At 41.9% G+C, this 58,776-nt stretch overlaps 1 protein-coding gene across 2 annotated transcripts; it reads left to right on the plus strand.

The window, feature by feature from the left end:
- Positions 1 to 9,699: 9,699 nt before the first annotated feature.
- On the plus strand, positions 9,700 to 56,944 carry arhgap5 (Rho GTPase activating protein 5). Of its 2 annotated transcripts, XR_013547737.1 has the most exons (8): positions 9,700 to 10,353; positions 11,730 to 15,635; positions 16,876 to 17,011; positions 30,728 to 30,805; positions 34,231 to 34,362; positions 34,781 to 34,886; positions 49,946 to 50,075; positions 53,705 to 53,840. XR_013547737.1 is itself a non-coding variant. In XM_078406524.1 (7 exons), exons 2-7 carry the CDS (start codon positions 11,913 to 11,915, stop codon positions 54,012 to 54,014), a joined length of 4,485 nt encoding a protein of 1,494 aa, XP_078262650.1. In that variant the 5' UTR covers positions 9,703 to 10,353; positions 11,730 to 11,912; the 3' UTR covers positions 54,015 to 56,944. The 2 variants fall into 2 exon arrangements, 1 of the variants encoding a protein (XP_078262650.1); XM_078406524.1 differs by lacking the exon at positions 49,946 to 50,075 and having other exon boundaries at positions 9,703 to 10,353; positions 53,705 to 56,944.
- Positions 56,945 to 58,776: the final 1,832 nt, after the last annotated feature.

The raw sequence follows: 58,776 nt of genomic DNA on the forward strand, positions 1-58,776 counted from the left end.
TGTTTAATAGGAACCTGAGGGGTAACTTTTTCACATAAAGGGTGGTAGGTGTATGGAACAAGCTGCCGGAGGAGAAAGTTGAGGCAGTTACTATCGCAACTTTTAAGAAACATTTAGACAGGTAGACAGATAGGTCAGGTTTAGAGGGATAGAGGCTCCACAAAGGTATGAGGGAATTGTTAACTGTGCTGAATGAGCCCACACCATACAAGCCATGGCGCAGGGCAGTCGCCCTACTCAGCCATGAGTAGGGAAGGCGGTGTATGACCCACAGTTGCTAGACAGGAAGGAACGGAATGAGCACAGCAGGGCTCAGGGACTATGCTCGGGATGATTCCATGCCCACAGACCCAGGACTCCCCTCGATGCATCCAAACCATGTCAGGCGGGCTGCACCATCCATGGAGCCATCCATGAAAACACAACTACTCCAAACATGTACCCTCCATATCAATGGCCAGCCTACGCCAACATTATTAGACTCGGGCAGCAACATTACTCTGGTCCGACCTGAACTATTATACACAAGCCATCAGCTATCAGAGACTCTACCACTGGCATGCCTGCACGATGATTTGTGCCATGTTCCAGCTGCCCATATATCTATTGCCACCAAGCAGTAGACTGAAGGTGAGTCACCCCCACAAATTAACCCTCTGTTCGATTATTTTGAACAAGCAGGGAAGGAAGGGTCATTCGCAGCAGATGGGGGCAGCACGGTGGCGCAGCAATACAGTTGCTGCCTTATAGTGCCAGAGACCCGGGTTTGATCGTAACTACAAGTGCTGTTTGTATGGAGTTTGTACGTTCTCCCTGTGAGTACGTGGGTTACCTCTGGGTGCTCTGGTTTCCTTCCACACTCCAAAGACGTACAGGTTTGTATTAATTGGCTTCATTAATAATTGTAAATTGTCCTTAGTGTGTGGAATAATGTTAGTGAACGGGGATCGCTGGTCAGCATGGATTTGGTGGACCAAGGGGCCTGTTTCCGCGCTTCAGGTGCTCTGAACCTAACTAAAGAAGCGAGATGACCGATTAAAGAATTGTCGACTTAGGCGCTGGTCATAGAGGGAACAGAGAGAGGAGGTGGTTACCTCCCAGACATCTACTTCATGGTAAAAAGCAGCCTCGTACATTATGGTGCACAGCAGAGGTGAACTAGTTGAATTACTGAACTAGTTGAGGTACCATGCTCCAAAATAGACACTGTAATGAAACTGAGCATGATAGAGCTCTTAAGGATAGCGGTGTCAGGGGGTATGGGGAGAAGGCAGCAACGGGGTACTGATTGAGAATGATCAGCCATGATCACATTGAATGGCGGTGCTGGCTCGAAGGGCCGAATGGCCTCCTTCTGCACCTATTGTCTATTGATTCGCACTCATCCATTAGGAGGGGATCTGGGAGCCCAGAAGACTACAGGACAGATATGGGACTGGTTCCACTGGCTGTCCCATGACACCGAGGTCTCAAACCTTTACCACTGAAGCCCAGAGTATGCCAGACAGCCCACCCCCCCCCTGCCCATTATCGAGGTGCCCTTCAAGCGCATTGGAATAGACGATAGGACCGTTTCCTAAGTTGGCCCGGGGTCATCAATATGCAACCAGATACGCAGAGGTTACAAAAGTAAAGCCAGCCATTACTCAAGAGCTATCATCCAGGGTTGGCCTCCTGAAGGACTGCTCACTGACCAGGACACCCCCTTTGTCTCCTGGGTCATAAGCTTCCCATGCTCACCGCCTACTCAACTCAGATTGCTATCTGTAGATCGACGGCCTAGTGGAATGATTCAAGCAATGGCTGAAGTATATGCTTCATAAGGTAGTGGCTGATGGGCAAAACTGAGATTTGATGATCCCATATGTTCTCTTTGCCGTCAGGGTGGTCCCCAGGCTTCCATCGGATTTTCCCTTTTTTGAACTTTCATCTGGGCAGCAGCCCCGGGGACTCCTCATCATCGCATGGGAGCAAAAACCATCACTGATCAAGGGAATGCATTGTTAAAAATAACTTAAATCATAAGAAAACACATGGAGGTGGCCCAGCCAGCCCAATGGAGGAGCTCCGCGAGTTCCAGCCTGATGACTGAGTCCGGATACTAATCCCAAATTCCAAATGCTGGGTGTAAGTTTCTGGCCGTCTGGCAGAGCCGCTACACCATCACAGAGCGGGTTGAGCGAAAGATCTACAAGGTACGGCAATCCAGGAGGTATGAAGAAGGGTCTCAACCTGGAAAGTCACCCATTCCTTCTCTCCAGAGATGCTGTCTGTCCCGCTGAGTTACTCCAGCTTTTTGTATCTATCTTCGGAGAAAAAGGTAGTAGGTTTATCATGTAAATCTCTTTTTTTTTAATGGATTGAACCCTCTCCCCTTCTCACAGCCTGGGCTGAGGATTCTGTGGATATACAGGCCAGAGGGCCCATCGCCATCAGGGACCAACTCTCTCCTCACAAACAGCATCAGGTGGCTGAACTTGTGGAGCATGTTAAGGACGTCTTCACAGTGACTCTCCCACCCCCCCCCACGACAGACTTCCGTCATCTCCCATGAAATACATACCAACCCCGGAGTAGTTGCCGATCAGCCACCATATTGAGTACAGAGACGTGTGGTCGCACCATTGAGGAGGAGATTAAGCGAATGAGGGCAATTGGCATAATAGAGGAATTGCCCAGTCTGAACACAATGGTCGCCAAGCCTGATGGCACACTCAGGTTCTGAAATGATTACCGACTGCTCAAGTAAGTCGCCCAGTTTGACAGGTATCCCATGCCCCGAGTGGCTGTTCTCATAGAAAAATTGGGTAGGCCGCAATATATTTCAACATCAAACTTAACAAAAGGGAACTGGCAAGCCCCACTGGATCCCTGTTAAGCTGAAAACAGCCTTCTCAACTCCCTCCAGCGCAGTTCTTCCCTTTGACCTCCACCTTTCAGCGTTTGATGAACATTATCCTCTGCCCCCAACGCTGTTACTCATGATATAGTCATCCACTCAGACGATTGGGAGGAACACCTGCAGCGCCTCCAGGGTGCACCACATACAACCTTTAAGGCAGGCTGGGCTCACAGCCATCTCCAAAAAGTACAGCATTGGACAGTCAGAGGCACAGTACCTGGAATATCGCATCAGCCTATTTAAACCAAGATAAAATACAATTTCTGCTGAGGGATTTTCTGGCCCACCCAGATATGTGCTTTCTTTGGGGTTGGCTGGCTATTACTGCCATTTTGTCCCTCTTTTCTCCTCACTGGCAGTCCCCCAATCAGACCTGACCAAGAAGGGCCAACCGAAGAAAATACAATAGACAACAGCAGCAGAAGAAGCTTTCCTGAATGAAAAAAACAGCCCTCACCAGTGAGCCTGTGTGGCACAATGCTGACTACAACAGGCCCTTCATTATGCAGATGACGCCTCCGAGACAGGGCTGGGGGCTGTCCTCTTGAAGGACTTGAACGGAGAGGAGCACCTGGTGGTTTTCGTCAGTCGGAAATTAACCTCACCTGAGACAAGGTCTGCTGCTGCCCTTGCCCTCAAGAATGCCGTACAGCAGTTGTGCTACTAGTTTGTCTCATCACAGATCGCGACCTCCTGCAATGGATGGCATAAGTCAAGGACACTAACTCCAGAATAACATGCTGGTTCCTGCCTCGACAAGATTACCCGTTTCGGGACCTTTGCAGCATGGGAATGCGGATGGCCTCTTCTGTTTTCATGCCTTCTGGTCGGGTCTGTTACAAGTCCAGGGATCATCGCTAAGTGGGGTGAAATGTGTCGTTCCGATCCTCATCACCGACAGAGGCCAGGAGAAGCTAACAATCAGCACCACAAACAGTGGCTGGAAAATACTGTGGACTGAGCTGAGGGTGCAGTCAAAGGAAAAACAGCGGTGTCCAATTAGATGTAATTGGATCAACACCTGCACCTCGTCAGCCCTACTCCCCATAAACCAAGAGAGTTCCAGAGCCCTCCACCACTAACTGTACCTCTTGTCACAGACCATCAGCACATCCTCTTAAGGCCAGAATAATCTATTGGGACAAATCCAAGATTGTCTTCTCATTGACGACGAGGGACTGGCCCCCCCACCCATCATTATTGTCTGTTGTTATAAATAAACCATATAACGTGAGTTCACCCTACAGCGAGAGTCAGTGTAGTCATTATCGACCTGGTGTCATCATTGATGCCACAATGGATTTTACGAATGCTTTTGATAAGGTCCCTCATGGTAGGCTGATCCAGATGTTTAAGATGTATGGGATTCACAATAACCTGGTCGTATGGATTCATAACTGGCTTATTCATAAAAGACATAGGGTTGTGGTGAAAGGTAGATATTTTGGCTGGAGGTCTGTGACCAGTGGAGTTCTGTGCTGGGACTTCTGCTGGTTGGAACATATGCAAATGACCCAGATGCAAATATAGATAGGTTGGTGAGTAAGTTTGATGACGACACCAAAATTAGAGGAGCTGCAGACAGTGGGAAATGTTGTCAGAAGATACAGCGGAATATAGATCAGCTGTAGAAATGGGTAGAGAAATGGAGGTGTTTAACCCGATCAAGTGTGAGGTGTTGTACTTTGGGAGATTGAATAGAAGCACATAGTCATACAGCACGGAAACAAGCCCTTTGGGCCAAACTGTCCATGCTGACCAAGATGCCCCATGGACAGAAGTCCCACCTGTCGATGTTTGGCCCATATCCATCAGAATCTTTCCTATCCCATCCATGTACCTGTCCAAATATCATTTGCAGGGGTGGCACAGTGGTAGAGTTGCTGCCTTACAGTGCCAGGGACCTTGGTTCGATCCTGAAAATGGGTACTGTCTGTCCGAAGTTTGTCCATTCTCTCTGTAACCGCGTGGGTTTTCTCTGGGTGCTCTGGTTTCCTCTCACATTCCAAAGACATTCAGGATTGTACGTTAATTAGCTTTGGTAAAATTGTACATTTCCCCTGGTATATAGGATAGTGCTAGTGTTATGGGTGATTGCTGGTCAGCGTGGACCAGGTGGGCTGAAGGGCCTGTTTCCGTGTTGTATCTCTAAACTAAACTGTTGGATGATCACTTTCAAATCTTCTGCACCACCAATGTACCAAAAAAAGGATGACAAGCTTTGTTATCCCTTCTTCTATCTCTTCCTTTCTATTGCATTTTACCTTTTGTGTTTATACTGTTAAGCGACTATACTAAAGGCATTACAAAATATGTCATTGTTGTTATATGGCTCCAGTGGATGTGAACAGTTCTGGCAATTAATCCTATTGGCCAATAATATTCCTAACATGTGAAACTGGAAACATCAATGAGCAATCGTATTATGAAGGTAGACACAAAAAGCTGGAGTAACTCAGCAGGACAGACAGCATCTCCGGAGAGAAGGAATGGGTGACGTTTCGGGTCAACCAAAGAAAATACAATAGAGAACAGCAGCAGAAGAAGCCTTCCAGAATTAAAAAACAGCCCTCACCAGTGAGCCTGTGTGGCACAATGCTGACTTCAACAGGCCTTTCATTGTGCAGATAACGCCTCCGAGACAAGGCTGGGGGCCGTCCTCTCGAAGGACTTGGACGGAGAGGAGCACCCGTTGCAACATGGGAATGCGGATGGCCTCTTCTGTTTTCATGCCTTCTTCAGACCTTGACCCGAAACGTCATCCATTCCTTCTCTCCAGAGGTTCTGCCTGTCCCGCTGAGTTACTCCAGCTTTTTGTGTCTATCTTTGCTTTAAACCAGCATCTGCAGTTCCTTTCTGCACAGCAATCTTATGATATTGGACTTGAGCAAAGTATCTAGTTAGTCTGTGTGCTCTTCACCATATTCTTCGTTTCAATATTGTTTCTTCAGCTTTGGGATTTTTTTAAACGTTTCTCTTTTTTGATTGGTGATGGGATATAAAAATAATTATCTGACTTTAAATTACTCTTTTTCCCCCCCATCTGATCTTTTTGTTTTCCTTCTCAGACATTTTACAGTGCAGATTGAATTAATTCTAAAATTCCACTTCCACTGAATCCTATCAACTGAAAGATGCTCATCTTAAAATGTAACCTCTAGATTACACGTATGTTTAAACGGCTGGTGATATGTCCACAATTTATGACTCAAAAGGATGAGAATACCCAATAATTTAACTCCTGAACTTACATACTATGATTCAAAGATTCACAACATATTTAGGCAATTTAAAAAACTTTAGAAAGGATTAGGGAATTTTGAAATTATAGCTAATTGCAACTTTAACATTTGTGTGCGAGTTTAAGTACCAGGCTTGAAAATAATCATGTATACCACATCTTTATCCAGTTGTGTCAAGAAATCTGTCACTAAATTTCATTTTTCAAATCAGTACTTTATTCAATTGTTTGCTCTGAAGAAATTTACAAATTGTAGATAGTCATTTATTATAGTTGGTTATTGGGAAGAGTAATAAGGATGAGATTTACATTTCCAGCTAAATAGTAACGTCATTGAATATAAAGCAGTGACAGGATCAGTCAAAGTCAGCATGGATTTATGAAGGGGTAATCATGCTTTTCCAATCTTCTGGAATTTTTTGAGGATGTAACAAGTAGAATGGATCAGGGAGAGTCAGTGGATATGGTGTATCTGGACTTTCAAAAAGCTTTGACAAGATCCCACACAAGAGATTAGTGCGCAAAATTAGTGTACATGGTATTGACATGGATAGAGAACTGGTTGGCAGACAGGAAGCAAAGAGAAGGGATTAACTAACGGGTACTTCTCAGAATGGCAGGCAGTGACTAGTGGGGTGCTGCAACGCTCAGTGCTGGGACCCCAGTTATTTACTATATATATTAACGATTGAGACAAAGGAATTAAATGTAACATCTCCAAGTTTGTGGATGGCACAAAGCTGGGTGACAGTGTGAGCTGTGAGGAGGATGCTATGAGGCTGCTGGGTGACTTAGATAGGTTGGGTGAGTGGGCAGATGCATGGCAGATGCAGTATAATGTGGATAAATGTGAGGTTATCCACTTTGGTGGCAAGAACAAGAAGGCAGATTATTATCTGAATGGTGTCAGATCATGAAAAGGGGAGGTGCAACAAGACCTGGGTGTCGTACATCAGTCACTGAAAGTAAGCATGCAGGTACAGCAGGCAGTGAAGAAAGCAAATGGCTTGTTGGCCTTCATGGCATGTGGATTTGAGTATAGGAGCAAGGTGGTCCTACTGCAGTTGTACAGGGTCCTGGTGAGACCACACGTCGAGTATTGTGTGTAGTTTTGGTCTTGAATAAACAAAAGGATTGAAGAGTTGCAAATTTTGAAGCTAGAGTAAGAAATATCTCTATACCTCTATAAGATCACCCACATCCTCCTGCGCTCCAAGGGAAAGGAGATATAGGTCTGAATTCAGGTGGAGCACAGGACGTGGGGGGGGGGGGTTATATTGGCGGAATAGGGAGAGGGGAGGGTTATACAGTTATCTAAAATTGTACAGGACAAGTAGCATTTCTGGAGAGAAGGAATGGGCAATGTTTTTGGTTGAGACCCGAAACGTCGCCCATTCCTTCTCTCCAGAGATGCTGCCTGTCCCGCTGAGTTACTCCTGCATTTTGTATTCACCTTCAATTTAAGCCAGCATCTGCAGTTCTTTCCTAAATCTAAAATTGTAGATGGTCGGCTAAACAGTCGCCAAGGCAACGCTTTCCAGTTCTTGAAATGTACTCACAGAATACAAAATACTCAGAACTGCAGATAGTGGAAATCTGAGACCACGGAAAGTGCTGGTAGTACTCTGCAGGTAAATTCATACCCGCTTTAAAGGGTTTACTCATTCATTCTACAAGGTTAATTTTTGTTCTGATGAATACTGATTTATTAGAAACATAGAAAATAGGTGAAGTAGGCTATTCGGCCCTTCGAGTCAGCACCGCCATTCAATGTGATCATGGCTGATCATCCAAAATCAGTACCCCATTCCTGCTTTCTCCCCATATCCCTTGATTCTGTGAGCCTTGAGAAATATCTAATGCTCCCTTGAATACATCCAGTGTATCTACTGTCTCATCCGGAAGGACTGTTGGGATCCCAGGATGGAGCAAGGGGGGAGGTTAGGCATAGGTGTTACAGCTCCTACATTTTATTGCCCGGGGAAGCAGTCTGGGTGGGGAGGGATGAGTGAACTAAGGAGTTGCGGAGGGAGCAGTCTCCGTGGGAGATGGATAGGGGCGAGGATGGGAAGATTAGTGGCGACATGATGTTGAGTTGACGGAAATGTTGGAAGATTATGTATCGGATGCGGAGGTAGGTGGGGTGAAAGGTGAGGACCAGGTGAACTCTATCCTTGTTCCATCTGGGGGGCAGGGGAGCGAGTGAAAAATAATGGGATCAACTGGTTCCTTACTATTTGAACACGTCTTCCCATTCCCACACTGACCTTTCCGACCAGGGCTTCTTCCATTGACAGAGGGAGACACCACACAAACTGGAGGAACAAAACCTCATATTCCACTTGGGTAGCTTACAACCAAATGGAGAGTCTGGATGCAATGAGCAATGCAGCACTAGCTGTCCTAGAAGGACTCCAGCCACACCTTTGAGACCTGGTCACCACACCCTCCAGGCAACAACCTCCGCAGGAAGGCCTGGGTTCAACTGAATAGGCTACGAACTGGTGCTGGTCGCTTCGCAGCCAACATGAAAAGATGGGGCATTGCAGACAATGACCTCTGTCCTTGTGGTCAAGTACAGACCAACAAACATGTCCGAAGGGAATGTGCTGTGACAGGACCTCCCTGCCACTATCCCAACTTGATAACCCCCAATTAGAGACTTACCTCACCAATTGCCACTTTTGATTGTTGTAGTTGACATAAGAAAGAACCAAATGGTATGAATATAGAATTCCCCAATTTTAGGTTACTACATAATCCTCCCCCTCCCTTCCAACCCCTTTACTCGTACCTACTTCTCCCCTCCCACTTACACTCCTTCCTCTAGTATCACAATTCGCAACTCTGCATTCTACACAACGTCACCTGGTCACTGGCCTTCGTCCAACTACCCACCTAGCAAAAAAGCTCATCTGCATCAACCTTTCACATGTCAGACCTTGTCCTGCCCTCCTTTCTCTTCCAGTTTCTCCCCTCCCTCTGCAATCAGAAGCGTCCTGATCCGACACGTCACCTATCCATAGACACAAAAAGCTGGAGTAACTCAATGGGTCAGACACCATCTCTGAAGAAAAGGAATAGGTGACGTTTCAGGTCATAAGTGAGAGAAGCAGAATTAGGCCATTCGGCCCACCAAATCTACTCTGCCATTCAATCTATCTCTCCCTCCTAATCCCATTCTCCTGCCTTCTCCCCATAACCCCTGACATCCGTACTAATGTTCTCCACATATTGCTGCCCGACCCGCTGAGGTACTCCAACACTTTTTTTGTTTTTGTTTTTGTAAACCAGCATCTGCAGTTCCTTGTTTCTACGTAACGTCTGCAAATCTACGGCAGGCAAAAAAGGAGGAAAATAACACCGAGGAGTACTTTCATACCGAGGAGCTGCCTCCCCATTTCTCTTGCTTGTACTTGTAGCGGCGGACACAGCCGTACCTTGCTTCCCATACGTTCCTCCAAACATGGGGACGGACTTCGAAGGATTTCTCGCATTTTTAAGTACGCCGCAAGAATCCCCCTGAACACTGCCCCGCGGACGCGCACCTACACAGTTGCGCCCGCCTCTCTTCGTTTCCCTGTGCGCGGTGAGAGCGGGAGGAGCTTCCGCTCTTCCTCCAGCCGCCAGCACCTCCCGCCGTTGCAGCCGTTGTGAGGCGCAGGAACGTCTCGTGGATCGTGCCCGTCTCGTGCGTGGGGGTCGCGATTGTGCGCGAGCCGGGTTGCCGTTGGAAGAGCGTCGTGTCCGTCACTGCAGCGGTGCCGCGGCTGCTCCTCCTGTCGTTGTTCGCAGGGGGAGGGAGCGACGAGACGAGTTTGCTGGAGGAGCCCAAATAGCTGGAAAAGTTGTTCCCGTTCGGTATCCGCCATTTCACTTTGGTTTGGCCGCTCGGCCGAGAAGAGCAAAGAAGAAGGGAGGGGGGGAAGGAGTGCAGGCGAGAGAAACTTGTTTCGTGCGCTGTGACGTGTTGCAGATGCCGGGCGTTTGGTCAAAAAAAAATCGAAGCATCAAAAATATATTTGAAGAAGAAATGGCATGGGAGGAGGAGAGCTGAAAAAAATATGGTAGTGGCAGTGGCGGCTGACCACGTCAGTTGCAGTCACAACGAAAGGCTGTGTTAATCCCGGTGCGAGAAGGCAGGGGAAGGAGCCGGGCCGGAGGAGGCCGCGGAGGGGAGTGGAGCGCAGCTTGGCAGCGACCATGTTGGGTAAGGGGAAAATCCGGATACAATGGAAAGGACGGTGATCCCGGGCCCGCGAGTGGGAATGTAACGTTGAGTATTAGGCACCCCCTCGGCTTCCATTCAGACTCGCTCTTCGACCGCTGCGATTGTTCAGTGGCGGCAGTGAATATTTTGTTGTTGTATTAATTTCCCCTCGTTCTTTTGGAAGGGGAGGGGGGCGGGGTGACTTATTTTGGTGAGGTGGTGGTTGGTCATGAGAGCTAATTTTTCCCTGACCAGTTCTGGAACCAGTTTTTAAAGAATTCCTAAAATATGTAATGGCAGCGTGATGATGTAACCGAATTGGTGTTTATTCGATTCGCACAAGTATTTATATAGACATGTATATAAAATGTACAGATTCCTGATTTCTGCTCTTATTAGGGGAGGGTATTAAGCCTTTTGAAGATGTCTGTTGGAGATGACATTGGAGTGCCCATTACTCGCTAAATGATTTTTTTTGCGTGTTTTAAAAGTGTCCTGAAAAGGGAAGCTCTGGAAATTGTCACTGCCAATTTATGCACCATGTTCAATTCCATTTTTTATTGGTCGGGTTGAGTCACATATCCGACATAGTAAGTTCCATGGAATGCTGTGAGATTTTTAATAAATGTATGTACAGCAGAATAGTACTTTATAAACCTGCCATAACGCACTGAGTGAGGCTCGGCAATCCATACGTTTTGGCTGCGGTGAAATTGCCGCAGCTGTGCGTGTAATTTATAACCTGAGACTTCTTTCCTCTTATTTGTTTGTCCACCTGAATCTATCAGATGAACAAATTTAAGTGAATTTTTATGATGCATTTTATTTTATTGCAAAATTAAAAGGAAAAAATTCTAACTAAAATTGTAACTACGTAACTGAAAATATTGCGAGAATCCAATACTCAAGGACCACATTGCCTTCTATGAGGTAGCCATTATCAAGTAATGAAATGAACTGTATTTAAAAGTCAAATTGTTAAACACCTGAAACATTCAGATAAAACAAACATTAATAAAATATTTTCGTTTTTAACATTTCACCAATTACATATTTGCCTTTGAGTAATTAATCACCTGCTGTTATGTATTTTGGGTGTAAATCTAAATTTTCTTCCCCACTATTATGCCTCTTATAATTTTATATGAAGTTCTATTTCCTTGTCACTTCCAAATTTCAGCCATGCATTTTGTACTTGATGTAATATTTACTTAATTTCATGTAGATTGTTGAAGTAGATCAAACTTTTCCCTGGATTGCTCATCTTCATTTGAATTTGCTACAATTGAATGAAAGTTACCAGTTAATGATTTGATTTTTGGGACATTTTCTTCCAATATTTGAACCTTTCAACTGATTTTGTTTGTTTTAAACAGAACTTAAATGTTGAGGAGCTATGGATAGAAATAAAATTCAGAAGAAAAATGCATTTTCAATGGAAATGGACCAGTATGAATTGTCTCAAATCGAAGCAGTGACCTTTTATGTGTGAGTTTACTACAAAATAAAGCAGCACATTCCAATGTTGTGTTCAAATTTAAAGGGATGACTGACAAAATATGATGGCAAAAAACAAAGACCTGCGTCCCCCAACATACAGCATTAGTGTGGTGGGATTATCAGGGACAGAGAAGGAGAAAGGTACAAGTGGTGTTGGAAAGTCCTGTTTGTGCAATCGATATGTGCACCCAAAAGCTGATGATTATTACCCAGAGCATACCTCAGTACTCAGCACGATTGATTTTGGAGGCCGTGTTGTCAATAATGACCATTTTCTGTTCTGGGGTGACGTAAACCCCACAAGTGAGGAAGGAACTGAATATAAAGTACAAGTCATTGAACAAACTGAGTTTATTGATGACCAAACATTTCTGCCTCATCGGAGCACAAACCTACAACTATATATAAAACGAGCAGCTGTATCAAAGTTGCAATCAGCTGAAAAGTTAATGTACATCTGCACTGATCAGCTGGGTTTGGAGCAAGACTTTGAGCAGAAGCAGATGCCAGATGGTAAGCTTACCATTGATGGTTTCCTCTTGTGCATTGATGTGAGCAAAGGGTGCAATAGGAAATTTGATGATCAGCTGAAGTTTGTGAATAACCTTGTTGCTCAGCTGGCTAAAACAAAAAAACCAGTTGTTATCGCGGCAACAAAATGTGATGAATGTGTCGATCACTATCTGCGTGAAGTGCAGGCTTTTGCAACCAACAAAAAAAACATGCCTGTTGTAGAAACTTCAGCACGGTTTCATGTGAATGTGGACTTGTGCTTTGCTACTTTAATTCAGTTGTTGGATAAAACGCGGGGAAAGCCGAAGATTATTCCATATTTGGATGCTTATAAGCAGCAAAGGCAACTTGTTGCATCAGCAACAGACAAGTTTGAAAAGTTGATTGTCCATGCTGTAAAAGATTATCATGCAGATTGGAAAACGATCAGTAATAAATTGAAAAATCACCCTGATTATGAAGAGTATGTAACGCTGGAGGGAACAAAGAAGGCAAAAAACACATTTTCTAAGCACAAAGAACAGCTCAAACAGGAACATGTTAGAAAGCGACGGGAGGAATATATCGCTTTGTTACCAAAAGCTCTTAATATACTTCTTTCTGAGCTTGAGGAAATTGAAAAGTTGAACTGGTCAGAAGCTCAAAGTATTTTGGAACAGAGCCCTGACTTTCCTCTCTGGTTTGTTGTGTTGGAAAAAACACCCTGGAATGAAACTGACCACATTGATAATATGAATGATAAAAGACTTCCCTTTGACCTCCTTAGTACATCGGAGGGAGAAAAGGTTTATCACAATCACGTGCAACATTTGATTTCTGAGAGGCGAAGGCTTGAAATGAAAGAAAGATTTAAGAAGCACCTTGAAAAGGTACAGTTCATTACACCTGGGAAGCCCTGGGAAGATGTATTGTGTTTTGTCATGGACAATGAAGCTTGCAAGTTTATAATTGATGCTGATCGTCGAGAGGTTTACAGTGGACATCAACGAGAAATAGTTGAAAAAGCAAAAGAGGAATTCCAGGAAATGCTTTTTGAACATTCAGAACTTTTTTATGATCTAGATCTCAATGCAACACCCAAAATGAGTGAAATTAATACAGTTCTAAGTGAAGAACCAAGATACAGAGCTTTACAAAAACTTGCACCAGATCGGGAATCTCTTCTATTAAAACATATAGGATTTGTCTACCACCCAACTAAAGAAACATGTCTAAGTAGTCAGAATTGCATGGACTTAAAGGTGGAACAATTACTTTCTACCAGTCTTATACAGTTTGATAACAATCGGCCAAACATGTATCAGGATAGTGCCAATATTGATAAGCTTATCCTTGTTCTCTTAGGTAGGGATGGGCTTGCACAGGAACTAGCCAATGAAATCAGAGTGCAGTGTACTGATGATGAGTACACTTTGGATGGTAAGATTTATGAACTGGATCTTCAACCAGTGGATCTCAACACTTTTGTATCATCTGGTCTGACGACAGTACATCAACCTCATGGCTATTTCTGTGTTTATAACACTACAGAGTCACTTAGTTCTATGGCAGATTGCATAGAACGGATCAGAAGTGAAACTACCCCAAACAGGAAAGGCAAGTTTACAGCCAATCTTTCATTTACGGTTATATTAGCAAACCAGAGAGACATTGGTAGCAAGAACTTGCCAATTTTAAGACTTCAAGGACAGCAACTTGCCAATAAGTTGCAATGTCCATTTGTCGATGTACCGTCTGGAACCTATACTCGCAAATTTCATGAATTCCAAATAAAGCAAGCTCTGAGAGGACTCCTGGAAGCGTTGAAAAACAACTTGAATATTGTTAGTCCTTTGCCCAGTATTAAAGATCTGTCAGAAGCTGACTTGAGAATTGTAATGTGTGCCATGTGTGGGGACACATTCAATGTTGACTTAATTCTTTCGCCATTCTTGGAATCTCAGTTTTGTAGTGCTGCTCAGCCTGGTCACAGTAATTCACTTCTGCTTGAGAAAATCATTGGTGAAAAGCGTAAAAGAATCCAGATTACAATACTTTCATACCACTCATCTATTTGTGTTCGAAGGGATGAGTTAGTCCATGGGTATATTCTGGTTTATTCAGCAAAACGAAAAGCCTCCATGGCAATGCTCCGTGCCTTTTTGGCAGAAGTGCAGGATGTCATTCCAGTTCAGCTTGTGGCAGTTACTGACAGTCAAGCTGATTTTTTTGAAAATGAAGCAATTAAAGAGTTGATGACTGAAGGTGAGCACATAGCGACTGAGATATCTGCAAAATTCACTGCTATTTATTCTCTATCACAATATCATAGACAAACTGAGGTATTCACACCATTCTTCAGTGAAGTTCTGGAGAAGAAAAATTGTATTGAAAATTCATATGTATATGACAGCACCAGAGAATCCACTAATGCAAGTGAGGACTTTTCCTTGTCTTCTCGAGCAAGCTCTCCAGCTTGCAATTATTATCTTGATTCAGAAGATGACAATGAAGCACCCCCACCATACAGCCCCATTGGGGATGAGGTGCAGTTGCTTCCATCATCCAATGATCGTTCCAAACATCGATCAGATTTTGAAGGGCCCGAATATCCAGTTCATAGCAGTCCAATTGTTAATCAGGAGAACCATAAAGTGCCTCCACCCATCAAGCCCAAACCTATTGTTACGAGGCATGACGTGAGAAAACTTGATCCAAATCTGGTGAAAAACATTGAACAAGTAATTGGTAAGAATCCAAAGAGAAACAATCGAGCACCATTTGGCCATCCAGATGATCTAGATCCAACTGACAATTACTCAGTCCCAAGAGATTCTTTGTTAAAACCTAGAGTGGTTGATGAAATATATGCCATCCCCCAAGATTCTAAAACTTCTAAGATCATAAAAAAGTCAACTTTGATCGGAGGAAATAATTCTCAAGGTGAAGTAGAAAATGGCTTAATTGATCGATTGTCAAAGCAACCAATAATTCGGAAGCCTTCAAAGTACAAATACAAATCCAAGACTCTATTTCGAAAGGCTAGATTATACTATAGAAGGCGAGAACGCTTTGATAGTGACGATGAAACTGGGCCATCTTCACGCAAGCCAAAGAAAGGGAAAAACCATCGTGGGAGTGAGGAAGATCCTTTACTGTCCCCAGATAGTTGTGGGAAAGCAGGGATTGATAACCCTGCTATTGCTTCTGATCCAGAAGTTGATGATGTAAGGAGGCCTAAGAAAGATAAGAAATCAGCAAAACCAAAGCAACAAAAGCCAAACAAAAAGGTAAGTATTTAATTTCAAATGTATTTTAGTTACCAAGTTGTCCGAATTGCAGGCTGCTCTGATTCAAACCAAATGACTAACTTTCATGATTACTGAACTGCACTCTAAATTGGTTTTATTAGGCAAAGCAATCTGATATTTAAGAAGTAACTAGACGACCCGTGGACCCATTTGGTCCAAACCTCTCCTGCATTGGTCTGCAAGGGGAACCCTCCCCTCCCCCACTCCAAAAGCGCACAGCAAGATCCCAGGGTATATCCGAGGCTGTGGCAGCCGGGGAGTCTCTCCCGGGGCGGGCGAGGGGGGAGAGGAAAGGGGAGGGGGAGCCACTCACCCCGGTCCCAGGCAGCCAGCAGTCGGAGAATGGCTGCAAGGCACTGTGCCATGTTCGTCCTGCCGGCAGCCATCTTTGACCTTTTTTCTCCGCCGCCGCGCTGCAGCACGGGAGGAAGGTCAAGCGCGGGGCATGCCTGGACGGGCGCCTGTCCTCCCGGCGTTGCCGTGCAGGCGCCCAGCAATCCTCCCCCATTGTGATGCCGTATTAGATCACAATGGCGATCTCAAAATAACAATCTCATATATGACCCATTGGGTTCCCATTGTGACGCTGAACACAGAAGTATTAGATCAAAATGACGTCCCGTTCACAGTATAAAGTTTATTAAAGTTTATAAAGTGAATAACTTTAAAAATATAATGAAACTTGATACTGCACAGCATAGGCGAATGGGTGAGTAAGCTGGCCCTAAAATTGTTGTATGAACATTTATTTTGGTAAAATGAGTTCTGTTTTTTCAGTCCTACCACTTCTATGTAGGAGCATAAAAAATGGTCTGACAATGATTTAGGTATCAAACTGTTATTTTGTGTCGATGTCTTTTTATATTGATTTTATTGCATAATTTGATCATTTCTCTTTGTAATTGCATTGTTTTTAACTATTTCCAAAAAAAATTGAGGATTGACCAAGTATGTTAAATATGTAAGTCTTTGGACCTTAAAGGTAATTTCTAAAAGTGAAAAGCTGCTGATGTCAGCCTGATTTGAGTAATATTTCAGCACATTCTTCAAATTTGCTTTTGTGAAAAGCTCAATAAATGTCTGGAAATTTCTTTTCCAGAAGTAGCAATATTGTTGAAGTGTCACAGTAATGTAAATGCTAAGAATGAAAGCTTGTAAAGTTCTACCTTGATTTATACTTAATGCAAATATGCAAACATAATTGAATTACCTTTCAAAGGGGCAGAAGCCTGCACTACCCGCAAGAAGAAATTGGGAGAGTAATTACTTTGGGGTTCCCCTTGAAGAAGTGGTTACTCCTGATAATCCTGTACCAGCTTTTATTGAACGGTGTGTGGAGTACATTGAATCGACAGGTAGGAATGCACATTATACTGGAACTGAAATCTCATGGCACCGACAAAGTGTTTGTAAAGTTTGAGAATCTAAATGGCATAGCATTCTAATGTATCTCTAGAATCTCGGGAAAGGATTCACTAGAAGGGATTCCTTCCATTTTAGTAATTCCTCAATTTATGAACATAAATTGATAAACAATTGCCATTGGATTTGTAAAGAGTTAATTTTTGAATGAAGTTGTTCTGCTGTAATTGAAAGAGCTTCATGGGTAGGACTGATGATCAGATGGCAGGAACACAAATCTGTGTAAATGATAGTAAAACTTACAACTAATCTTGGATAGCTTTTCAACACATAAAATCAATTTGATTAAAACTAATTAATTTCTATCTTTTTTATTAAAATGACCACAATGTATGGAGATTAAACTGCAAAAGTTTAGTTTAGGATTTAGACATGCAGCATAGTAAAAGGCCCTCGGCCCTCCGAGTCCACATGACCAGTGATCATCATCTGTTCACATCAGATCTATGTTATCCCACTTTCTCATCTGCACCTTACACACTAAGGACAATTTAGAGGTCAATTAACCAACAATGTGGGTGGAAACTGGCAGGAATCCATGCAGTCACAGGGAAAACATGCAAACTCCACACAGACCGCACCTGAGGTCAGGATCACACCCTGGTCTCTGTTGTTCATATCATATCATCATATATATACAGCCGGAAACAGGCCTTTTCGGCCCTCCAAGTCCGTGCCGCCCAGTGATCCCCATACATTAACACTATCCTACACCCACTAGGGACAATTTTTACATTTACCCAGCCAATTAACCTACATACCTGTACGCCTTTGGAGGCAACAGTTCTCTCAGCTACGTCAAAAGGTAAAGTTTAAAAGTACATTGGCATATTAGATTGACACTGAGATATGAAATAAATTTCCAGGCCATTTTGGTCCAGGTTTTCTTTATGGAAAGGAGTGGTGCATTACTGGAAAGTTTGCAAGCTACTCTTTGGGAGTTTCTCTGTCCACTATATTGCACTAACCCAGACTTTGACATATGTCAGAGTTCTATTTAATGCTAAATTTCCAAGGGCTTCTTAATTGAATTGTTGGTCGGGTACCTACCTGCTTTTCCCTGGACTGATCACATTCGCCTACTGCTTTTCCCTGGACTGATCACATTAGCCTACAGCAGCAGGGAGTTGCTGGAGCATTAGTCTTTTGCAGCAAATGTTTTGGCTTTGTCAACAGAGTACTCTTGGTGAGAATGAAAAGGAATTGGAGCTGGAGCTTTGTCTTGTAAAGTATTTTGTTTTTTTATAGTTTTAATGTCACAGTTAGAAGGTATTAAAATTGTTTAAAGAAGTTCTGAAAATTGTAAAATATGAAGTTCTTTTGAGCATTCAAATAATTTCAAAATGCTAACTGAAAACAAAACGTCAAAGATTTTCCCTTCCCATTTCAAAATTCAACAATCTCCAAAGAAATGAATGATGTCTGTCCTATTCCAGCAAGATATGAAACTCCTTTCTAAATGGATGTGGCAGCATCTTTCAGTTAGTCCAAAAATTAAAGTCGGATTGTATAAATCTGGAACTTAGTAGTAATTTCATTGAGACTGATGGCAACAGTGAGCAGCATTTATACAATACAATATACAATACAATATATCTTTATTGTCATTGTACAGGGGTACAACGAGATTGGGAATGTGCCTCCCATACGATGCAATAAATTAATTAGCTAGTCAGTATTAATTTAAACAACCCAATGAAACAAATTAGAACAGTTTTAAAACAGAATAAAGTGCAAGTAGATCTGTGCTGGTTCACAGTTACTTGTAGAACTAAAGACTATTTGTTTTCACCATAATACGATTGCATGCAATACAGGCATTCCCTGACTTATCTAAGCATTGTTCAGCATATTAAGGGTGAATATGAGGTGCTGTCCCTCCAGTTTATGTTTGACTGACAGGTCGTTATGGGAATAGGAAGGGGAAATTAAATGGATTGCAATCTGAAGTTCTCGGTATTGAAGTGGTTGCCTAGTCTGCGCTTGGTGTGTACAGGAAGCCACTCTGAGAGCACCTAATGCAAGAAACGTTTCAATGGATACTTGTACATGTCAGTAGTTGACTCAATTATCCGGTGATGGAAATTATTGCTTCAATGGGTAACGCAAAACGCAATAAAATGGCATCAGAAGTGTGGCTTTGTTTCCCAAAATATTCAGTCGTGTTTGGCTTGCCTTTTATGTAATGTTTATTTGCATTCATAAAAATAGTTTAGCATTCAAGGATTATTAATGTTGTTGCTCAACGTAATCAAACAAAGTCTCGACACAAGAACTGCAGTGTGAGAAACAGTCGTTTTTGGCATTTTGTGTTGTATTTATAGCCTGACTAAATTACTTAAATTCCAAAACTCAGTCAGCTTGAATAAGTCCTGAAAAAACTTGAAAGGATTACCCACTATTTAAAAATTGAAGGGAGGGAGAAAACAGTGAAAAACAATCTGTTGACCAGAAGTGGATAGTTAGGAAAAAATGGTAATCTATGAGATGATCATGAGTTGGAAACTGATAAAATAATTCAGCAGCGTCAGTGAATTTATAAAGGGAAATCATGTTTTACTAATTTGTTGGTGATTGAGAATGTATCTTGCAAAATCCATTTTATTTGAGAAAAACGCGTTTTATAATTTGCAAAGAAATCGTGAAATATTGCTGTACAAAGGCTGACGAAGGAGTCAAAGATTGCAAAAGAGAAGGCATGTAATATGGAAAAGATTAGTGGGAAGCTTTAAAAACTAACGGTTGGCAACTAAAAAGCAATAAGGGGAGGACAGATGAAATGTGAAGGTAAGCTAACTGATAATATAAAAGTGTGTAGTAAATGTTTTTCAGGCATATAAAGAGTAAAAGAGAGGAAAGAATGGATTGGACTGCTAGAAAATGACAGTGGAGAAAAAATAATAGGGAACAAAGGAATGACGGATGAACTGAATACATTTTTTTTGTGTCAGTCTTCATAGTGGAGGACACCAGCAAAGTACCAGAAATTGAAGAAAGTCTGGGGGCAGAAGTGAGTATGGTTGCAATTACTGCAGGGAAGATGCTTGGGAAGCTGAAAGGTCTGAAGGTGAATAAGTCACCAGACCAGATGGACTGAAAGAGATAGCTGTTGAGTTTATGGAGGCATTAGTAATGATCTTTTAAGAATCACTAGAGTCAGGAATAGTTCCAAAGGACTGGAAAATCGGAAATGGAACTCCACTGTTTAAGAAGGGAGGGAGACAAAACAAAGGAAATTATAAGTCAGTTAGTTCAACTTTAGTGGTTGGTAAAAATACTTGGAACTACGTGATAAAGTAGGTCAAAGTCAGCATGTTTTTGGTAACGGGAGATCTTGGCTGACCAAATGGTTGAAGTTTTTTGAGGAGCCAACAAGCAGGAGAGACAAAGGAGAGTCAGTTAATGTTGTTTACTTGGATTTCCAGAAAGCCTTTGAGGTGCCACACATGAGTCTGCGAAATAAGATGGGAGACCACAGTATTAGAAGCAGGATAGTAGCCTGGATAGAAGATTGGCTGACTGGCAGAAGGCAAAGAGTGGGATTAAAGGGGGCTTTTTCTGGTTAGCTGCCGGTGACTAGTGATGTTCTGCAGGGGTTGGTCCGCTACTTTTCACGTTGTATGTTAATGACCTAGATGATGATGACCTAGATGATCGTGCTGAGGAAGCAGGGAGTCTAGAAGAACTTGGGCAGGTTGGGAAAGTGGGCAAAGAAGTGGCAAATGGTCTACAGCGTAACAAAGTGTATGGTCGTGCACTTTTGTGGAAGGAATAAAGATGTAGACTATTTTCAAAATGGGTAGAAGATTCTGAAATCGGAAGTCGAGGGGATGGGATTGCAGGCCGAATCAGTGGTAATGAAGGCAAATGCAATATTAGCATTCATTTCGAGGGGACTAGAGTATAAAACAAGGAGGCTTTAGATGGCGCTGGTAAAACCACATTTGGAATATTGAAACAATTTTGGGCATCGTATCTGAAGTGGATGTTGCTGGCATTTGAAAAGGTCCAAACGAGGTTTACAGGAATGATCCCGGGGATGACTGGATTAACACATGTAGAGCATTTGATGGCTTGTACAAACTGGAATTTAGAAGGATGAGGGGGGACCTTATTGAAATCTACTGGATAATGAAAGACTTATTCAGTCTAGGACCAGAGGGCACATCCTCATAATAAAAGGACAAACCTTTAGAATGGAGATATGGAAGAATTTCTTTAGCCAGAAGATGATGTATCTGTGGAATTCATTGCCTCAGAGCTGTGGAAGACAAAACATTTGGTATTTTTAAAGCAGATATTGATAGGTTCTTGATTACTAAGGGCTTCAAAGATTAAGGCGAGGGCAGGTAAATGGGGTTGAGAGGAAAAATAGATCAGCCATGATCGAATGGTAGAGTAGACTCAGTGGGTCGAATCGCCTAATTCTGCTCCTATGTCTTAGGGTGTTATGACCAATCTCCTATTCTGAAAATGCAACCACTGGTTTAGCAGAAGGAAACATCAAAATCACAACTTCTCTCTCAAATTCCGTAGGTTTTGCGTTTCAATAAGATTGTTCACATGTCCCAAAATAGGATTTGGCCCTTCAAGCCTGAGGTTGATCAGCAAATAAAATCATGGCTGATAACTGAACTTTTTGTTTGTTGTTTATTATGGGTTTTGCAGAGTACTATATTTACATATCTATTGTGTTGCTGCAAATAAGAATGTCATTGTTCGGTTTTGGGATATACGAAAATAAAACATGTTGGTTAGGCAGCATTTGGAGTGTTGCATGCAGTTCTGGTTGTCCCTTTACAAGAAGGATTTGGAAGAGGCGCAGAGGAGATTTACCAAAATTATGCTCGGATTAGAGGATATTAGCTGCAGGGAAACGTTGGGCTCTGGAATGCCGGAGATTGATAGAAGTATATAAAATTATAGGAGGCATTGATAGGGTAGACAATTGGAACCTTTTTCCCAAGGTGGAAATATCAAATACTAGAGGGCGTAGCTTTAAGGTCAGAGGGGCAAAGTTTAAGGAAATGTGAAGAGCATCTTTTTACACAGAGGCTGTTTAGTAACTGGAACTTGTTGCCAGGAGTAATGGTGGAGATGAATACAACAGTGGTATTTAAGATACTTTTAAATAGGCAAGTTATTCAGAGAATGGAAGAATATGGATGATGTTCAGGCATATAAGTTGGTTTTGGCATCATGTATGACCCAGACTTTGTGGGACGAAGGGTCTGTTCCTATGCTGTGATGTTTTATGTTCACTTAATCACAGAATTCAGGTTCTTTGAAATCTACACTGAGGTTAAGAGAAATAACAATAGGGACATATTAGTGTTTACTTTGCACCCTTTCCACTACCTCAGCCACCTCATTGTTGCCCAATACATGAGGGAACCTATATTTAACAATTTTTTTAGTGATCATAATATGATAAGTTTTACTCTACAAATTGAGAGGGAGAAGGGAAAATTGGAAGTGTCAGTATTACAGTATAGCAAAGGGGGTTACAGAGGCATGAGGCAGGAGCTGGACAGATTTGACTGGAAGGAGGCCCTAGCAGGGAAGACGGTGGAACAGCAATGGCAGATATTCCTGGGAACAATGCAGAAGTTGCAGGATCAATTTATCCCAAAGAGGAGGAAAGATTCTAAGGCGAGTAAGAGGCACCCGTGGCTGACAAGGGAAGTCAAGGACAGCATAAAAATAAAAGAGAAGTATAACATAGCAAAGAAGAGTGGGAAGCCAGAGGATTGGGGCTCTTTTAAAGAGCAACAGAAGATAACTAAAAAGGCAATATGGGGAGAAAAGATGAGGTACGAGGGTACGAGGGTAAACTAGCCAATAATATAAAGGAGGATAGTAAAAGCTATTTTAGGTATGTGAAGAGGAAAAAATAGTTAAGGCAAATGTGGGTCCCTTGAAGTCAGAAGCTGGGGAATTTATTATGGGGAACAAGGAAATGGCAGACGAGTTGATCCGGTACTTTGGATCTGTCTTCACTAAGGAAGATACAAACAATTCCCCAGATGTTCTAGTGGCCAGAGATCCTAGGGTGACGGAGGAACTGAAGGAGATTCACATTAGGCAGGAAATGGTGTTGGGTAGAATGATGGGACGGAAGGCTGATAAATCCCTGGGGCCTGATGGTCTGCATCCCAGGGTACTTATGGAGATGGCTCTAGAAATTGTGAACGCATTGGTGATCATTTCCCAATGTTCTATAGATTCAGGATCAGTTCCTGTGGATTGGAGGGTAGCTAATGTTATCCCACTTTTTAAGAAAGGAGGGAGAGAAAACGGGAAATTATAGACCAGTTAGTGTGACATCAGTGGTGGGGAAGATGCTGGAGACTATTATAAAAGACGAAATTGCGGAGCATTTGGATAGCAGTAACAGGATCGTTCCGAGTCAACATGGATTTACGAAGGGGAAATCATGCTTGTCTAATCTTCTGAAATTTTTTGAGGATGTAACTAGGAAAATTGACAGGGGAGAGCTGGTTGATGTGGTGTACCTCGACTTTCAGAAAGCCTTCGACAAGGTCCCACATAGGAAATTAGTGGGCAGAATTAGAGCACATGGTATTGGGGGTAGGGTACTGACATGGATAGAAAATTGGTTGGCAGACAGAACACAAGAGTGGGGATAAATGTGTCCCTTTCAGAATGGCAGGCAGTGACTAGTGGGGTACCGCAAGGCTCGGTGCTGGGACCGCAGCTAATATACATTAATGACTTGGATGAAGGGATTAAAAGTACCATTAGCAAATTTGCAGATGATACAAAGCTGGGTGGTAGTGTGAGCTGTGAGGAAGATGCTATGAGGTTGTGTGAGTGAACGGATGCATGGCAGATGCAGTTTAATGTGGATAAGTGTGAGGTTATCCACTTTGGTGGTAAGAATAGGAAGTCAGATTATTATCTGAATGGAGTCAAGTTAGGAAAAGGGGACGTACAACGAGATCTGGGTGTCCTAGTGTATTAGTCACTGAAAGGAAGCATGCAGGTACAGAAGACTGAAGAAAGCCAATGGAATGTTGGCCTTCATAACAAGAGGAGTTGAGTATAGGAGCAAAGAGGTCCTTCTGCAGTTGTACAGGGCCCTAGTGAGACCGCACCTGGAGTACTGTGCAGTTTTGGTCTTCAAATTTGAGGAAGGATATTCTTGCTATTGAGGGCGTGCAGCGTAGGTTTACTAGGTTAATTCCCGGAATGGCGGGACTGTCCTATGTTGAAAGACGAGCGGCTAGGCTTGTATACACTGGAATTTAGAAGGATGAGAGGGGATCTTATCGAAACATACAAGATTATTAGGGGGTTGGACACGTTAGAGGCAGGACACATGTTCCCAATGTTGGGGGAGTCCAGAACCAGGGGCCACAGTTTAAGAGTAAGGGGTAGGCCATTTAGACAGGAGATGAGGAAAAACTTTTTCAGTCAGAGAGTTGTAAATCTGTGGAATTATCTGCCTCAGAAGGCAGTGGAGGCCAATTCTCTGAATGCATTCAAGAGAGAGCTAGATAGAGCTCTTAAGGATAGCGGAGTCAGGGGGTATGGGGAGAGGGCAGGAACGGGATACTGATTGAGAATGATCAGCCATGATCACATTGAATGGTGGTGCGGGCTCGAGGGGCCGAATGGCCTACTCCTGCACCTATTGTCTATTGTCTCCCCAAAAGCTCTGGAGTTCCAGAGAAAACAATGCATGTCTGTCCAACCTCTCCAGACAGCTTTTACCCCCTAATCCAGACATTATTCTGATAAACCTCCTCTAATAGGGTTATATGGAAGAACAAAATATTATACTATTTTCCAAAGTTTCCACATCCTGTAATGGGATGACCAGAACTACACGACATACTCCAAATTCAGCCTAACCAAAGTCCGAGTAAGTAGCATCATAACTTCTTTGTATGGAATTTAATGACCTATGAAACCAAGCATATCATGTGCTTCTTTACCATTCTATCTGCTTGTGTTCCCATTTTCAGGAACTTCTGGATTTGGGCCTCAAAACCCCTCTGTACATCGATGCTGTTAAAGGTCAATTGTTTATTTTCCCTTTAACGCTTGACCTCCCAAAGTGCAACACCTCACTCTAGCTTGGATTAGATTCCAGCTTCCATTTCTGCGCCCACATCTGTAGCTGATCTATATCCCACTGTATTCCCTGGGTATCCTCACAATTCATCACCCCAGCAATCTTGGTGACATCTGCAAACTTACCAACCAACGTCCAAGTAATGTATATATATGTATATATCGCTGCAGAGGTCCCAGCAAAGATTCTTGTAACTCTACTGGTCGTAGACCTCCAGCCTGAATATTGTCCTTCACCACAACCCCTGTTTGCGATCAGAAGCAAGTTCTGAATCCATATGTTAAACCCGTGCACCTTAATCTTCACTGTTCTCAATTCAGCTCAATACAGAATTTTGGTTTAGTCATATCAAAGTAAAAGCTGATTGAAGGGATAGTGGAATGTTGGCTAAAGGACAGGAAGGAAAGTTAATGGCAAATTATTTGTTTTTCAGATATTGGTTGATATTGCAGTGTAACATGTTGGTCTGTTTTGGTCGGTAGACATGGTAGATGAGATTTAACAAAACTGAAATGAACTACTTTTTTCAGAGAGGATTAGGATTGGGTCACGTGAACTAACTAGTAAAGTATGTGCTGGAATTGTGTGTATTGAGACTGCACACACACCACTCTTTAAAGATAACAGCACAAATTGAAAAACCTGTTTAAAAACATGAATGATACTTATTGAAAAGAATAGAATACTAAAACCTTGTTAAAACAAAGGAAGACGGGATTGTTTTTCTTGAAGAGATTGAGGAAATTGATGGAGAATTTCAAATGCGGACGTAACTTTGACTTGATTACGATGCCTCTTATTTCACTGACAGATATCAGTAGCAGGACACATTTCAGCTTTTTGTCAAAAACTGGATGCAACCAACAGTGTATGTGTGTGGGGAAGGAGGGAGGGATATTTATTTTGCATTTGCTGTGACTAATTTTACGATGGAAATTGAAATAGTTTTGTCATCTTTGAATGTTGTGTGGCTCAAGGACCCAGTACATAAGAGATGAGATGGAGGAAGAGCCATTGAACAAATTTGCAATGATTATGTTTGAGAATGGATTGGTTTACATATGATTTTCTCCAATGGTCTTGTATCCTTAAATTAATTGTGCAGTTCTGACTCTGAAGGTTGTGGATTCATTCAATGACAATATTAAATCATCTAGATGTGGTCCAACATGGCATTGAGGGAGTGTAATATTGTTAGATCTACCATCTTTTAGAAAATTGATAAAAATGAGGCATTCAACACACAAATCCCATGATAATTTATAAAAGTCGAGCAGGTGAAAATTTTCAGTTATTGTCGTACTGAAATTGATTAATAACCAAAAAGGTTGAATAAACCAAAATTTGGTAACTACAAGATTGATGAGTGCAAAGCCATCAAATTGTCTAATTGGATTTCAGCAAGGCATTTGATAAGGTTCCAAATGCTGGGCTGCTCTGGGAGGTTAAATTGCATGATATCCAGGAAGAGCTAGCTGACTGGATAGAGAATTGGCTTCATGGAAGAAAGCAGAGGGTGATTGTGGAAGGTTGTTTTTAGACAGGAGACCTCTAAACTAAACTAAACCTGTGACAAGAGGTGGGCTCATTGCGGTTGTGGTTTATATCAACAATTTAGAAGAGAATGTAGAAGGCGTGATTAATAAGTTTACAGTAATGTGGGTGGTATCATAAATAGTGATGATGGTTATAGCAGGATCTTAATCAGTTTTGCAAGTGGGCTGAGGAATGGTTAATAGGGCTTAATGCAGATAGGTGCGAGTTCACAGTGAATGACAGAGTCTGGAGTGTTTTAGAGCAGAGAGAAATGGGAATGTGGGTGAATAGGTCCTCAAAGTGGCGTCGCAAGTAGATAGGGTATTAAAGAAGTCTTTCAGTGCATTGGCCAACATCAGTCAGGGTATTGAGTATCGAAATTGAGATGTTATGTTGCAGGTGTACAAGACGACGGTGAGGCTGCATTAAAGTATTGTGTTCAATTTTGGCACTCTGCTGTAGGACAGATGTTAGGCTGGAAATAGTGCAGAGAAGTTTTACAAGGATGTTGCCAAGATTTGACATTGGGCAGGCTTGAACTTGATTCCTTGGAACGGAGGAGAATGAGGGGTGGGTGATCTTACAGTGGTGTATAAGATGATGGATGGGATAGGGTGATTGCACAGTATTTTACCCAGAGTAAGGGAATCAAGAACCAGGGGACACAAGGTGATAGGGGAAAAGATTTAACAAAAAAAACAAATGTGCAAGGGCAGTTTGAGATTGAGGAGGAGATAATGAGGCTTTTGAAGAGCATTAAGGTGGTAACCCAGGTTATTGAGAGAGGCAAGAGAGGAGATTGCGGGAGCTTTGACGAAGATATCTGTGTCAAAGACAGTGCAAAAGCCAGTGGTATAAAAATTCAACAATAATAAATGGGGACAGAATGAGCAGCCATCGAAGCATTAATTGAGATCAAAGAAAGCCAACAGTGATTCGTCAAGGCATATTGTGTATATCAAACTAGATATTTCTGCATGAAGTCACAGAGAATTGAGGATGGAAATGTATTTAACATTTGCAACCAAAGACCATTTTATAAAGTCCCATTTAAAACAAGCTTGTCATCAAAATTGATGATCATGAAATTCAAGGGCCTAAGCAGACTTAAAAAAATTAGCTGTTTTTACGTGTAATCCTTGGTGGGGTAGAGATGCCCCACCCCCCCTATTTAGTTTCAAGCCCAATCTACAGCCCTAGTTATGCGATTTGCCAGAACCCTGATACCAGCACGGTTCAAGTGTAGTCCGTCCCATCGGAACAGCTCCCTCCCTCCCCAATACATGCCAATGTTCCGCAAATTTAAACCCACTTCTCCTGCACCAACCTTTGAGCCATGCATTCAACTCCTTCATCTTCCCAGCACTATGCCAATTCATGAAGCAATCCAGAGATTATTACCATTTCATAGTGTCTTATACAGTGTGGAAATAGGCCCACAGTGACCAACATATCCCATCTACACTAATCTCACCTGCCTGCATTTGGCCCATATTCCTCTGAAACTGTCTATCCATGTACTTGTCTAAATGTTTCTTAAACGCTCTGATAGTACCTGCCACGACGACCTCCTCTGGCAGCTTATTCCGTACACCTACCACCCTTTGTGTGAAAAAGTTATCCCTCACATTTCTATTAAATCTTTCCCGCCTCACATTAAACCTATGTCCTCTGGTTCTCGATTCCCCTACTCTGGGCAGGAGACTGTGCGGCTACCTGATCTATTGCTCTTATGATTTTGTACACTTCTCTCAGATCACCCGTCATCCTCCTGCACTCTAAGGAAGAGAGTCCCAGCCCGTTCAACCTCTCCCTATAGCTCAGGCCCTCGAGTCCTGGTAACATCCTCGTAAATCTCCTCTGCACCCAGTTTGACAATATCTTTCCCACAACATGATGCCCAAAACTGAACGTAATACCGCCTCACCAACATCTTGTACAACAGCAACATGACCTCCAAAAATTCTATACTCAATACTCTGACTGATGAAGGCCAATGTGCCAAAGCCTTTTTGACCACCCTATCTACCTGTGTGACACTTTCAAAGAACTCTACCTGTACTCCTAAACCCTCTGCGCTACAACACTTCCCAGAGCCCCGTTCACTGTGTAGGTTCAACCCATGTTAGTGCTCCCAAAATGCAACAGCTCACATTTCTCTGTATTAAATTCAATCAACCATTCCTCTGCCCAACTGATCAAGATCCTGTTGCAATACCACCCACCCTTTGTGTCTTCTGCAAACTTGCTAACCATGTCATGTACGTTCTGATCCAAATAATTGATTTAGATGACAAACATCAGTGGGCTCAGCACCAAACCCTGAGGCACACCACTTGTCACAAGCCTCCAGTCCAAAAAGCAACTTTCTACCATCACTCACTGCTTCCTTCCAAGAAGCCAATTTTCTACCCATCTTGGTTCTGCTTTTCAATTTAGTCAGTGGCTTCTCAAATTCTCTTAACAGAACCTCTTTCCTTGTTCTACCTACGTCATTGGTACCCACATGGGCCACGACTACTGGATCTTTCCCTTCCCACTCAGAGATGCTGCCTGACCCACTGAGTAACATTTTGAGCCTATCTTTGGCATATCCAGCTTCTGCAGTTCTTTTATATTAAATTCTTCTGAAAGTCGGTCGGGATGTCCCAAACCCGGTCTCTGGGCAGGCACTAAAGGCTTGGGAACTCTCAATCCTCATGGTAGACAATTGTGTCTGTTCCTCTGACTATACTATCCCCAATGACAACTACTTGTCTCTTCTCTCTCCCCTCATGAATAGTTCACTGATCCATGGTGCCATGGTTAAGCTGCTCATCCTTCATCCCCCATACTCGTCTGCACAGGAAATTAGAATCTCAGACCTGTTTGACAACCTCGAGGGCTGTGTCTCCTCCAGCACTGCCTCTACCTCTATCCCCCTTCCTGCCTCACTTGCAGTCACACGCTCCTCTTGAAGACGGACCAAATTGGAAACAGTTACTCTGACAAGTGTGACTCCCTCCAGAAGCACAGCGTCCAGGTAATTCCCTTTCGCTGATGTGCTGCAGCGTTTGAAGCTCAACTCTAGGTTGTCAACTTTGAGCCTGAGTTTCTTGATCAACCAACACTTGTTGGAGATGTGGTCACCAGGAACCAACAAGTGGTCCACCAGCTCCCACATCATGCATATAAATGCTCAACGTGCATGTTTTGCATTGTGTCATATATTTGACTGCATTCTTCTGTGTTAGTTTCACCACTCCAATTTGGTATATTCTACAAATCTTGACCTTGAGCTATTTATTCATGTGTTAAACTTATTAGGATCAGAATAATGGACAAAGGATTGATTGATGAAAACAAAGGAGGAAAAGGTGGTAGATTGATGAAAAGAATTGAGGCAGTAGGTTTACTTACCACCCAATTCGTCTTTGGAAGATGAAAGCAAAACCCCAAGTTTTCTCACACTAATTAATCATGGATGTGAAATTACTGTAGTGGCTTCTTGGGAACCAGATATTTGGGCCATGAAATCTTTCTGCTGAAAGCAGCTGATAGCCTAATTCTGGATAGTTGTTGTCACCACTTAACCCTCAGATTTTGTTAACTTCAAGGAGTATCAGTGTCAGATTTAAGATTAATAATTTGTTTGTCGAAGCATACACCCAAGCAAATTTTGTATTTTTGTAACCCCTGAAAAGCTATAATCATTGGTTCTTCTGCTTCACTGGCTAAGTTTTCATTTCCACTAACTTTTTATTATTTTTATCTTGGAAATTTAACCTAATTCCTTTGGTATGTAATCTTCATCTTGTGTAATCGTGTAATTTAGTCACTTGAAGAGAATGAACTAATTAGGGATGGTTTGCATGGCTTTGTCCGTGGCAGGTCATGTCTCACTTCCTTGCTTGAGTTTTTTGAGGAGACGACAAAGGAGATTGATGAAAGTAGGGCGGTGAATGTTGTATACATGGATTTTAGGAAGAATTTTGATAAGGTCCCTCATGACAACCTTTAATTTGCACCTTAGGTTTGAACAGTGAAGGACTCTATCGTGTAAGCGGAAACAGGACTGATCAAGATAATATTCAAAGGCAGTTTGATCAAGGTACTACTATTTGGCAGTGTATTCTAAATTAGTGGAATGACTGTTTATAGTAATTATGATATTGGCATCTTTCTTTAATTATGTACAATGTTAAAAGGCCAATGTGCTAGCTTGTTTCAGTGCTTAAAAAAAAAGATTATTTATGTATCCAGCCAGGTGTCACACAGATTACTCATTTTGGATGAATAGAATTTATTTGTTCTTATTTAATTGTTTTCTTTAATTTTGGTATTCTGAGCCAAAAAATATCTCTTCAGTTGTGCTTTGTATGAAATATTTCTCATTCATCTTTCTAAATTGAACAATCTGAAGCTGAATAGACAGATATCTAACTGGCAAATTGATAGGAAGGTTATTGTGTTTGATTCCTATATGTCCCTTTCTGTGTTACACTTCTGGGTGGACAATATGATTTCGATATCATGCCATCTATTAATTTATATTTGTATATTTTTGAACATTGACAGTTTAAAAATTCAATTAGGCACTTGTCTTAGCCTAACCCAGAGCCGAGTGATGAGATCATACTCCAGTCTCCAGGAAGTACTTTTTTAAACGCAGTTCTTCTCACAAAGATGTTTATTTGATATACAGTGCCCTCCATAATGGTTAGGCCAAAGATCCATCATTTATTTATTTGCCTCTGGACTCCACAATTTGAGATTTGTAATAGAAAAAATCATATGTGGTTAAAGTGAACATTGTCAGATTTTATTAAAGGCCATTTATAAACATTTTGGTTTCACCATGTAGAAATTACAGCTGCGTTTATACATAGTCCCCCCCATTTCACCGTAATGTTTGGGACACATGGCTTCACATGCGTTTGTAATTGATCAGGTGTGTTTAATTGCCTCCTTAATTGCAGGTATAAGAGAGCTCTCGGCACCTAGTCTTTCCTCCATTCTTTCCATCACCTTTGGAAACTTTTATTGCTGATTATCAACATAAGGACCAAAGTTGTGCTAATGAAAGTCAAAAAAGCCATTATGAGACTGAGAAACAAGAATAAAACTATTAGAGACATCAGCCAAACCTTTGGCTTACCAAAATCAACTGTTTGGAACATCATTAAGAAGAAAGAAAGCACTGGTGAGCTTATTAATCACAAAGGGACTGGCAGGCCAAGGAAGACCTCCACAGCTGATGACAGAAGAATTCTCTCTATAATAAAGAAAAATCTCCAAACACCTGTCTGACAGATCAGAAACACTCTTCAGGAGACAGGTGTGGATTTGTCAATGACCACTGCCTGCAGAAGACTTCATGAACAGAAATATAGAGGCTACACTGCAAGATGTAAACCACTGTTTAGCCGCAAAAATAGGATGACCAGGCTACAAGAAGTTTGCCAAAAAGTACTTAAAAGAGCAACCACAGTTCTGGAAAAAGGTCTTTTGGAGAGATGAGACTTCTATCAAAGTGCTGGCAAGAGCAAAGTATGGAGGAGAGAAGGAACTGCCCAAGATCCAAAGCACACCACCTCATCTGTGAAACATGGTGGTGAGGGTATTATGGCCTGGGCATGTGTGGCTGCTGAAGGTGCTGGCTCACTTGTAGACAATAGACAATAGGTGCAGGAGTAGGCCATTCAGCCCTTCGAGCCAGCACCGCCATTCAATGCGATCATGGCTGATCACTCTCAATCAGTACCCCGTTCCTGCCTTCTCCCCATACCCCCTCACTCCGCTATCCTTAAGAGCTCTATCCAGTTCTCTCTTGAAAGCATCCAACGAACTGGCCTCCACTGCCTTCTGAGGCAGAGAATTCCACACCTTCACCACTCTCTGACTGAAAAAGTTCTTCCTCATCTCTGTTCTAAATGGCCTACCTCTTATTCTTAAACTGTGGCCCCTTGTTCTGGACTCCCCCAACATTGGGAACATGTTTCCTGCCTCTACTGTCCAATCCCCTAATTATCTTATATGCTTCAATAAGATCCCCCCTCATCCTTCTAAATTCCAGTGTATACAAGCCTAATTGCTCCAGCCTTTCAACATACGACAGTCCCGCCATTCCGGGAATTAACCTAGTGAACCTACGCTGCACGCCCTCAACAGCAAGAATATCCTTCCTCAAATTTGGAGACCAAAACTGCACACAGTACTCCAGGTGCGGTCTCACCAGGGCCCGGTACAACTGCAGAAGGACCTCTTTGCTCCTATACTCAACTCCTCTTGTTATGAAGGCCAACATTCCATTGGCTTTCTTCACTGCCTGCTGTACCTGCATGCTTCCTTTCAGTGACTGATGCACTAGGACACCCAGATCTCGTTGAACATCCCCTCTTCCTAACTTGACACCATTCAGATAATAATCTGCCTTTCTATTCTTACTTCCAAAGTGAATAACCTCACACTTATCTACATTAAACTGCATCTGCCATGTATCCGCCCACTCACACAACCTGTTCAAGTCACCCTGCAGCCTTATTGCATCTTCCTCACAATTCACACTACCCCCCAGCTTAGTATCATCTGCAAATTTGCTAATGGTACTTTTAATCCCTTCATCTAAGTCATCTAAGGCAGATGATACAACTGCTGATGGTAGTAGCGTAATGAATTCTGAAATTGACACATCCTATCTGCTCAAGTTCAAACAAATGCTTCAAAACTCTTTGGCCGGCAGTTCATTCTACAGCAAGACAATGATCCCAAACATACTGTTAAAGCAACAAAGGTGTTTATCAAAGCTAAAGTGGCCAAGTCAATCACCCGATTTGAACCCAATTGAGCATGCCTTTTATATGCTGAATAGAAAACTGAAGGGGACTAGCCCCCAAAACTAGCATAAGCTAAAGATGGCTGCAATACAGGCCTGGTAGAGCATCACCAGACACCCAGCAACTGGTGATGTTCATGAATCACAGACTTCAAGCAGTCATTGCATACAAAGGATATGCAACAAAATACTAAACATGACTACTTTCATTTTCATGACATTGCTGTGTCCCAAACATTATGGTGCCCTGAAATGGGGGGACTATGTATAAACACTGCTCAAATTTTTACATACATCAGTCTGAAGAAGGGTCTCGACCCAAAACGTTGCCCAATCCTCTCCCGAGAAGCTGCCTGACCTGCTGAGTTACTCCAGCATTTTGTGTCTACCTTCAATTTATACCAGCATCTGCAGTTTTTTTCCTACACATGTATAAAAATGACCTTTATTAAAATCTGACAATGTGCACTTTAACCGCATGTGATTTTTTTCTATTACAAATCTCAAATTGTGGTTTACAGAGGCAAATACATAAATGATGGGTGTTTGTCCCAAACATTACGGAGGGCACTGTAAGTTACATGGTAATGAGAAATATGCATTTTTGTTACCAATTACTTAACCCATGTTATCAATTACTTAACCCATACCTATGTATAATGACATGAGGCACTTTTCCTTCCATTTCCTCTATCTTTTAGATCACAATATTGACCTTGTCGCAATGGATGTCACTGTTAATGCTGTAGCAGGAGCCCTTAAAGCTTTCTTTTCTGATTTGCCTGAACCACTAATTCCTTACAATTTACATTCAGAATTGTTGGAAGCAACCAGTAAGTAGCATACTATTTTTTATTTATTCTTTTAAGTATATTAAGTTAACTAATTGCAGCATTGTCACCTTTGTTTGTTCCCTTGGACAGTAAAGAATCTTAAGATTCAGGATTGGCTGGATATTAGCATGATTGAAGGTTCCTGTGATATTTCTCCTATCCACATCATGCACATAAATTATTTTGGTGCATAGATTGCTGGTGTAAAAGTACTAGATGGCACAGAGCTGCCTTGCTGAGTGACTACCTACATTTTGCCTGAAATGTCAAAGCACTTTCACAATTTTGCACTAGAATCAGCTAGTTGGTACAACTAGTTACAGGTTCTTGTTCAGTTCCGTGTGTCCGGATATTTATTGTTACAAAAAGGCAGTTAATGGTAAAGGTGGAAGAAATAATTTTTTTTTTAATCTTGCAGGACTGATTGACATGTCAGAAAAGCTGAATGCCTTTAAGGAATTGTTGAAAAAGTTTCCTGTTGTGAACTATGACGTTTTGAAATATATCATTACCCATCTCAACAGGCAAGTCAAAAATCTACTGAAATAGTGATCATGAAGTTAAATTTTGCAGTACAGCTGTCAGAATCACCTTTTGACATACAAACCTTCAAGTATGTAGTTTATCTGTGTGACAGATTTAAAATGTGTCCTTATCTTTGGGGCAGGATAAGAATTGTCACTGCAGCTACATTCTGGGTGTAAATAAACCGAAGAAAATTGTGCGATTCCACATAAGATTAAATATTTTTAAAGTAATTGTAAAGACAATGGACTCATGGCTTTTTACAAATAATGGAACTGATTAGGCATTTGATTGGACGATCTGACCAGTTGTCCCATAAACAATACAATGTAACAAGGATTCAGTTCCACTGTTCTGGATCAATCTTGTCTATGATTTGATGATGAATAGTTGGCTAATGTGACAGAATTTGGCAGTTGGCAGGAAATATTCCAGCGGCTTATAGTTTCCCCAGCATGTAAGTGTGTGGTTCAACAAAGATGCAAACTAGCTCTGAACATCCCCAGGCACTTTATTCCAAAGCAGATTCTTTATTTTTTTAAATATTGTTATTATTGTAACGGAAACGTGAATGCATATTATGATGCGCAGTCCAAATAATCACTTCACATTTTTGATTGAGAGAAAAACGTTGACTCTGTTACTGAGCAGAATTTTCATATTATAACTACAGGATCATTTACATCCATCAGAAGAACAAAATGTCTTGCGTTTTCATCTCATTTGAAGGATATCTCCTTCATTGGTGCAGGGTGTGCTTGGCACTGCAGTAAAGTGTAAACTCAAATTGAAATGCATAAGTGAAGAAAGCAAAGCAGCTGCAGGAGCTCAGTAGGTCAGGCAGCATCTGTGGAGGGAAATGGAGAGTTGAATTTTTAAGTGGCGAAGCATCATCTAGACTGAAAGGCTCAAGTGGAAGTCGGCAGTGTGAGAATTGGGGTGGGGTGAGAGCTAGCAAGGAATAGGTGGAATCAGGTGATTGGTTGATTGGCAGATGTCATCGTGGGGAGGGAAGAATGGAGACAGCCACAAAGGCAGGAGAAAGCAACGGAAGCAATGGAATGACAAGCAGTGCGGCACAGTGGCGCAGCTGCTAGAGCCGCTGCCTCTCAGCGCCAGAGATCCAGATTAGATCCTAATGTCAGATGCTATCTGTGTAGAGTTTGCATGTTCTCCTTGTGATCATGTGGGTTTCATCTGGGTGCTTGGATATCCTCTGTGCTCCAGTTTCCTCCCACATCCCAAAGACCTGCGGGTTTATGGGTTAATTGGCCTCTAAAATTGCCCCAAGTTTGCAGGAAGTGAATGAGAAGTGGAGTAATGTAGAACTCTTGTGAATGGGTAATCAATGGTCAATGTTGACTCGGTGGGCACAAGTGTCTGTTTTTACACTGTATCTCTAAACTAAGTCGGGCGGTCATGGTGGCGCAGCGGTAGAGTTGCTGCCTTACAGCGAATGCAGCGTCAGAGACCCGGGTTCGATCCCAAATACGGGTGCTGTCTGTATGGAGTTTGTGCGTTCTCCCCGTGACCTGCATGGGTTTTCGCCGATATCTTCGGTTTCCTCCGACACTCCAAAGACGTACAAGTTTGCAGGTTAATTGGCTTGGTAAATGTAAAAATTGTCCCTAGTGGGTGTAGGATAGTGTTAATGTGCGGAGATCGCTGGTAGGCATGGTCCCGATGGGCTGAAGGGCCTGTTTCAACGATGTATCTCTAAACTAAACTAAGGTGGAGAACAATAGGCTGCAGATTCTGGAATCTGCTAAAAGGTGAAGATTGGAACTGAATGAAGGTTGGTAGAAGATGGGAACAGGAAAGGGGTTGATGCGATTAGAGAGAAGAGGATCTAGTGGTAAGAGTATATGGGGAGAAGTGATATCTTCTGGGGGATAAAGAGTGAGGAAGGGTATGTGCGAGATGACCAGACAGAGGAGGAGAGAGAAAAGGACAGGGGGAATATGTGTTATCTAATGGGAGAATTCAATGCTATCTGTGTCAATTATCCAGGCAGAATACGAGGTGCGTGTGTTTTTAAGCTACACCCCCTCTCACGTGAAATGCCAACTAATTCGAGTGCGAAATAAGCCATTTGGTATGCATGCTTTCATAGGTCGGGGCATTGAGTATAAGAGTCAAAAAGTCATGATGCAGCTTTAAAGGATTTTGATTAGGCTGCATTTAGAGTATTGTGTACAGTTCTGGTAACCCCATTACAGGAAAGATGTGGAGGCTTTGGAAAGGGTGCCGAAGAGATTTTCCAGAATGATTCCTGGAGTAGATGGTATTAACAACAGGGGAGTTTGGACAGACTTGGATTGTTTTCAATTAAATGTTGGAGATTGTGGAGGCAGACCTAATAGAAGTATATGAAATGGAGAGGCATACAATAGGTGACTGTCAGACTATATTTTTTGATGAAAAAATCAAATAATGGAGGGCATAGCTTTAAGGTGAAAGGAGAAAAGTTTAAAGAAGACCTGCAGGGCAAGTTTTATTTTTACATACAGGATGGTGAGTGCCTGGAACGTGCTGCCGGGTGTGGTGGTTGGAGCAGATATGTTGGTGGCATTCAAAAGACTTTTGGATAAGCATATGGACATACCTCTTAGGCCCTGTTCTTGTACTGTACTGTTATATGATTATTTTGCTTCACAGATTCTGTGTGACCCACTGGGTTTCTCCAGCTGCTTTCCTTTTTCGGTACAGATTCCAGAAACTAGGCTCTTGTGCCTTCATTTGTGTGCTCTCATCTCTGAACTGAACAATGGTCCATGAGCACATTGAATCAGATGAAAGTACAACCATTCTCCAAGATTTATCTGATTGTTGAAATTAATAGGGAAAAAATTTGCAAATGCTAGAAATCTGAAGTGAGCGTTTGAAGGTTTTAGATAGGCACGCGGAAGTGCAGGGAAGAGAGGGAGATCGATCATGTACAGGCAGATGAGATCACTTTAACTTGGCATTGTGTTTAGCACAAACATCGTGGGCAGAAGGAACCATTCCTGTGCTGTATTTCCAGTTATATACATGTTGATACCGTTCTATTACATTTGATCCAGTTTGTCTATTTTACACATAGCACTGTGAGAGGCAGCAGTGATGCTTCCTTGCTAAGTGAACGCTATTGGAATCCCTTGCTGGAAAAGGGTCACGTAAATGTATTGAAATATGGGTTTTACTTGGGGGTGAGAAGCATTGAGTTTTCCTCTGGACACTACAATGACTGTAGGGTATTCATATTCTGTGCTTTTAATCCTCTCCTCATTGCATTTCCCTGCCCAAAACTGGCCAGTGGTTGGGATCACTTGTCTACAGGTGGTAACCTTCAGGCCACTTTTACATATAATTTTGGTTGCTGAGCTCTATTCATGAGAATCTCCATCTACTGCTGGTTGACAGCTGTTTGTAAGATGCCTCCTAACTTAAGACTAAAAGTCAATGCAGAACTTAACATCCAAACAAAATTTAAATAATTCAAGCTAGTTAATTAGTTAAGCCCATAAAGACCACTTTCCTCTTGTCAAATTGGAAAAAAAAGCAAATCGTTCAAAGACAACAAAATTGTTCTACGAGAAGACAGTAGCATCTGAGATAATAAGAAAACACATTTGGAAGTAGTAGCGATGGAATGTCAAGATTCTGCTCCATTATGTATTGTAGATGCTGTACATTGAAACAAGCATTCCATTCCCTTTAGTTTGAGCCTGTAGTTTTGAATGGTTGCAGATATTCAAGTGAAATTTATGATTTTTTAAGGAAAGTAACAAATCTTGTAATAAATGTTTAAATGAATATAGGACAAAAACAATTTAATTTGATCACATTTGAGGATCTGGCACCAGGTTAAGTTAGTTTGCGTAAATTTGGAAAAGGAGTTAATCCTAATGGTTAATGTTGTGTGACAAGAAATTGTTTGAAATCTATGCTAGAATTCCATTCAAGGGGAACTATCCTTTAGCCTTGGGTGCCAAAGCAGAACACCAAGCCACTGGCCGAATTAGCTTACCTCGCATGCCAAGACAATATTCTTTTTACAATTGACAGAGCTGGTTTAATTTATGATTTAGATGAACATATTATCTATCTAGATTTTAGGCTCTTAACCAGGATGCAAGAAGTCCATAATCTATATAGCAGGTAGTCTCAGAGAATCTGTTACTTCACCACAAACTTGAGTCCTTTGAGGTGCTAATGGTTGTGTTATACAACAGTCACAACAGCAAATGTTTTTTTTCCCCAACTCCAAAATTATATAATTTGTTTGGGTGCCAATACTGAATGGGCAGAGACCCTAAGAGGATAGTATATTCTGGATGTAGTCCCCCATAACTCATGATTCCTTCTGACTGCACATTCTCCCATGCCTTGTAAAAGCAATATAGCGCCCAATCTGCCATGTATCTTGAAACTTGCCATTATCCTCTTATTGCTTGTTGTTTTAACTTCCACAGAAGAAAAAATCTGCATAACAATCTTGTGTCCAGTCTTCACTGGACCAATGTTATTGGAAATTTCAACAGAAATGTCTTGGTTCCTGACTTTACATGATAAATACTAAGTTCAAAGATGACTGTTCAAAACAAATAGGCTGCAGCTCCAGAAAAAAAAAGAAATTCTTTAACTGCAAAATAATGGAAACAAACTTGTCCCAGTCCTGGACATGACAAGGTTTAAAATACAGGTACTCCCTGACTTGTGCAATAGGGCAGTTATGTAAACTCGTACTTGCGTGAACAATTCACAATAGGTGGTCCTGTTTCCCGAATGACCTGTTTTATTGCAATGGGAGGATGCATGGACTTCCTATCCACTTTATAGATATAAAAATGTCAATAGACAATAGGTACAGGAGGAGGCCATTCGGCCCTTCGAGCCAGCACCGTCATTCAATGTGATCATGGCTGATCATTCTCAATCAGTACCCCGTTCCTGCCTTCTCCCCATACCCCCTGACTCTGCTATCCTTAAGAGCTCTATCTAGCTCTCTCTTGAATGCATTCAGAGAATTGGCCTCCACTGCCTTCTAAGGCAGAGAATTCCATAGATTCAACTCTCTGACTGAAAAAGTTTTTCCTCATCTCAGTTCTAAATGGCCTACCCCTTATTCTTAAACTGTGGCCCCTTGTTCTGGACTCCCCCAACATTGGGAACATGTTTCCTGCCTCTAACGTGTCCAACCCCTTAATAATCTTGTACATTTCGATAAGATCCCCTCTCATCCTTCTAAATTCCAGTGTATACAAGCCTAGTCGCTCCAGTCTTTCAACATATGATAGTCCCGCCATTCCGGGAATTAACCTAGTAAACCTACGCTGCACGCCCTCAATAGCAAGAATATCCTTCCTCAAATTTGGAGACCAAAACTGCAGCACCTTAACCACCAACGCACCTGCTCCCCCTCAAACCACCTGCCCCCCCTTATCCTGTCAACCCCTGCCTCAGTTCTCCCCAGTCTCCACCACCGACCTCTCTGACCTCTTCACAGGAATAAAAACTGCCACCTGCTCTCTGGACCCCATCCCCTCCAGCTTTGTCAAGGCCTGCCTTCCTGCTCTCTCTCCACTTATCACTGCAACAATAAACTCCTCCCTGTCCACTGGCATCGTCCCGCCATCCCTCAAAATCGCTGCTGTCACCCCCATTCTGAAAAAACCTGGTCTCAACCCTGACACCCCAAACAACTTCAGACCAATCTCCAACCTACCCTTTCTGTCCAAAGTTTTGGAACGTGCTGTAGCTTCCCAACTCAAATACCACCTCTCTACCAATAACCTGGATGAAACTTTCCAATCCGGATTCCGCTCCAACCACTGTACTGAAACTGCGCTTCTCAAAATCACAAACGACCTTTTCCTCTCCTCCGACGCTGGCAACCTCAACATCCTCATCCTACTTGACCTCAGCGCCGCCTTTGACACCATAAATCACTCCATTCTCCTCACCCGACTTGAAACCTCCTTTAACATCACCGGCACAGCCCTATCCTGGTTCAAATCTTACCTCTCTGACAGGCACCAGTTCATCTCCATTAACAACTGTAAATCCTCCACCGCTCCCCTCCCCCAAGGTGTCCCCCAAGGCTCAGTCCTTGGCCCCCTCCTCTTCATCCTCTACCTGTTCCCCCTTGGTCAATTAATCCGCCGTCATGGTCTCAACTTCCACTGCTTCGCCGATGATATCCAGCTCCTCATCTCCACCAAGTCAATCTCCACCACCACACACTCTACACTGACAAACTGCATCACTGAAATAAAATCTTGGCTTCAATCAAATTTCCTCAAACTCAACTGCAACAAATCTGAAATCATCATCATTGGTCCAAAAACGCTCACCAAATCCACCCAAAACTTCATCCTCAATATTGATGGTCTCCCAGTATCCACCTCCCCTCACATCCGGAATCTTGGAATCATCTTTGATCAAACCCTCTCCTTCGACAAACACATCAAACACATCACAAAGACAGCCTTCTTCCACCTTAAAAACATTGCCCGTCTCCGTCCATGCCTCTCCTTCACAGCTGCAGAAACCCTCATCCACGCCTTCATCACCTCCCGTCTGGACTACTGCAACAGCCTCCTCTATGGCGCACCCTCAAAAATCATCAGTAAACTTCAATACATTCAAAACTCCGCTGCCCGTCTACTCACCCACACCCCGATCCGTGACCATATCACCCCCGTCCTTTACAAACTCCACTGGCTCCCCATTCCCCAGAGAATCCAGTACAAAATCCTCCTCATGACCTACAAAGCCCTCCATAACCTGGCCCCATCCTACCTGACCGACCTCCTCCACAGGCACACTCCCACCTGCACCCTCCGCTCTGCTGCTGCCAATCTCCTATCCCCCCACATCCGGACCAAACTCAGATCCTGGGGGGACAGGGCTTTCTCCATCGCTGCTCCCACCCTATGGAACTCACTACCCCAAACCGTCAGAGACTCCTCCACACTCACCACATTCAAAACATCACTGAAGTCTCACCTGTTCAGTACTGCCTTCAACCACTGAAGGTCACCTCACCTTCTGTCTCCTTTCTCTGTTTGTTTACTTATTTATCTATTTATTCACTTCCCCATGTTCTCTAAATCCCTGTAAAGCGTCTTTGAGTATATGAAAAGCGCTATATAAATGTAATGCATTATTATTATTATTATTACAGTACTCCAGGTGCGGTCTCACTAGGGCCCTGGACAACTGCAGAAGGACCTCTTTGCTCCTATACTCAACTCCTCTTGTTATGAAGGCCAACATTCCATTGGCTTTCTTCACTGCCTGCTGTACCTGCATGCTTCCTTTCAGTGACAGATGCACTAGGACACCTAGATCTCGTTGTACGTCCCCTTTTCCTAACTTGACACCATTCAGATAATGCTCTGCCTTCCTATTCTTACCACCGAAGTGGATAATCTCACACTTATCCACATTAAACTGCATCTGCCATGCATCCGCCCACTCACACAACCTGTCCAAGTCACCCTGCAACCTCATAGCATCTTCCTCACAGTTCACACTACCACCCAGCTTTGTATCATCTGCAAATTTGCTAATGGCACTTTTAATCCCTTCATCCAAGTCATTAATGTATATTGTAAATAGCTGCGGTCCCAGCACCGAGCCTTGCGGTACCCCACTAGTTACTGCCTGCCATTCTGAAAGGGACCCATTTATCCCCACTCTTTGCTTTCTGTCTGTCAACCAATTTTCTATCCATGTCAGTACCCTACCTCCAATACCATGTGCTCTAATTTTGCCCACTAATCTCCTATGTGGAACCTTGTCAAAGGCTTTCTGAAAGTCAAGGTACACCACATCCACCGGCTCTCCCCTGTCAATTTTCCTAGTTACATCCTCAAAGAATTCCAGAAGATTAGTCAAGCATGATTTCCCCTTCGTAAATCCATGCTGACTCGGAACAATCCTGTTACTACTATCCAAATGCTCCGCAATTTTGTCTTTTATAATAATCTCCAGCATCTTCCCCACCACTGATGTCAGACTAACTGGTCTATAATTTCCCGTTTTCTCTCTCCCTCCTTTCTTAAAAAGTGGGATAACATTAGCTACCCTCCAATCCACAGGAACTGATCCTGCATCTATAGAACATTGGAAAATGATCACCAATGCGTCCACAATTTCTAGCCCCACCTCCTTAAGTACTCTGGGATGCAGACCATCAGACCCTGGGGATTTATCAGCCTTCAGTTCCATCAGTCTACCCAACACCATTTCCTGCCTAATGTGGATTTCCTTCAGTTCCTCCGTCACCCTAGGATCTCTGGCCACTAGAACATCTGGGAGATTCTGGGAGCTTGTATCTTCTTTAGTGAAGACAGATCCAAAGTACCGGTTCAACTCGATGCCATTTCCTTGTTCCCCATAATAAATTCCCTCGCTGCTGTCTTCAAGGGACCCACATTTGTCTTGACTATTTTTTTCCTCTTTACATACCTAAAAAAGCTTTTACTATCCTCCTTTATATTTTTGGCTAGTTTACCCTCGTACCTCATGTCGTCTGGGTTTGCTGCTCCTTCAATTTTGGCGTGATACTGGGAAGGCGAGTTAGAACAAGGGAGGTAGTGGAGAACAATTTGCAGTTGAGTTGCCAGTATCTTCCACAAGGTGCACTAGTAAGCCCTTCATCAGTTACCGCACTGTCGAGTTGACCTGGCACTTTTTTCAGGCTGTTGCCACCAACAGGATACACTTGGTCACTGTGGAGCCTCCTTCCCTCTCACCAACTGCTGGTTCTACCTGTCGGCTGTTACTTTGTCTACTCTGGCGCTCCCCTTCCACCATTGCCTCCTGCTCCCTCCACCTTGACTCCGGAGAGGAAGAGGAGGAACGGACAAAGTGACGGTCGACAGGAAGAAGAGACAGCTGGTGTGAGGGGAGGGTGCCCAACTGTGACTGAGTGGGTCCTGTCGGTGGTGGTGGCCTGAAGAAGACATTTATGGCCAGAGACTATAATGTGAGCTGCAACGACAGTCACATCAACCAGACGGTGTGTTGGCTGGTGAAGAAGGGCTCACGGGTGCAGACCAGTGGCATCAGTGCCTAATTTGAATATGAAACAACACAAAGTGCAAGAGTAACTTAGCAGACTGAATCTGCGCAGACTGAATCAGTTTGAGGAAGGGTTCCAACCCATAATGTCACCTGTCCATGTTCTCCAGAGATGCTGCCTTATCTGCTGAATTACTCCAGTACTTTGTGTTGTTTTGTGTGTTAACCAGCATTTGGAATTCTTTGTTTCTACCTAGTTTTAGGTGATTCTGACTTGCGTAAAATCTGAGTTGCATAAAGGTCAATGGAACACAACTCTTACGAGTTTAAGCCAAACAAGTGTGAGGTGCTGCACTTTGGGAAGTTGAATGTAAGGAGGGAGGGGTATACTGTTGATGGAAGACTTAACAGCATTGAAATGCAGAGGGACATTTGAGTCCAAGTTCATAGCTTATTAAAGGTGGCAGCACAAGTAGATAGGGTGATAAAGAAGGTGTTTGATATACTTGCCATTATTTGTAGGGGGATTGAATACAAGAGTCAGGAAGTCAAGTCCCTAGGACTGTGGTTAGGCTACATTTAGAGTACAGGTGCTCCTCAGGTTATGATGGTTCGACTTACAATTTTTCGACTTTACGATGATGCAAAAGCGATACATATTCAGTACAAGCCATACTTCCAATTTTCAATTTTGGTATTTTCCCGGACTCACAGACCTGTCCGCTGCTCAGACTGGGTAACGGCTGCGAGCCATCATGTCTACAAAACATCCACCTGTGTCTCCTGCCTTTGGTGAGAAGAGGGGGGCAATTACTCAAGATGAAACTCAACATAATTGCCCAGCGTGAAGGTGGCAAGCCAGAAATGGTCATTGCATGTGAGTTAGGACTTTCGCAATCTACGATCTCGACCATCTTAAAGGACATAGTTAATTCAGAAACAACGGTTCTGAACTTAAAGAAAGGTAACTTTGAGGGTATGAGACATGAATTGGCCAAGATAGACTGGCAATTGATTCTTAAAGGTTGACGGTGGATATGCAATGGAAGGCATTTAAAGACCGCATGGATGAACTACAACAATTGTTCATCCCAGTTTGGCAAAAGAATAAATCAGGGAAGGTAGTGCATCTGTGGCTAACAAGGGAAATTAGGGATAGTATCAAAACAAAAGATGAAGCATACAAATTGGCAAGAAAAAGCAGCCTACCAGAGGACTGGGAGAAATTCAGTCCAGCAGAAGAGAACAAAGGGCTTAATTAGGAAAGGGAAAATAGATTATGAAAGAAAACTGGCAGGGAACATAAAAACTGACTGCAAAAGCTTTTATAGATATGTGAAGAGAAAAAGATTAGTTAAAACAAATGTAGGTCCCTTGCAGTCAGAAACAGGCGAATTGATCATGGGGAACAAGGACATGGCAGATCAGTTGAATAACTACTTTGGTTCTGTCTTCACTAAGGAAGACATAAATAATCTGCCGGAAATAGCAGGGGACCGGGAGTCAAATGAGATGGAGGAACTGAGTGAAATCCAGGTTAGTCGGGAAGTGGTGTTAGGTAAATTGAATGGATTAAAGGCCGATAAATCCCCAGGGCCAGATAGGCTGCATCTCAGAGTGCTTAAGGAGGTAGCCCCAGAAATAGTGGATGCATTAGTGATAATTTTTCAAAACTCTTTAGATTCTGGAGTAGTTCCTGAGGATTGGAGGGTAGCTAATGTAACTCCACTTTTCAAAAAGGGAGGGAGAGAGAAAAGGTGGAATTACAGACCAGTTAGCCTAACATCGGTAGTGGGAAAAATGCTAGAGTCAGTTATTAAAGATGGGAGAGCAGCACATTTGGAAAGTGGTGAAATCATTGGACAAAGTCAGCATGGATTTATGAAAGGTAAATCATGTCTGATGAATCTTATAGAATTTTTCGAGGATGTAACTAGTAGAGTGGATAAGGGAGAACCAGTGGATGTGTTATATCTGGACTTCCAGAAGGCTTTCGACAAGGTCCCACATAAGAGTATGCAAACTGAAAGCACACGGTATTGTGGGTTCAGTATTGATGTGGATAGAGAACTGGCTGGCAGACAGGAAGCAAAGAGTAGGAATAAACGGGTCCTTTTCATGAATGGCAGGCAGTGACTAGTGGGACCGCAAGGCTCAATGCTGGGACCCCAGTTATTTACAATATATATTAATGATTTGGACAAGGGAATTGAATGCAACATCTCCAAGTTTGCGGATGACACGAAGCTGGGAGGCAGTGTTAGCTGTGAGGAGGATGCTAGGAGGCTGCAAGGTGACTTTGATAGATTAGGTGAGTGGGCAAATGCATGGCAGATGCAGTATAATGTGGATAAATGTGAGGTTATCCACTTTGGTGGCAAGAACAGGAAAGCAGACTATTATCTGAATGGTGGTCGATTAGGAAAAGGGGAGATGCAATGAGACCTGGGTGTCGTGGTACACCAGTCATTGAAAGTAGGCATGCAGGTGCAGCAGGCAGTGAAGAAAGCGAATGGTATGTTAGCATTCATAGCAAAAGGATTTGAGTATAGGAGCAGGGAGGTTCTACTGCAGTTGTACAGGGCATTGGTGAGACCACACCTGGAGCATTGCGTACAGTTTTGGTCTCCTAATCTGAGGAAAGACATTCTTGCCATAGAGGGAGTACAGAGAAGGTTCATCAGATTGATTCCTGGGATGGCAGGACTTTCATATGAAGAAAGACTGGATAGACTCGGCTTGTACTCGCTGGAATTTACAAGATTGAGGGGGGATCTTATAGAAACTTACAAAATTCTCAAGATGTTGGACAGGCTATAGACAATAGGCAATAGACAATAGGTGCAGGAGTAGGCCATTCAGCCCTTCGAGCCAGCACCGCCATTCAATGCGATCATGGCTGATCACTCTCAATCAGTACCCCGTTCCTGCCTTCTCCCCATACCCCCTCACTCCGCTATCCTTAAGAGCTCTATCCAGCTCTCTCTTGAAAGCATCCAACGAACTGGCCTCCACTGCCTTCTGAGGCAGAGAATTCCACACCTTCACCACCCTCTGACTGAAAAAGTTCTTCCTCATCTCCGTTCTAAATGGCCTACCCCTTATTCTCAAACTGTGGCCCCTTGTTCACGATGTTGGGGAAGACCAGAACAAGGGGGCACAGTTTAAGGATAAGGGGGAAGTCTTTTAGGACCAAGATGAGAACGTTTTTTTTCACACAGAGAGTGGTGAATCTGTGGAATTATCTGCCACAGAAGGTAGTTGAGGCCAGTTCATTGGCTATATTTAAGAGGGAGTTAGATGTGGCCCTTGTGGCTAAAGGGATCAGGGGGTATGGAAAGAAGGCAGGTACAGGATACTGAGTTGGATGATCAGCCATTATCATATTGAATGGTGGTGCAGGCTCAAAGGGCCGAATGGCCTACTCCTGCATCTACTTTCTTTGTTTCTATGATAAGAAGCACTGTGATGCAGTGAAATCATCAGCATCGGTTCCATTCACGGTCTTCATGAAGAAAAGAGCTGGGCCGATTGATGATATGGAATTACTTGTCACGTGGATGGAAGACCAGATACAGAAGCGCATACCGCTTAGCCTATTGACGATCCAGGCTAAGGCAAGAAGTCTTCTCGATACGCTAAAAGAGCGTGATGATGATCCTACCTATAAGCAAGTGTTTACAGCAAGTGATGGATGGTTCCAACGCTTCAAAAGGTGTCATAATTTTTATAATGTGAAGGTCTGCGGTGAGGCAGCAAGTGCCGATACTGAAGGTGCCGAAGCTTTTAAGGAAAAGCTGCATAGGATATTTGTGGATAAGAAATTTTTGCCAGAACAAATATTCAATGTCGATGAAACGGCCTTGTTCTGGAAGCGTATGCCGGAGCATACATACATTCAACAAGAGTCCAGTATAATGCCAGGATTCAAGGTATGCAAAGACCGTGTGACGGTGCTTTTGGGTGGAAATGTTGCAGGGTTCAAATTAAAGCCTTTACTAATCAACCACTCGGAGAACCCAAGAGCATTCAAGAATGTGAACAAGCATACGTTTCCCGTTTATTATCGCCATAACAAGAAAGCATGGATGACATTAGCATTATTTCAAGACTGGTTTCTAAACTGTTTTATTCTGCAGACAAGACAACATTGTATGCAAAACAACATCCCATTCAAGATTCTTCTGATCCAGGCCATCTGCAACATATGGGTGACATGCATCCCGATGTAAAGGTTGTGTATTTGCTGCCGAACACAACCGCACTCATTCAACCAATGGACCAAGGTGCAATAGCTGCATTCAATGCCTGCTATTTACTCCAAACGTTTGCGCAGGGTGTTGAAGCGATTGAATCTGGCCGAACATTCAGTTTTGGAAAGGTTTTAACATTCTAAATGCTATCGGGAACATCGCTGCTGTATCATGGGAAGAAGTCACACAGCAATGCATGAACGGCGTTTGGAAAAAGGTTATAAAGACATATGTGAACACATTCAAAGGCTTTAACAAAGATTCTGCTGTTGATGACATAGTAAGCACAGGCAACAAGATATTAGTGCTTGGGAAACAGCTGAAATTGGACATTAATGAAGAAGATATTCGTGAGCTTGTCAGCATTGAGACTGAAGAGCTTTCCAATGAGGAGCTGATCGAACTGGAGGAAGAAAGAAGCTGAGGCAGAGGAAGAAGTTATACCCAAGGCACTGAAAAAGTTCACAACAAAAAAACTGGCGAAGGTGTTTGCTACTATCAGCAGTGGCGTACGAATGTTGGAAGAAATGGACGTCAATTAGATTCAAGATTCAAGATATCTTTATTTGTCATCCAAAAAACGAAAGGAGTCCATATAGATGTTAGCTGACTGTCCCTCTGCTGTTCGGCATGCTTCTGACAGAGCCCTCAACTCTGCCTTTTGGGCTGACATTCCTGGGGACAGACAACCCTTTGCCATGATTTCACGGAGGCTGGCTATGGCCCATCTTTCTTTCCAAATGCAGTTATCAACAAAAGGAGAGCAGTCCATAAAAAGGATGAGGGCAGGATTCTGCAGTGGGTGTTTCTGCCGCAAGGCTTAATTCTTCCATTTCCTCAAATTTCCACACAGTCTTGTTACTTTTCCTCTCCACTTTCTTCTAAGAATTGAAAACATTTTGTTGCTCTTGGTGAGAGTGTCCTTATAGTCCCTTTTTCCATTTAGATAATCATTCAGTGGCTGGGCCAACTGTGTGTAAGCGTCAATCCACTGTCTGTTAAAGTTACACAAGCCTAAGGAGGATCTATGCTCTTTGACAGTAGTGGGTGTTTAGCGGTCTGGATAGCTGTAGACCAGATGGGTGAGCTCCATCTTCCCCAGAGAAATTTTTGTGTATCAAGTACACAGCCTCTTCTTGGGCAATTTGTGCTTTGCCAATGCTTGCCTTGAGGCCCCTCTGATGGAGGTGGTTCAACAGGTAACGAAGATCCTGTTTGTGTTCTTCTGTTTCCAAGGCCAATAAGACATCGTCCACCAACTGGATGATTGCTGAATGCATCGGAGGCTTTGCAGGGCCATTTGGAAAACTAGACTGTTGTGGAATTCCTATGGGAGTCGGGTCCAGGGGTATTACTGCTGGTTCATCATAAAAGCAAATATTGACAGAACTTCAGCGTTGGTGGCAGTGACCAGAACCCATTTATCATGTCAATAACAGAACCATTGGTGTGCTGGCATTAAGGCAGTAAATAGCATGGTGGGATCTGAAACCAGTGGAGCCTTTTGATCAATACATTGGTTAGCCTTCCGATAGTCAATAGTAAGCCGCCAGGTTCCGTTCAGTTTCCGAACTGACCACAGGACTGTTGGAGGCGCAGTGTCTACATCTTTCTTCCAGTTGTTCAATCACTGGTAAGATTCCTGCAATAGAAGCATAGCTGATAGGGTATTATTCAGTACATGGCAATAGCAGTACCCATGAATGTTGCTGGTTCCATTCGCAGAAGCCCACAGTTGTTCTTATCTTTGGCTTAGGTGCTGTAATTCTTCCTTTTCAATCTTCTAATAGACCATATCACATGACCATTTTCAAAACAAAGATGAATTAACCTGAGTAAGGAGATCCATCCCCAGAAGGGCTTGATCCATGGGGCCTATCCAGACCGGTGTTATTAATTCATGGGGTCCGAGACCAACAGGTACCAGCTTTGTTTTCTTTATTAAGAGACCATGTCCTCCTGCCTCATGGGCAGTCGTCGCCGGTCCATCCAGGGAAGGAATGTCTCCAAATTTAGTAGATGTCAGGTCAGTTCTAAAGCACCCAAGTTGCTTCTGCATCCTGAAGAAGGCCTTCAAGTCGGCTGCCCACCCTCGCTGTTACATATTCTGTCCCAAAGTTCATAAGACAAAGGAACAGAATTAGGTCATTCGGCCTTTTGAGTCTACTCCACCATTCAATCATTGCTGATCGATCTTTCCCTCTCAACCCCATTCTTCTGCCTTCCCCCCCCCCATTACTTTTGACACCCATACCAATCAAAATTTATCAATATCTGCTTTAAAAATACCCAATGACGGCCTCCACAGGTGTCTGCGGCAACAAATTCCACAGATTCACCACTCTGACTAAAGAAAATCCTCCATCTTCTACTTTCTAAAGGTATGTCTTTTTATTCTAAGGCTGTGCCCTCTGGTCCTAAACTCCCACTTGTGGAAACATCCTCTCCACATCCATTCTATCCAGGCCTTTCACTATTTGGTCAATGAGGTCACCCCTCATCCTTCGAAACTTCAGTGAATACAGGCCCAGTGCCATCAAACGCTCATCATAGGTTAACCCAGTCAACCCCGGAATCATTCTTGTAAACCACATCTCGACCCACTGAAATTCCAGCACATCCCTCCACAGATACCGTTCACAATACTCCAAATGCAGTCTGACCAGCATCTTTTAAAGTAGTGTAGAAAAATAACTGCAGATGCTGGTACAAATCAAAGTTACTCCAGCATTTTGTAGCACCTTTTAAAGCCTCAGCATTACATCCCTGTTTTTATATTCTTGTCCTCTTGAAATATATGCTAGCATCGCGTTTGCCTTCCTTATTATTGATTTAACGTGCAAATGAACCTTTTGGGAATCCTGCAACAGCACTCCCAAGTCCCTTTGCACCTCAGATTTTTGAATCTGCTTTGCATTTAGAAAATAGTCTATATCTATATTCCTACTACAAAGGTGCATGACTACACACTTTGCTACGCTGCAAGTCATCTGCCACTTTGCCCACTCTCTCAACCTGTCGAAATCCTTTGACAAAGTCCCTGCTTCCTCCACACTACCTGCCCCTCCACCTATCTTCGTATCATCCGTAAACTTGGCCACAAAGCTTTCAATTTCCCATCCAAATTATTGATATGCAACGTGAAGATTAATGGCCCCAACACCGACCCCTGCGGATCACCATTAGTCATTGGCAGCCAACCAGAAAGGCCCCCTTTATTCCCACTCTTTGCATTCTGTCATTCAGCCAACCTTCTACCCAAGCTAATACCATGGGCTTTCATCTTGTTTAGCAAACTCACATGTGGCACCTTATTGAAGGCCTTCTGAAAATCAAGGTAAAGAACATCCACTGACTCTCCATTGTCTATCCTGCTATTTACTTGCACAAAGTTATCTAACAAGTGCCAGAGGGGGAACTGGAGGTACGAGGGTGGGCTCCATTAGTTTTGTTTGCAGCATCTCGGACTCTTTGCTTGGGGACAAGTGGTATAAATCTTTGCCACTCCTCCAATTGGCAGTCATTTTTTCAGACTTGGTCTTTACTTGTTTCGGATTCAGGGTGGCTAATTTTGAGAATGGGGTGTCATTTTCACCCAAGTTGCTGCTGCTGGAAGATTCAGCCGATCTGAGCTCTATTTTCTGATTTTTCTTGTCAGGCTTTCAGATCGGAATACAAACTTGGTGGCCCCTGTTTAGTCCCATTCTCATTCAGTTCCTTATTTATTTATTTATTTATTTTGTTAATTTTATTTATGTTTTAGTTTTTATTTTTAATTTCTAATTTTTCGGATTTGTGTTTCCTTTTGCAACTGATCGTGCTATCTGTCTCGAGACTTTCACTTCCTGATCATGTTGACAACTTTCCATTATGATATGCCTTTGCCAGACTTGTCCCATAACTGTAGAAACAAGGAACTGCAGATATTTGTTTGCAGGTCTGAAGAAGTGTCCCGTCCAGAAACAGCATCTATCCATGTTCTCCAGGGATGCTTTCTAACCTGTTATTCCAGCACTTTGGTTTTTTTTTTACCCTTTATTGCAAAGGACCATGTGATTTGTTCTTTGATGTTTAAACATGTTGTCTTTTCCCCAGATCTTTTTAAAATCTTCCAAAGACCATTGCCCTTTGGAGGTTCCATATCTTTTTTTGAATTCTGCACGTTTATTCCAGGTCAAGTTGTTACTCTATAAATTTACTTCACGCTTCAGAGATACAGCGTGGAAACAGGCCCTTCAGCCCACTGGATCTGCGCTGACAAGTGATCACCACTTACACTAGTGCTATCCCACACACTAGGATCAATTTACAGAAGCCAATTAATCTATAAACGTGTACATCTTTGGAGTGTGGGAGGGAACTGGAACACCTGGAGAAAACCTACACGTTCACAGGGAGAAAGTACAAACTGCATATAGACAGCACCCGTAGTCAGGTTCGAACCTGGGTCTCTGGCATTGTAAGGCAGCAACTTTACCGCTGTGCCACCCTGAATTAAAATTATTTAAATTTGTCCAGGATCTAGTCTTCAGGCAGGGCCCGCCCACCCTTTACCATTGTTGGTAATTGTCAGCCATAGTTAACTAGGGGGTCTCGAGCCGGAGGGCTATTAGCCAGGTCAGTTGATTATTACAATTACCACAGATTATTTCAGACCGCTCAAAATCAGGGGGCCTTGAGCCAAATATCAAATGTGAGAGATTCGGGATTGCATGGAAAAACATACACTATGTGAATAGATTTAAGAGAGAGTTAGATAGAGCTCTAAGGGCTAGTGGAATCATGGGATATGGGGAGAAGGCAGGCATGGGTTATTGATTGTGGATGATCAGCCATGATCACAATGAATGGCGGTGCTGGCTCAAAGATTCGAATGGCCTCCTCCTGCACCTATTTTCTATGTTTCTTATGTACAATGACTCAGGACTTTTAAAAAGAGGACTCCTTACCTCTCAGGGTGGTGATAGGGATTTGATATTTGTGTTTTCTTTCCAGCGATCCTGCTGAGTACTCCAACTTTTAGAACTCACTTTTCAATCATGTAGAGTCTGGTGGTAGGTTTCAAGGTTTCTTTATTTACAATTTGCAGTTATTATATCCAGACAAAAGGAGACAAATCCACCAAGACAAACTAAAAGACTAAAAAACTAAAACACTAATGTGTCCCTTGCTAATTGGTCCTAATCCCAGGGAGGCAGTTGGCACTGCTTCATCACCTTCATCCTAATAAGGGGTTGTTCACAGTTCCTCATTAGTTTTATCAGTTCAGGCTAACTGATCAATTTGAATGTTTGATTTAATCATGTTGAAATTTAAGTGAATCTTTCCATATTCATGGTCATAAAATCTATGTGCTTTCTAAAGCAGATTTATTCTGATGTTTTTTGTAAGGGTGCATGCCTTCAATTTGATGCTGATTTTATGGTTTATGAGGCAAAAACACGTCAGAACAGGAAATCTGAGGCTGAACTTTTAGTTATGCCATCTGATTGTTTATCTGTTTAATCAAGAAACTAATTACTTTTATTTGTGCATTTGTTATGTTGCAGAGTTAGTCAACAGAGCAAAATAAATCGTATGGTGACAGATAACCTTGCCATTTGTTTTTGGCCTACATTCTTGAGACCAGATGCCCTTACCAACGCTGCAGTCAATCAGTCTGCAATTGAGACATTTATTCAGCAATATCAGTTCCTCTTTTACAATGGGGATATTGTAGAGACATTTACCCCTCCTGGGGCACCTTGTACAGGTCAGTTGGTAGAACCACTATTACCACTGCCATCGTTGCCACCGCCACAGCCATCATCTCAACAGTTTCCGTCGGAGATGCAGACAGATCAACTTGATGTTATATGAGCAAAATAGGAACAGACCATATTACAAGAAGACATTATGACTAAACTGGTATTTCAAGTCCCGTTTCTAATGTCTGGAAAACCTAAAAAGGTTAGGCATTTGCAAACTATTACTGCATCATGGTTTTAAAATCAATCTAGCATTCATTTCCTCACAATCCAAAGGAAACACGTGTAAATGTGCAGATTAATATGATTTCTAAAATCTACCGTGTACGAAATAAACTGGCTGCAATAAATACATTCCACTTGCTGCATGAAAGAAAATAAATCTTGACAGTTTCTGTGGATTCTTCAGTAGTTGTTTTCTTCACAAACTTTTTGACAGTTGTGAATAAGAGTTTATGTAAACACTAAATTGTACAAAATGAAGTCAAATATATTTCTCAGCCAACAATGTTAAAGAACACTCATCTGTTTGACTGGATTTGACCTTTTATTTGTGATGTTTTGAAAGTCATTGTGTTTGTGTCCTGACATTTTTGTGTGGGTGGGTAGATGGATATGCTGTTATTATGGCAGCCTCCCAACATTTGCACTGCTTCTGAAAATGTAGTTTTAAGAAAAATTGCCAGGTGCTCTGTAAAAGATGTGTCCACTGCACCTTCTGTTTACTGGTAATAGAGCTGTGGTAGTTCTTTGTATGGGAAGAATCCACTTATTTTAATGACCAACAGCACAAGGATCAGTTCAGGAGAAAAAAAAAGAAACTGAGCTTAAAATTACTGCAGTTTTATCCTATGTCTTATTACATTTGTTTCATTTAAAGGATAAAATGTAGACATTTTATAGTATCCTTAATTGTTGGAAAGTAATGCATGTGTTTAATTCTGGTTGGTCTTGTACCTTAACCTTATGCATTTTTAGAAATACATTTCCTCTTTGGGATGGAGGAGAAGAATATCTGGTGTACATAAGTCATTTTTCATAAGAGATTGTAAATCTTTCCATAATTTTCAATTATACAGCTTTCACGTTGTGTTTGCAATAAAGATGGTGTATTAAATGGCTTTAAGTATGACTTATTTCTGTTAACTCATTTAAATGTGATTCTAGCAGGCAACCTATTAAATATTGCTCACAGCAATAAATATTTTGTGTATTGTCAATTACACACAGTTCATATATAATTTGTCAAACTTGTATTCATATTAGTTGTGGTATCTTGTACTCTAACTTGTTAGGTTTATTTTGGCTCTAATTGTATTGATTACAAATATGGAGAAATATTTATTTTAAAAGCCAGGTTTTTAAAAAATCGGTACGTAATTGATGTCAAATGATTCTGTTTTCAATAGAGATTTTGTTAATTTCATTAAATGTTGCAAGTTTTTTCCCAAAAGTTAATGTAAAATATATTGATAAGCTGAAATGCTGTGAATTGGAACTTAGTGGGGAAGCTGGCTGTATGAATAACTTTAATTTTATTTTAATCCATAAACGAATAAAATTTGCAGCTAGTTATCACATATCCTTTCGGAGAATTGTTCATCAATTCTGCAGCAAAATTTTGCTGGTAGTATTATTTGTGTAGGGTTGGGTCCTAGTTAATGAAAATTATTCAATTGCTCTGTGTTGTTTGCTCAGTGGAACTGGTTTGAAAGCTCTTAAGATTTTGACATCCACAATGTATAACAGTCAATAAATCATTTGAGAAGCAAAACTTAATAGTTATCCATTTTCCTTAATTATATCTGAAACTATAACATTGCTGAATTCCTTGCATTATTGCGGTAATACCAGTTCCTGCTGTGCTGGCAACCATTTCAATTGTTTATTCAAATTATAGGAAATGTCCTTTCTTATTTTTGTCCAGAGTAGTACATCTGTTACAAAAACAAAATCAATATCATATTATCATTGCTTATTATTGTCTCAATGTACTAATTCAGAAGGGATTGAATCCTATATGTGGATCTACTGTATCAACCACTGGCCATTATTACAGCAATGTGCTATTTTCAATGAATGTGAGTGATATCTGCAGTTAACTGTTATAAGCAGTTGGAATTTACTTTCATTGAATTGCTTTGCTTTAGGATCAAAAGACACTATGAAATATTACAAATAATAATTTCTCTTTATTCTATGACTGACAAGTTCAGTACCTTCTGGATAGATGCATTTGTATGGTTAAATGGACAGTAACAGTGTCATAGATTAACTTAAGAAATGTTGAATCAGACAAACTTGGTGTCCTTGTAACAAATTAACAATGGCAGTATTTCACAGAGATTGATTAGGCAAATTAATTGGCAAACATTGTGAACGGTGAAAAATCTTTCGCCCAGATCATATTCACTCTCAGGCAAAGATCTAATCAACATGGCTTCAAGTCTCGGATTAAAAATCCCTGAAATTATTTGATGGTAGTGCTTTAATGAAGATTATACTGTAGAAAAAGTTTACTTTTTCTACAGTATAATCTTCATTAAAAGTTTACATTTTCTACTGTAAAAAATGTGCCAGTCTCGTATTAACAATTTCACTTTTAAAAAAGACACTTGCATTGACTAATTTCTATTTGGCATAGTTTGGAGAACATTGAAAAAGACAATGATAGATTAGGAGAAAAAGAAATGGGTCAATTTACTGTATATGAATAAAGCTAGTTTTCTGAGTGTAGATTCACAAACAAAATTAAATGGAAATTTTCCCCATACAGTCATTATAGTACTCAAATGGTCATGTTCTTGGAATATATTTATAACCGTTCAGCATGTGTTTTAAATTCGTTATTCTCTTGTCCCTTCGACAAATGCTTTCTGTTTTTACCTAAACCTGTTAAAGGTAAGGGACTCGATTCAAGATGCAAGCTGCTGGATTTTTTTGATTTGTCAAAATAACATGGCGATCAGAGCAGACATACACTTTACCTGTAAATTTAAGATGGAATAATTTTCCAGTAAAATTAAAAGGAATTTAAATGACTGTTGTCTTTGTTTTAATGTTTTTTTTCTCAACTGTAAAATGTTATTAATTTAATGGGATTAGGACATTATAGGGCGGCGTAGCGGTAAAGCTGCTTTACAGCGCCAGAGACCTGGGTTCAATCCTGACTATTGGTCCGGTCTGTACGAAGTTTGTACATTCTCTCTGTGGCTGCATGGGTTTTCTCTGGTGCTCCGGTTTCCTCCCACAATCGAAAGATGTGCGGTATTGTAGGATAATTGGCTTCTGTTCATTATCTCGAGTGTGTGGGATAGAACTGGTGTACGATGGTTGGCGTGGGCTGAAGGACCAGTTTCCATGCTGTATTTCTAAACTAATCCAGCAATGAATGAAGGGAGACTATCGGCTGCAAAGAGATATTTTATTTTGGATATGGGTTGTGCAGTGCTAAAACTCCAGCCTGGATCAGATGGCTGTTTCAGTATTGTAAATTATAATTTTTTTTTAAAACCACACACATTGCATATGAACCTGAAATGATGGACCAATTCTATATTTTTAAGTTTCATAAAATGTTTTCCTTCAGGTTGAATTGATCTTAGTGCTCCCACCCAAAGGTTAATGAAAACATAAATACAAATTAATTTGTTTCTTTGAATAAAATATCCTACTGTGATTTAATGATTCTTGATCAAATTTGTGAAAGTACAAATATTAAAAACATTTTCATTGAAATTACTTATCCAATTAACAGACTTGCATATTTTAACCTTTTTGTAAGACTGATGAAAGCCAGAGATTTGCACTGTCAAGGTACCTGTGTAATGGTGTAAATCTGGACAGCAACACATGATTATTTGCTTCTTCACAGGGTGTATTGCAGCCTTCTCTGATGGAATTGTTTTTGATTTGATGGCAATTTTAAGTGTTCCGATTTAATATATTAAATTGAGAGGCATAGATGTAGATAGAGTATATAAAATTATAAAAGGCAGAGATAGGCGGAATCTTCCCTGGATGGAAAAAATCAAATACTTGAGGCATAGCTTGGCTAAAGTGAGAAAATTAGAATTTGAAGGAAAAGTTGTTTCACCCAAAGTGGCGAGTGCCTGGAGTGGTTGAAGCAGATATGTTCATGGCATTTAAAAGAATTTTGGATCGGGATAAATGTTATGTGCAGACATTGTGGGTCAAAGGACCTGATCATGTGCTGTATTATTCAATGTTCTTTTTTTTATGCAATCCCTGAAAATTGTTTTATCTTCAATGCAATAGAAATTAGTTTTTACATAAAACTTTTATTTTGTGCATGTTTTAATTTCAAATAGAAATTAAACCCAGTTTAAAAAAACCCCAATTAGTTTAATGTGTGAGGTTACAGTTAAATTTGAAATAATAAATAAAATGTTTGCTATGTAAAACATTCTTCTGTCATTTCAGTTCTTGGTAAAACAAAGATGAATTAACTTGAGTAAGGAGATCCATTCCCAGAAGGGCTTGATCCGTGGGGCCCATCCAGATCGGTGTTATAAATTCAAAGGGTCCGAGACCAACTTATTTTCTTTATTAAGAGACCATTCCCTCCTGGCCCATGGGCAGTTGTCTGTCCATTCCGGGGGTGGAAAGTCTCCAAATTTAGAGGTAGATGTCAGGTCAGCTCCAAAGTACCCGATTGTTCTTCAACTATCTTACTCTTGTAACAGAGCCATACCATTTACTTTTCTGAAGTATTTTGGCTTTGTGACTTGTGCATCTTTGAACATCAACATCACCCATTCTCTCACAATTCTTATTTTTCTCTATTTTATGCATTAAAGTGAATAACCACACAATTTTCCCCAATTATATTCCATCTTCCATGCCCTCATCCA

Source organism: Rhinoraja longicauda, chromosome 10, assembly GCF_053455715.1.
Source record: "Rhinoraja longicauda isolate Sanriku21f chromosome 10, sRhiLon1.1, whole genome shotgun sequence".
Taxonomy (NCBI): Eukaryota; Metazoa; Chordata; class Chondrichthyes; order Rajiformes; family Arhynchobatidae; genus Rhinoraja; species Rhinoraja longicauda.

Excerpts from the sequence above, each read along its gene's own strand:
- arhgap5 (XM_078406524.1), top strand. The coding sequence starts at position 11,913 with ATGATGGCAAAAAACAAAGACCTGCGTCCCCCAACATACAGCATTAGT. Across the intron at positions 17,012-30,727 it reads GGAGTACATTGAATCGACAG|GTTTGAACAGTGAAGGACTC; the intron begins GTAGGAATGCAC and ends TTTGCACCTTAG. Across the intron at positions 34,363-34,780 it reads AGAATTGTTGGAAGCAACCA|GACTGATTGACATGTCAGAA; the intron begins GTAAGTAGCATA and ends TTAATCTTGCAG.